The sequence below is a fragment of the Brachycentrus maculatus genome, unplaced genomic scaffold (assembly GCF_059751285.1).
Source record: "Brachycentrus maculatus isolate JH-2025_06_01 unplaced genomic scaffold, ASM5975128v1 h1tg000118l, whole genome shotgun sequence".
Classification (NCBI taxonomy): Eukaryota; Metazoa; Arthropoda; class Insecta; order Trichoptera; family Brachycentridae; genus Brachycentrus; species Brachycentrus maculatus.
In genome coordinates this window covers 950,827-1,022,915 of record NW_028280871.1, presented here as the reverse complement: position 1 = coordinate 1,022,915, position 72,089 = coordinate 950,827, and the positions used below count along the sequence as shown (strand labels likewise).

Here is a 72,089-nt window from a genome sequence, read left to right as displayed (position 1 = left end):
TAACCTCAAAACTCCCAAAGAAAAATTGTTTCCACAGAAATATACCTTTCTCGATTATATTATCCTCGCAATTCTGTTCCGTTGTTCCATGAACACTGTGTTTTCTCTTACGTTTCCTTTTGGAGTCATTTCCAGAGTGATTACAGTCATGTTCGAGATTTTTCTATTCGTCAAATCTCTGAACATTCCACCGATCTCCATCTTTTATAACCAACATGAGTTCTGCTGAGATAACCATAACGTGACACGTCCACGTCTACGTGTGCAAGTGTGTGTTCATTTTCAATTTCGTGGAATTTGCACGTACATGCACGTGTAACTGCACGTGTTAATTCACGTGTAATCGCACGTGTAATTGCACGTGTACTTGCACGTGTAATTTCACGTGTAATCGCACGTGTAATTGCACGTATTTTTGCACGTGTAATTGCACGTACGTTGCATTTTAACTATGACCTTTGACCTGTGAACTGAGACATTTGAACTTTAACCTTTGCCCTTAAAATTAATACATTTTTACTTTGTCCTTTGAAATTAGACATTTGAACTTAACCTTTGAAATTAGACATTTGAACATTGAACTTAGACATTTGAACTTTGACCTTTGAACTTTGACCTTTGAACTTTGCCCTTTGAACTTAGATATTTGAATTTTGATCTTTGAAATTAGACATTTGAACTTTGACCTTTGAACATTGACTTTTAACCTTTGACCTTTGATATTAGACATTTTGACTTTGACCTTTGATCTTTGAAGTATGATATTTTTAACCTTTGAATTTTCACCTTTGACCTTTGACCTTTGAAGTATGACCTTTGATATGAAGAATAAGAAGAAATGAAGATAGAGATCAAGACGGAGATCAAGACGGCGATGAAGACGGAGATGAAGACGGAGATGGAGAGGGAGATGGAGATGAAGATGGAGATGGAAGATGATATGATGAATTAGATGAAATGAAGAAAAGACGGAGATGGAGAAGAATCTCCGTTTCCGTGTTCATCTCCTTGTTCATCTTCGTGTTCATCTCGGTGTTCATCTCCGTGTTCATCTCCGTGTTCATCTCGGTGTTCATCTCCGTGTTCATCTCCGTGTTCATCTCGGTGTTCATCTCCGTGTTCATCTCCATGTTCATCTCCGTTTTCATCTGCGTTTCCGTGTTCATCTCCGTGCTCATCTCCGTGTTCATCTCCATGTTCATCTTGGTTTTCATCTCCGTGTTCATCTCCGTGTTCATCTCGGTGTTCATCTCCGTGTTCATCTCCGTTTTTATCTCCGATTCCGTGTTCATCTCCTTGTTCATCTCCGTGTTCATCTCCGTGTTCATCTCCGTGTTCATCTCCGTGTTCATCTCAGTGTTCATCTCCATGTTCATCTCCGTGTTCATCTCCGTGTTCATCTCCGTCTTCATCTCCGTGTTCATCTCAGTGTTCATCTCCGTGTTCATCTCCGTGTTCATCTCCGTGTTCATCTCCGTCTTCATCTCCGTCTTCATCTCAGTGTTCATCTCCGTGTTCATCTCCGTCTTCATCTCAGTGTTCATCTCCGTGTTCATCTCCGTGTTCATCTCCGTTATCATCTCAGAGTTCATCTCTGTGTTCATCTCCGTCTTCATCTCCGTGTTTATCTCCGTTATCATCTCAGAGTTCATCTCCGTGTTCATCTCCGTCTTCATCTCCGTCTTCATCTCCGTGTTCATCTCAGTGTTCATCTCCGTGTTCATCTCCGTGTTCATCTCCGTGTTCATCTCCGTGTTCATCTCTGTGTTCATCTCCGTCTTCATCTCCGTTTCCGTGCTCATCTCCGTGTTCATCTCCATGTTCATCTTCGTTTTCATCTTTGTTTCCGTGTTCATCTCCGTGCTCATCTTGGTGTTCATCTCCGTGTTCATCTCCGTGTTCATCTCGGTGTTCATCTCCGTGTTCATCTCCGTTTTCATCTCCGTTTCCGTGTTCATCTCCTTGTTCATCTTCGTGTTCATCTCGGTGTTCATCTCCGTGTTCATCTCCGTGTTCATCTCGGTGTTCATCTCCGTGTTCATCTCCATGTTCATCTCCGTTTTCATCTGCGTTTCCGTGTTCATCTCCGTGCTCATCTCCGTGTTCATCTCAATGTTCATCTTGGTTTTCATCTCCGTGTTCATCTCCGTTTTTATCTCCGATTCCGTGTTCATCTCCTTGTTCATCTCCGTGTTCATCTCCGTGTTCATCTCCGTGTTCATCTCCGTGTTCATTTCCGTGTTCATCTCCGTTTTCATCTCCGTTTCCGTGTTCATCTCCTTGTTCATCTCCGTGTTCATCTCCGTGTTCATCTCCGTGTTCATTTCCGTGTTCATCTCCGTTTTCATCTCCGTTTCCGTGTTCATCTCCGTGTTCATCTCCGTGTTCATCTCCGTTATCATCTCAGAGTTCATCTCCGTGTTCATCTCCGTGTTCATCTCCGTGTTCATCTCCGTGTTCATCTCCATGTTCATCTCCGTGTTCATCTCCGTGTTCATCTCCGTCTTCATCTCAGTGTTCATCTCCGTGTTCATCTCCGTGTTCATCTCCGTGTTCATCTCCGTCTTCATCTCAGTGTTCATCTCCGTGTTCATCTCCGTCTTCATCTCAGTGTTCATCTCCGTTATCATCTCAGAGTTCATCTCTGTGTTCATCTCCGTCTTCATCTCCGTGTTTATCTCCGTTATCATCTCAGAGTTCATCTCCGTGTTCATCTCCGTCTTCATCTCCGTGTTCATCTCCGTGTTCATCTCAGTGTTCATCTCCGTGTTCATCTCCGTGTTCATCTCCGTGTTCATCTCCGTCTTCATCTCCGTGTTCATCTCAGTGTTCATCTCCGTGTTCATCTCCATGTTCATCTCCGTTTTCATCTCCTGCTTCATCTCAGTGTTCATCTTCGAGATGAACACGGAGATGAACACGGAGATGAACACGGAGATGAACAAGGAGATGAACACGGAAACGGAGATGAAAACGGAGATGAACACGGAAATGAACACGGAGATGAACACGGAGATGAACACGGAGATGAACAAGGAGATGAACACGGAATCGGAGATAAAAACGGAGATGAACACGGAGATGAACACCGAGATGAACACGGAGATGAACACGGAGATGAAAACCAAGATGAACATGGAGATGAACATGGAGATGAGCACGGAGATGAACACGGAAACGCAGATGAAAACGGAGATGAACATGGAGATGAACACGGAGATGAACACCGAGATGAACACGGAGATGAACAAGGAGATGAACACGGAAACGGAGATGAAAACGGAGATGAACACGGAAATGAACACAGAGATGAACACGGAGATGAACACGGAGATGAACAAGGAGATGAACACGGAATCGGAGATGAACACGGAGATGAACACCGAGATGAACACGGAGATGAACATGGAGATGAACACTTAGATGAACACGGAGATGAACACGGAGATGAACACGGAGATGAACACGGAGATGAACAAGGAGATGAACACGGAGATGAAAACCAAGATGAACATGGAGATGAACATGGAGATGAGCACGGAGATGAACACGGAAACGCAGATGAAAACGGAGATGAACATGGAGATGAACACGGAGATGAACACCGAGATGAACACGGAGATGAACAAGGAGATGAACACGGAAACGGAGATGAAAACGGAGATGAACACGGAAATGAACACAGAGATGAACACGGAGATGAACACGGATATGAACACGGAGATGAACACGGAAACGGAGATGAAAACGGAGATGAACACGGAGATGAACACGGAGATGAACACGGAGATGAACACGGAGTTGAAAACGGAGATGAACACGAAGATGAACACGGAAACGGAGATGAAGAAGGAGATCAACACGGAGATGAACACGAAGATGAACACTGAGATGAAGACGGAGATGAACACTGAGATGAAGACGGAGATGAACACAGAGATGAACACGGAGATGAACACGGAAACGGAGATGAAGAAGGAGATCAACACGGAGATGAACACGAAGATGAACACTGAGATGAAGACGGAGATGAACACTGAGATGAAGACGGAGATGAACACGGAGATGATCTCTGAGATGATAACGGAGATGAACCCGGAGATGAACACTGTGATGAAGACGGAGATGAACACGGAGATGAACACGGAGATGAACACGGAGATGAAGACGGAGATGAACACGGAGATGAACACGGAGATGAACACGGAGATGAACACGGAGATGAACACGGAGTTGAAAACGGAGATGAACACGAAGATGAACACGGAAACGGAGATGAAGAAGGAGATCAACACGGAGATGAACACGAAGATGAACACCGAGATGAAGACGGAGATGAACACTGAGATGAAGACGGAGATGAACACAGAGATGAACACGGAGATGAACACGGAAACGGAGATGAAGAAGGAGATCAACACGGAGATGAACACGAAGATGAACACTGAGATGAAGACGGAGATGAACACTGAGATGAAGACGGAGATGAACACGGAGATGAACACGGAGATGATCTCTGAGATGATAACGGAGATGAACCCGGAGATGAACACTGAGATGAAGACGGAGATGAACACGGAGATGAACACGGAGATGAACACGGAGATGAACACGGAGATGAAGACGGAGATGAACACGGAGATGAACACGGAGATGAACACGGAGATGAACACTGAGATGAACACGGAGATGAACACGGAGATGAAGACGGAGATGAACACGGAGATGAACTCTGAGATGATAACGGAGATAAACACGGAGATGAAGACGGAGATGAACACAGAGATGAACTCTGAGATGATAACGGAGATGAACACGGAGATGAACACGGAGATGAACACTGAGATGAAGACGGAGATGAACACGGAGATGAACACTGAGATGAAGACGGAGATGAACACGGAGATGAACACGGAGATGAACACGGAGATGAACACTGAGATGAACACGGAGATGAAGACGGAGATGAACACGGAGATGAACACGGAGATGAACATGGAGATGAACACTTAGATGAACACGGAGATGAACACGGAGATGAACACGGAGATGAACACGGAGATGAACAAGGAGATGAACACGGAATCGGAGATAAAAACGGAGATGAACACGGAGATGAACACCGAGATGAACACGGAGATGAACACGGAGATGAAAACCAAGATGAACATGGAGATGAACACGGAGATGAGCACGGAGATGAACACGGAAACGCAGATGAAAACGGAGATGAACACGGAGATGAACACCGAGATGAACACGGAGATGAACACGGAGATGAACACCGAGATGAACACGAAGATGAACAAGGAGATGAACACGGAAACGGAGATGAAAACGGAGATGAACACGGAAATGAACACAGAGATGAACACGGAGATGAACACGGAGATGAACAAGGAGATGAACACGGAATCGGAGATAAAAACGGAGATGAACACGGAGATGAACACCGAGATGAACACGGAGATGAACACGGAGATGAACACCAAGATGAGCACGGAGATGAACACGGAAACAAAGATGAAAACGGAGATGAACATGGAGATGAACACGGAGATGAGCACGGAAACGGAGATGAAAACGGAGATGAACACGGAGATGAACACGGAGATGAACACGGAGATGAACACGGAGTTGAAAACGGAGATGAACACGAAGATGAACACGGAAACGGAGATGAAGAAGGAGATCAACACGGAGATGAACACGAAGATGAACACTGAGATGAAGACGGAGATGAACACTGAGATGAAGACGGAGATGAACACAGAGATGAACACGGAGATGAACACGGAAACGGAGATGAAGAAGGAGATCAACACGGAGATGAACACGAAGATGAACACTGAGATGAAGACGGAGATGAACACTGAGATGAAGACGGAGATGAACACAGAGATGAACACGGAGATGAACTCTGAGATGATAACGGAGATGAACACGGAGATGAACACGGAGATGAACACTGAGATGAAGACGGAGATGAACACGGAGATGAACACGGAGATGAACGGAGATGAACACGGAGATGAACACCGAGATGAACACGGAGATGAACACGGAGATGAACACTGAGATGAACACGGAGATGAACACGGAGATGAAGACGGAGATGAACACGGAGATGAACTCTGAGATGATAACGGAGATAAACACGGAGACGAAGACGGAGATGAACACAGAGATGAACTCTGAGATGATAACGGAGATGAACACGGAGATGAACACGGAGATGAACACGGAGATGAACACTGAGATGAAGACGGAGATGAACACGGAGATGAACACTGAGATGAAGACGGAGATGAACACGGAGATGAACACGGAGATGAACACGGAGATGAACACTGAGATGAACACGGAGATGAAGACGGAGATGAACACGGAGATGAACACGGAGATGAACATGGAGATGAACACTGAGATGAACATGGAGATGAACACGGAGATGAACACGGAGATGAACACGGAGATGAACACGGAGATGAAAACCAAGATGAACATGGAGATGAACACGGAGATGAGCACGGAGATGAACACGGAAACGCAGATGAAAACGGAGATGAACATGGAGATGAACACGGAGATGAACACCGAGATGAACACGGAGATGAACACCGAGATGAACACGAAGATGAACAAGGAGATGAACACGGAAACGGAGATGAAAACGGAGATGAACACGGAAATGAACACGGAGATGAACACGGAGATGAACACGGAGATGAACAAGGAGATGAACACGGAATCGGAGATTAAAACGGAAATGAACACGGAGATGAACACCGAGATGAATACGGAGATGAACACCAAGATGAACACCAAGATGAGCACGGAGATGAACACGGAAACAAAGATGAAAACGGAGATGAACATGGAGATGAACACGGAGATGAGCACGGAGATGAACACGGAAACGCAGATGAAAACGGAGATGAACACGGAGATGAACACGGAGATGAACACGGAAATGAACACGGAGATGAACAAGGAGATGAACACGGAAACGGAGATGAACACGGAGATGAAGACGGATATGAACACGGAGACGAACACGGAGATGAACACTGATATGAAGACGGAGATGAACACGGAGATGAACACGGAGAAGAACACGGAAACGGAGATGAAAACGGAGATGAACAAGGAGATGAACACGGAAACGGAGATGAACACGGAGATGAACACTGAGATGAACACGGAGATGAACACGGAGATGAACACGGAGATGAACACGGAGATGAACACGGAGATGAACACTGAGATGAACACGGAGATGAACACGGAGATGAACACGGTAACGGAGTTGAAAACGGAGATGAACACGGAGATAAACACGGAGATGAACACCGAGATGAACATGGAGATGAACACGGAGATGAACACGGAGATGAACACGGAGATGAACACGGAGATGAAAACCGAGATGAACACGGAAACGGAAATGAACACGGAGATGAACACGGAGATGAACACGGAGATGAACACGGAGATGAACACGGAAACGGAGATGAACACGGAGATGAACACGGAAACGGAGATGAAAACGGAGATGAACACGGAGATGAACACGGAGATGTACACCGAGATGAACACGGATATGAACACCAAGATGAGCATGGAGATGAAAACGGAGATGAACACGGAAACGGAGATGAAAACGGAGATAAACACGGAGATGAACACGGAGATGAACACCAAGATGAACACGGAGATGAAAACGGAGATGTACACGGAGATGAACATTGAGATGAACACGGAAACGGAGATGAAAACGGAGATGAACATGGAGATGAACACCGAGATGAACACGGAGATGAACACCAAGATGAGCATGGAGATGAAAACGGAGATGAACACGGATATGAACACGGAGATGAACACGGAAACGGAGATGAACACGGAGATGAACACGGAAACGGAGATGAAAACGGAGATGAACACGGAGATGAACACGGAAACGGAGTTGAAGACGGAGATGAACACGGAGTTGAACATCAAGATGAACACGGAGATGAAGACAGAGATGGAGATGAAGACGGAAACGGAGGTGAAAATGGTGATGAACACGGAGTTGAACACGGAGATGAAGACGGAGATGAAGACGTAGATGAGGACGGAGATAAAGACGGAGATGAAAATGGAGATGAACACGGAGATGAACACGGATATGAACACGAAGATGAAGACGGAGATGTTGATGGATATGATGATGAAATAAAGACGGAAATGAAGACGGATGTGAAGATGGAGATGAAGATGGAGATGGAAGATGAAATGAACAATAAGATGAAATGAATATGAAGACGGAGATGAAGACGATGATGTAGACGGAGATGGAGACGGAGAAGTAGTGAGTGAGATGAGATAGTCAAGTACTAGAACATTGTGATCACTTAAAGAGTCATCTTTATTTGATATTTCACAAATATTTTCACTATTTTCAATATTATTAATATTTTTAGTATTTATTTAATACTACCCTGGGCTGGTCCCTGAAGCGCAGGAGTGATCATCTTACCTTCATGTAAGTATTGATCAAGATGCAGTGCATAAAGGTAGGTTAGCTAGTTGCTCTTGTGGTAGGTACTTTATACTTCTAAATTCATAATATAAATACAGTCGAACTCGGTTATAACGAGGATGAAGGGACCGACTGATTTTGCTCGTTATAACCGTTCCTCGTTATGTCCGAAAATATGTATTATTTTTTTAAATACCTATCACATGAAGTTTTATTTTTATTTGAAACGGTCACATAACACAATATGTCATAATCGAAACATAATTCATACAATTCACCCATCACGCACATGTCATATTTTTCTGTCAATCCAGTTTTCCTATAAAAAACGGAAAATCTTGTGCTGCTCGAGTACAAAACCATTTTAGCAGTTTGATTAAAATTCGTACGATCACAGTTCCCATATGTTTTTTTTAATGCAGATAAAAATACAATATTGACCACTGAGAATAACGAAAACTTTTTAAACACTCCAATTTTAATTGCCTGTTCACGAGAGACGCTTTTTCTTATTAGTACATTTGTTGATAATTCGAGGATTTGTTTTTAACTGACCTGCTCTAGAATTGATCTGACATTCCCCACCTCGTAATGTTTATTATGCTATGTCCATAGTAAGCATAGATAGAACATACAAAATTACGAAACAATCGTAAAAATCCCCGAAAAAAACATGACGTTCAAAACTATATAATAAGTTATTGTAACTAAGTAGGTCCTTACAGACATGACAAAGCTTGCAATTTGCAACATGCAATTCAAAACCCATATTCGTGAAACCTTTTTTTTACTGTCGGTGACAACACCAAATTAGTACTTAAGAGTCACAAACGCAATCCCATCCCGGCGGCAACGGTCTAATTGCCCGGTCGGATTTTATTGCTTAAGGTCGAAAATGTTTTAAAGCATTCAAATATTTTCAACATTAAAAAAAAAAACGTCTTTTTCGTCAAAAACGTCAAAAAGAGATCGTCATTTTTTTTGCTCCCTTTCCTATAGCCGAGAAGTTCTTCGTTATAACCGTGAATAAATGTATGGAGAAAATCAGAAACCAAAATGTCAACGAATGTTTCCTCGCTACATCACGCTATAACCGTGCTCGTAATAACCGAGTTCGACTGTATCGATTTTAAAAAATTGCTCACTGTTCGGTATTTATTTGGAAAAGACCTGGCAACACTGCTTACAAGTCACTGTCGACGGTAAACCGATCCTTGCAAAGTCGCTGTTGAGCATATCTATACGGTTTAGTTCTCTGCTTCAAAAAATTTCGCAACATCTCCGAGTCCGACGTAATGTTGACATTTGAATGATTACGGCTCGGATAAACAAAAAACGAACGCAAATATTCAACTGTGATAGGAGACTCGTCGGTTGCCGGAGCCGGGAGGATGCCGGACGGCCAATGCGGCGACGCGATGCATGTCTGTTCTTGTTCCGATTCGGAACAAGCACGGACAAAAAACATCACCTCCAGAGTTAATTTCTGAATTGCAATCAAGATATTTATTTGTTTACATATTTTTACTACTTTTTTGTTAGTTTTGGGGTGTATCACCCTCTTCTTCTTCTAAATACCTAGTTCGATTTGCCCCATAATTTACTAGCGAATTGAAATCGTTTTTACTCGAATTTAGCCGGTGTTCGAGAAAATTTAAAATTTATGTCGGACATACGGAGAACTGTCAAAATCAGTTATTATAGGTGCATATTATGATTTGAACTGTGAAAAAAAACTCAATATTAGTTAATATTATTGACTGTAGGCATTGTACTTATGAATTAAAGGCTACACGATAAAGATAATCATCAAACATGAATGATCTAAATTTCACGAGCACACAACGGAATTATGTAGGAGCAATGAGGATTATTTTCTCGTTACTACTTCTGGAGTTGCTATACTTACTTATAAATTACGTGTACCGTACCTATATTTGCATTACCTGGGGAGATGTGATAATGAAGAAATACATCCAGCGCTTGCAGATATATCCGATGTTGAAGTAGAAGCTGTTGAAAAAAATGTAAATGTAAATAAAATGTTAAAAATTGGCAACCAAAATGCCATCGATTGATCATTATTTGAAATGAAACATGTTTCTACTAATATGATCACACGATGAACGTGCAAAAGGGTCAAAGCAATGCACGAATCAGTTATTTCACATAGTAAGTACAGTGGAACGTATACATGACGAGTAATTCGCATAACGAACAAAGAAATGTGAAAAGGTTGCTCTTTTAAGTCTCGTTATGACGAGCAGAGAAAGGGCAAGTCCCTTTTTTACGTCATTCACTTGTGAGCCGGGACTTTTGTGGCTTGGGAAGGAGTCACCAAGAAGGCTCCTTTATTATACTTGGAAAAACTTTGGCCAGAGAGTGTTGTCGAATGTTATTTTGAAACAGCACCTGTGAAGTCTACAGTGAACGAGATTGTGTCAAAAGTCATTATCATGGGGCTTTGGGTGGATAACAACTATATTGAAGGTCTTGTTTAAGAGCACAGCTAAGAGCTGACAACCGAAGAGCTTATGGAGTTGCATCATGTTTCACAGCAAGAAATTATGGAGGAGAGCTTGTTAATGGAGGAGGAGGAAGTAACAGATCAACAATCTTCTAGCACAATAAGAGAAATGCCGAAAGCATCGTATATTAAGAAGCATCATTCTAAGCTAGCTATTCGTGCTACAAATTTATTCAATGATAATGATGTGACAGGTTTTCTGCAAATTTTTAAGCGTCTGTAAAAACAAATGTCTTTAGACGGTTTTCTAGATGAAAGGAATTAATTATTTGTCTTAAACTCATGTTTTTATTTAGGTTTTTTTCAAATCTGAATTGTTTCCAAGTTGTTACACTCGTTAACAATTTATAAGTTATCTTCTTTTATAAACGTTAATATTTTTTTTAAGACCATACTTACGGCATGGAATGCATTATCGTATTTTACATTGATTTCTATGGGAAAACATGTTTCATGTAACGAGTAAGATGCTGGAACGAATTATGCTCGTTATAAGAGGTTCCACTGTATACTTAATTTCGTTCTCATTTTCTGATAAGGGCATGCAAAATTTACTATGTTTTCATAACAAAACTTGTATTGCTCGGGATGGATTTGCAAAGTGCCTTAATTTCCGTTTGTTATCATTGACAGTTTCTGAAGCAGACGCGTTATTATTTTCGTATCGACTTCCTAAAGCTTCATAACATTTTTAATTGACATTTTCAACAGAAGGAAAACCCGATTACGTTGTTGATCTGTGTCTCGATATTCGTTGCCATTATTTTCAATCAACAAAGACATTTAAGATTATAAGAACCCAAAAACTTCCGAGGGAAGATCATTTGCGACAAATATTTCTTAATAATACGAGTATACAACTATTAAACTGTATTCACAACAAAGCAAATACTATACATTCGCTGTGAATTTCCTGTCAGAGCTGATCAAATCATTCTGTGAACAATCGAGTCCCATCGTCTTAGCCTAGCACGAGTTCTGATAACCTCAGTTTAAGCTCAATTCGTGATAAAATATAAGTACTTATGTATTTTATTTTTATTTTTATGGCTTATTTTTCTATTACTAATCCATTTTCGTTCGTAGATGTGGAAATTGCTTTTAAATTTATGATGCAGAATCGTCTGCTCTAGTGAGTGGATTACCTCTTAAAGTAGGTAGTATACCTAGTGAAGATTACCTAGTAAATAATCAGTACTGTACTGCCTTACTCATAGACATAGAAAGGCATTTGATAAGGTACAATGGAAAAAGCTCTTTGAGGTGATGGACGGTATTGACATAAAATACAGGGACAGACGTATAATTCACTCACTGTATAGAGAGGAAGCTGCTTTAGTTCGACGTGGCAATGAACAAAAAAGCAAAAATTAGACACGATGTAAGGCAAGGGTGCTTCTTGTCGCCAGTGCTGTTTAACGCATATGGAATAATGGTTGGGATATCCTGGAGAGACCACATCTCGAACCACGAGGTATTGTACTACGAATAATCGAAGAAAGAAGGCACCTACTCGCGACTATCACGAAGAGACGCGCCAAAGGGATCGATCCCGTGTTGTAGTTATGTTGATATCAGTTGTGATTTTTTTATCAATACTTTTGATTTAGGAAAATTTATGAAAAATTAAGAGGAAAGTGTATTTTTGTTGACAAAGTATTACAAAATAAACCTAGTGAAAGACAAACATTGATGAATAAAATAATTAAGAGCAGAGTGTATTATTAATGAACAAAATATTACAAAATAAGTAGAATCGACAATTAAAAAAAAACGACATAAAAAAACACCCGTCCTTAGTGTGTTAAAACACAACAGATACGTAAAATTACACCGCGCTGCCTTCGACGATCCAGATTGATTTTGCTCTTTACAACGTTGCCAAATCTATGCAACAGCAAATATGTGTATATTTTCAAATACTGTTTCCATTATATAAAGCGTAATGTGTTTTTATGTTAGTTAAGGTAAAGTTTCGTTTAATTAGTTTTTTTTTTTATGAGAGTTGCATTATTATCTTTATTATGTACGAAGTTTATACATCAGTTAGTGGGTTTTTGTTACTTCTACTCGTAGGTTAAATCTGAGAACAGGAGGGATAATCTAGTGTGAGCCAATCATTGACTTCTCGGCATTCGGCCATTGCTGGAAGGGAAGTCTTGTTAAGTTTGGTAAACCATAAATTTTCATAACTAAAGTTTAAAAATTTGTTGGGTTAGGTAAGATTCCAGTAATTTTTGTAAAGCTAGATTAGGTTTTGTTAAGGTTATGTTAAATTCTGATGCCTTGAAGAAACCTATTTGACCAGGATGTTCTTGATGGCGGCCGTTGAGATTGGTTGAGTTGGTTGCTCCTCCTCGTTGTCAGCTTCTCTTTGAGGTTCATCATGTTGCTGGACTACTAGTTCTTGGCACTACAGTTGTCAACTCTTCTTAGTGTTCTTCAACGAGCTCGTGCGCTGAACCACTCGAGTGTCAGCTGCTTCTCCCTGACACTCGAGTGGTTCGACGAACATAAATATCGTTATGCGCAGCATTCGTTATGCGAGGCATCACTGTAAATTAATAATAAAATAATTATTGTTTGAAAAGATTTTATTATAAATTTAAATAGTAAATATGGATGGATTTATGTTAGGATGTATGTTGTAAAAACAACAATAAAGGATGTATGTTGTAAAAAATCCCGCATACTCCCGTTGATTTCCCGGTTAATCCGAAAACATGAAGAAAATATAGACAATTTGAATTTTAAAACTGCGCTTGAGTATACCTACTTGCTTAGTAAGGCGCACGTGTTGGCAGCGTGACACCACTAGACAACTAGCCTAAAAAATTGCACTTCAAAATGTTTTTTTAAGGTTGATACCACATACATACCACAAAGTATTGTTTGGATTGGATTGGGTAAGATCCGATCATTTAGATGATCTGCATCAGTGAATCCGTACTCTAATACCGAAACAATAAATCTTTCGTCGGATAAATAGGACCGATAAGGCTGGAGAATTTTTATCACAAATATTATGTAAAATGTATGACGTAAAAAAAACAGGTAATCAAAGTAATTCACAAATATTTAAAGCCATAAACATCGCATATAAGTGAGATACTGTTGTTCTATCGAGCTTGGCTCTCAATACATGTTTCGACATTATAAGTACTATTGCGAAATATTTTTTCTATAAAATATTTTTAAGATAGAGAGAGAAAGAGAGATCTATTAATAATGTGATGATACCTACCAAAGACAGACGCGGAGATGGACGAAGCGAAGCAGCGACCCAAGTCGCTGTTAAAAGCGGTGACTTGTCACCGTCGACGGTAAGTCGCTGTTGAGCTTATCTGTACGATTTAGTTAGTTTAGTTTGCTGCTTCAAAAATCGTCGCAACATCTCCGAGTCCGGCGTAATGTTGACGTTTGAATGATTTCGACTCGGCTAAACAATCAACAGACGCAAACATCCAACTATGATCGGAGACTCGTCGGTTGCCGGGAGGATTTTGGTCGGCCAATGCGGCGAAGCGATACATGTCTCTTCTAGGAACAAGAGCAGACAAGTATAGCGTCCAAACTTATTTTTTTTAAATTGCAAAAGAGATTTGTTTTTCGATTCTTTTTTATTACTCTTTGTTTTATGTTAGTTTGGTGTGTACCGCCATCCTTTTCTTCTTCTTCTAGATACCTAGTTCAAATTGCCGCACAATGAAATCAAATAAATTCCTTTTTAATGATCGCGAAAATTGTAAATGTTGTGTCAACGGGGAACTATCAAAATCAGTTGTACATAGTACGTCCATATGATTTGAACTGTGAGAAAAAACTCGATATTCGTTAATATGACTTATTGTACTTATGAATTAACGCCTGCACAATAAAGATAGTCATCGAACATGGATGATTTAAATTATCACGAGCACGCAACGGGCTTATGTAGGAACAATAAGGATTATTTTCTCGCGAGTGCTGGAGTTGCTACTAACTACAAGAATGACTCACATGCCACCCTTGATGTATGCATATGCCACGAAACACATGCTAATGAAACTCAAAAACTGCGGAAAAATAGTTTTATAGGAAGCATCTTGCGTTGTATTTTATTCAGTTTTAGATGAACGACTCAATACCACATATAAATTGGATCGAACGCCGAATAACGACATCAGTACTATTGTCGGAAACGGTATCAGTACTATCGAGTGGAAATTCACCTAAAAAATCTTTGTTTTACACCCACAGTTTTACGAAATTGCAGATATTGAAATAATTAAAATTAACACAATATACAATAATAATAATAATAATAATAACAATAGGAACATGCAATGTATTTTTTACAATAAATGAAATTATCACAATCGCACAATATGGTAGTATTCATTTAAGTATCTCAAAAATAATTATTTCCAATCAATTCCTTAAAATGTTAATAATAAAGTCCCATTTTAGCATAATAAATAACAAAAAAACAGTAGGTAATTAATTATTTTTACATCTACATTAAAATGTTTAAAAACAAGTAATATTACAATTATAAAAATACAATCCGCAAATGTTTTAAATACAAGTATTATAAACATAAGATATGAGATGAAATAATTATTGGACGTGAAAGGAAGCTGATGTCAAAACAATACTGGACATAATATTATGTATTATGTACAAAACACGACATCCGTGCATGACCCGCGTAACTTCTGGAGGGTAATAATGACCAAAGTGTAGAATAACAAACACCTAAGCGCGAATTAAAATGCGTGCGAATATAGATTACATATGCGAATATTTTTGAGGTGATTAGGTTGAATTTCGTATGACACATATTTAGGAATTTGCAAAAACAGTAAATAGCACTACACATTTGAGAATAAGAATATTTGAGAACAAAAATAAATTAAGCTGGGTGAGACCACAGAAAAAAGTTAAATCATTGCCTCGATCAAAATTGAAATACAAGGCCATAGCGTTGATTTTTTCTATTTATTGACATATTTTACCGTCCGATTTTATTTAGGGTTACATTTTTGTATTAAATGTTAATATTATTTTGACAAGTATGCTGTATGGACATTTTGCTTGCAGGTAAGGGAACTGGTATTAGTATGTATTGTACTTAATAATAAACCATCTCTAAATAATTTATTATTAGATTAAAACCAATATTTTTAACTTTTCCACTTTTTTATTTGACCAGCGACCGGGTTTCGTCGTTACCGACATCATCAGACTGGTGTCGTCGTGATGTCGGTAACGACGAAACCCGGTCGCTGGTCAAATAAAAAAGTGGAAAAGTTAAAAATATTGGTTTTAATCTAATAATAAATTAAAAATGCAATTCCATCACGAAGTGTCAGTGGATAATATAAATCCATCTCTAAATAGGTCGGCGCTATTTATTTTCGCCATGTTATTTTTATTTACTGTTAATATTTTAAAAGCAAATCAGTCGCAAAGAATTCGTTGTTTTGACAATAGGATTTTTTTTAAATTACCTAACGTCCAAGTGACTCTGAAATCTAGCTACGGCTTATGCAACACCGCTTATCACAACCCTACTCAGGCTTCAACTTTTTTAAGTTTCATAGCCTATGCCTACTCGTGAGTGGATTTACTCTTTACGTTTAAAGTTACTATAATTTCATGTAATACATGAGTGAAAATTCTAGGCAAAAACACTCGCTTGACAATAGGAATAAAATGGCCTGCGTTTTTGTTGTTGCGAAATTCGATCTTAATTTATATATCACTGCACTGACGGGACTTAACTACCTGTATGTAGTAGGTGATCAGTCTTTTCTCAGTATGTATGTATTGAATATTTAACACCCCTATGGGTGTGTATTATGTGAGAAAATGACTGATTATTTGAGTGACATTAATTAAATACATTATTTCATCTAAAAAAATTATTACAAATACGATATCTGAAATGTAATATGCACCTACATAAATATATTCATAATGCATACAAAAAATACAGATTCTTAAATAAGTGTGGTATTACTCAATATATAATACATTATATCTGACAGCATTTTTTGCGTCGTTGTAGTAGGAATATCATACGTATATATTTTAAAGGAGAATTGGCTATTTACTTTACGCAAATATACGAGAAAATGATGGATGGTTGGGCCTTAACAGTTCGTTATTAAAAATTAAATTAAGTTGTGGCAGAGGGAGAAAACTTTATTCCTACACACATATTGTTTGTATATGGTCGAGAATATTATTGATTTAATAATTATTATTTAATTAATACAAATATAGTATTTATAATTATATAAAGAGAATATGTTTTATTATGAAAATGTGTATTTTTATTTTAAAACAATATACACTTACTTTGAAATAGCGAAGATTTACGTAATAGTAACCACTGCCACTGCGAAGTTGCTCACTTCCACGTGTAGCGCGTTGTAAAAATGCAAAGAAAATGTTGTTTTTCTCAAATATCTGGTGTGTGCTTTCTGGTGAGTGAGTTCGAACCCAGAAACTAACCACCGGACCACAGCCCGATACCGAAATTATTAACGGAATTACACGCGTATTTTGCTTAAAACACTGTTTTTGTATTTAAAAATAGATTTGTCTTACAAATAAATACAGTTGAACTCGGTTATTACGAGTACGGTTATAGCGAGAGCTCGGATATAACGAGGAAACATTCGTTTCGAAGTTTTGGTTTCTGGTTTTCTCCGTACATTTATTCACGGTTATAACGCGCAACTTCTCGGCTATAGCGAGCAAAAAGAGATCGCCCTTTTTTAAATGTTGTAAAAATTTTTAGGTTTTAAAACATTTTCGACCTTGAGCAATAAATACAACCGGATAACTAGACCGTTACCGCCGGGATCGGATTACGTTTATTACTCTAAGTACTAAATTGGTGTTGTCACCGACAATAAAAGAAAGGTTTCACGCATATATGGATTTAAATTGCATGTTGCAAATTGCAAGCTTTGTCATGTCTGTAAGGACCTACTTTATTACAATAAATAACTTTTATAGTTTTGCACGTCATGCTTGTTTCGGGGATTTTTAGGATAGTTTCCATATTTTGTATTTTCTATGCTTACTATGGATATTGTATAATAAACATTACGAGGCGGGGAATGTCAAATCAATTCTAGAGCAGGTCAGTAAAAACAAACCCTCGAATTATCAACATATCTACTAATAATAAAGTGTCTCTCAATTCGTGAAAAGGCGGAAATTATTCGTGAATTAGAACATGCACAGTGGGCCCGTAATAGGTCATAGGCTTCAAATATCGATGTCTGAATTATGACCTCATACTACCCCCTAGAAATAATCATTAGCCATACTACCTGAGGGTATAAAATTAATCTATGATTTTAAAATTATTTATTCACTTTTTGGCATCCAAAGTGACCACATCGCATTAGCTCTCATTAGCGTTATCCGAGCGGCAATTACTCACTCTGCGTTCAATTGATCGTTTCCTAGAAAAAGTTTAATCGTGACGGTTGTTCAACAATGGAATTTCAAGAAGAAGGTTAGTACAATATTTTACAATTTTTTTATTATTTTTATTTCATGGATTGAATCAATTACATGGGTGCTACGCAGTACGTAAAATGTTGTTATTATTTCGTCCTACTTTTTATTCATAAAAACTTTTAACTTATCTTGCCTTATTCTACCTCAACGATTTCCATCTCAAAATGTAGGCATATGTCTGTAGTTTAAGAATCATGAAAATTTGTCTACGCCAACTTGCGCCGGGAACCCATTTTCCCGCTCATAGCAACAAATGGTATCCGCGTAGAAACTGTACGAAAATACTATGTGTAACCTTTTAGTATTTTAATTTATTGTTTTTTTTAGGTACCATCTATAAATTTGTCCGCCTCCGTAGTGTAATGGTCAGCATGCTCAGCTACCGTTCTGGAGGTCCCGGGTTCGATTCCCAGGGGGGTTTAATAAATATAAGTGATTTTTTCACTCTAATATTTATTCAATATTACACTGAACTGGTACCTGAAGTGGTGTGCTGATCCCCTTTCCTTCATATGTAATCGATCGAGATAACACTGCGTTTATATGAAGCAGTGCCCTATGCACCATTGGGGTGCGGTAAGGGATTTATTATTTATTATGCTATAAATTCTCTTATACACGTATGCATCTATTGGACATTTGACTCTCCGTAAAAGAACATAAGTCCCAGGCAGAGAGGAGTCGGCACGTCTTGCACGCGTTGACGCAACCATTACAGGATATCACAAATAATGATACCAACAACTTGCAAAACCGTGTTGCAAATATATGTAATAGATTATCACCATATTGGAAGAAGGTCAGGTTTAGGCTTATCCGTGGTATAATTTACCACCTTCCTTGCAAAAAGTTTTGAAATAAATGTTAGTAAAAGTAAAAGTAAATGTTAGTGCGTGACGGAGTAAATGTTAGAAGTATTTTGCGACGGCGAAAGGATGTATTATTACAAGTTTGTTAATCAAAAAGGGGTGTTCGTACAAACATCTACCATTCTAGAAAGCCACAACATCCATGGAAGTACTAGACAACATACATATTGCCAAACCTCTGTGTGCTATAGAATACAGTAAGTAAATACATATTATATGAAAGAGGTTGCTCGTGCGGATCAGTATCTCTCTGCTGATCGTATTGTGGAAACCGACGCAATTTCGGATACATAGGAGCCGTCTACACCACAATTCCCCCTAAGAGTGGTTGAAAGAGATCATCCTAGGAGATTATCACTCGATATGAAGAAGCATCAATCCATAAAATTGTTACCGGAGAAATCAATTCGTAAAATTGTTACCGGCAAAATGTAACATGCACTGCAACACCGCGAATGTGTCATGGCGGCCATAGTGGACAGTCCGATATTGGACAACTAGAAATATAGATGACAATCGCCAAAATGTAGAACCAACAACATCTTCAGATGAAAAAAAACGTCCAAAAAAAAGTCCACCAAAAAATGTGCAAATCCGCGAATGTGAACGTAACAATAACAATACCCGAATAAAATTATTTCTGAATTAAAAAACAAACTGAATTAAATAAACATACAAGTATTAAAAAAAATATGTTTAAATATATATATATATATATATATATATATATATATATATATATATATATATATATATATATATATATATATATATATATATACATATATATATATATATATATATATATATATATATATATATATCGCTTCGCTCTTCCCAAGAGAGAACACTCTCCATTCCTTGCCACAACACAGCATTCCTCAGTAATTCCTTTACTGTCCAAGCGGCTAGACTCTGGAATGAACTACCTCTACACGTAAAAAATGCACCTTCTATTTTAACCTTCAAAAAACGCCTGAAACATCATTATCTTACCTTAGAACCCTAACTGACAATCTCCTCCTCCCCTGACCCCTCCTCTCTTTCTTAAACTTGCTACCTGATTCTACCTATTTATCATTAGAATCCTAGAATACTTTTTTGTCTAATTGTTAATAATTGTTTTTTAGTTTTTTGATAAAATCTATTACATCAGACAATAATATGTATTAACTTTTAAAAACGTCTGAGACATTACTATCTGTCATTAGAATCCTAACTGTCGATCAAACCTCCTCCCTCTACCTCCTTCCCTAAACTCCCTTCTTCCTTTGCCCTCCTTATTATCGTCTTTTGTTAATTTATGTTTCTTTTTAAATGTCAATTTGTAATTTATGTTTTTTTAAATGTTCAAGTACTATCATCCCACTGATTGCAAACGGCTATATATGGTATCAAACGTTTTGATCAATATCACTAGTCCGTCTTTGGTCGGTTGGAAGATATTGCTTTTTAGAAATAAGCCCGCCAATGTACTTTTTATTTTCTGTACATGAAGTTTAAATAAATAAATAATATATATATATATATATATATATATATATATATATATATATATATATATATATATATATATATATATATATATACATATATATACATATATATATATATATATATATATATATATATATATATATATATATATATATGTATATATATATATATATATATATATATATATATATGTATATATATAAATATATATATATATATATATATATATATATATATATATATATATATATATATATATATATATATATATTGTATATTGTTTTATTTCATTCATTACTTGTGTAAATAACAACTCCTGAATATTTTGTTTTTTTTTGTCACATACGCAGTGTTGCATGCCGAACGACGATATGGTAAGTATAAATATCAGTAAAATTCGGGTTTGGTTTATTCTCCTCTGGGTTTTGCCCGCCGCGGGCACCACCGTGCACCGCGCACCGCGCACCGTGCACCACTCCGCCGCGAAGCCCGCAAAACTGTGTTAATATCCAAATCATTCAAAGCTAGTAAAAGTTTCACATTTAGAGGAACGTATTGCTTTTTTCAATGTTATGAAGAAAATCGCTTTGTAGAAATTTGAAATGTCTATTCGTCACCTTCACACGAGGACACTGATTATAAATGTGTGAAGCAACAAGACACTACCCAATTCTATTCTAGATATTCAAAAGAAAGTACCTACTTAATAAAATTGGGAATAAAAGAAAATACCCAAAATATTTTGCGTATGAATTGTTTTAATACATCAGCAGGGGAGAGAATTTTCGTGAAAAATCCGTTGGCAATTAGTTTATTTTTTCCGTCGCCGGGATGCGTTAGCGAGTATATTCCGATATTTACAGTGAGAGCAATTTTCTTCGAATTTAAGTGGTTCATTTGAATACTTTATTAAGACTCGGTCCCACCAACCCAGGATCGACCCTTTATCGTAACCACCAATTTCGATAGTAAAAAACAATAAAACTAGATTTACTCCTGCGTTTCGTAGATAACTCTTAGGGCGTTTGTGCACTACACGGAATTTTACCGTCCGGCACGTCAGTTAGCGTTTTAAACGATGATCGGCTCGGATTGGCTTGTGCTTTTGTCCATCTTTCTTCGGATCGGTGCATGAACACGTTGCGCATAAATTCGATTACGCTAATCTGTCGTAGTCGCTTTCATCTTTCAAAACCGGACTGCCGGACGGTAAAATTACGGGTAGTACACAAACGCCCTTACCGAACCCTTCCTAAACGCGAAAATTTTACGTTATATTGTATTTTGAATGGATTTTGTTTGAATTACACTTAATAAAAGTTATTTATTATTACTTCAATAAAACTAAGTACGAATAAATTTTGATTCACAATTTTAAAATCGAATTATAACTTTTTTAATTCGCTCTTAAGAGCGAATTTAAAAAAATAAATTATTTTACTCAATCACCGGGTTCCAGATGGCATCTGCATCTACCAGTTTACATTAAAGAAACGAACGCAATCCTTACAATACCGCATTTTACAACTTTCGAAAATTGAATCAATGTCGATATTCGACGAACGGTGAACGTTACACGGTGTATAAAGTGATTACTTATGCTAGGTCGTAACCCGTACAATGCCGAGAATTAATTCATTATTAATTATTTCTCAGTATTACCTATATACAAAGAGACAAAATGACCAATACGCGGATATTTTCTTTATATGTTCCATGTACGGGTAGGTGGTCGTCTCGCAGGTGGTCATTTTTCAGTTGACAGAAGCGAACTGACGCGAGTACAGCGGGAGAATGATCTCGCGGAGTTTTCCAGTTTCCCGGCGGCGCGCGCACCCCGTGCGCTGACGTCACGCGCCCCGCGCCTCCCCCGCGCGGCGGCCGGCGGCTCGGCTCGGCAGTTCGGCGCGGACCGTCTCCGGGCTGTAGTGCCGCCAGGGCTAGAGACGCGCAGCAGCGGCCGACACCGCGCACAGCTCCCCGCGGGAGCGCCACTCCGCTCTGCACTGGCGCCCCTTCGCACCGATCAGACTAGCTCGAGTTAGTACGATGCGCCGCTAATTTCGTTTCGAATTTCTCTTTTCATTTTGTCTCACAAAACTTACGAGAAATATCTTACAAGTAATTAACTCGGATGTTTCATTTTTAACGGATATTTTTTTAAATTTACGTATACTTTAATAAACCGACCGAGTTTACGGTCATCGCGAGTAATTTTGAAAATATTTTAAAGACTACCTACGTAAAAATAAAGAATAAACGAATAGGCACTCGCGACACACAAGACATCTCAATATTCGAGTACAGTTGCCCGTAGTAAATAATAGGCGACCATAGTGGAAACTTTCACATCTGCCGTATATATATATATATATATATATCTATCTATCTATATCTATCTGCCGTATATATATATAACTTTCCTTATAAATAAATACCAAATTCAAATTATTTACGTTATAATTCGTCATCGTGTTTATGTTCGGTAGGTAGCCTTTAGAGATGTAATGTTTTCCCGGTTGCAGGTCAGATCGCAGACCGCAGATCGCAGATCGCAGATCGCCCGGACCGAGCGAGTGGAGAGGTCGCGTCGCTCCTCGGGATGGTAGCTTGGGGAATGTCCCTCGACGCGGACCGCTGCCGCTCCTGGTAGCGGCCGGAGAGCGGAACTAAGCGACGCGCCATGAGCGGCGGCTAGGCGGGGGGATGGACGGCGGGGAGTGGTGGAACTGCTCGTGGGGCCTCGAGGGCGCCGGCTGGGGGGGCCCCAACTCTACCAACTCGTCGGCGCCCCCCGCGGAGCCCGAGGGGGCCGCCCGCCTGCTGCGCGCCGTTCTCAAGGCGGTACTGCTGGGACTGCTCATCCTCTCTACTGTTGTCGGTGAGCTCGACTCGTATTCTTTATGCGATCCATTTTCCCTTAATTAACTTTTAGTACAGTATTGCTCCAATTGATGTGAACGCGAGAGATAAATTGAAAAAAGCAAAATTTATTAGTTTTAAAAAAAGTAATTACAAAAATGAAAACAATTTTAGTGGTTTTAATAGAAAATATATCCTCCCTTGGCTTTCAACACGTTTTGGCATAGAATCGACAAGTTTTTAACCAGTTTTTTTGTTTGTTTAATATTTGCTGGTCTCGAAACCATGTATGGGTTACAGACTCGATCACTTTTGTTTTTGTTGTGCAATCTGTAGTACGAAGTTTAGCTTTCACAATAGCCCACAGGTTTTCTATAGAATTAAGATCCAGTGAGTTTTCTGGCCATTCAAGGCATGATATCTTTTTTTCATGAAATATTTCATCTTGATCTTGGAAACGTGATTTTTGTTGAAAAACTCCTCGAGCGTTGGTATCAACTTTTCTTAGTTTAGCAAGTCAATCTCTCTTCTTAGGAAGTCTCTGTTTTTTGCGAGTTCATCACCCCTTAGATCGGCAGAAAGCATCCGGTACCTTTATAGGAACAGCAGCCCCAAAACATCCTTTAATGGTGGGGACTGACCGGAGCCATTTCGTCCTAACGTAACACGTTTCGATGCGAGCATTCGTATAGTCAGTACAGCGAGCCGAGCGCTCCATAGTCGGAGCGCTCACCGCGAGCGACGTTGCGATATTACGTTACGACGAAATGCTCCGGTCAGTCCCCATCTTAACGGATTTTTAACTGTTTGAATCTTTTCGTTGTCACATTTTCGAAATAGATACCCTCGTACCAAACATGGCTCTCGTATGAGAACAACACTTTTCTCCAATCACCAACAGTCTGGCTGCATATTTTTTTGCTCAATCATACCGTATTTTCAACATGGCAGTAGTCAATAACTGTTTCTTAGGTCTGATAGTTTTTCTTCCCCCTTTAATAAGTCGTTTTTGTACAAATTTCTTCAATTATCCCTATGTTCTTTTTCTGCTTCAAAATCTTGTTGACAGCTCCTAAACTTACACCCCTTGGCAATATTTTTCTGAGTCAGTTTTACTCAAAGTCACAATTTTAGTGCGTTTTTTGGGAGTGATATCCATTTACACATATATAGGGTTTTTTCCAATAAGAGGTTTCATTTTGAATAGCCCGCTATCTGGGCAGCTGCCACTTTTGAAAGTAAAAACTACGCGATTAATAAAAATGCAACGATACACGCTTCAACAACGCATTGAAATTGTTAAAATTCACTACAGAAATGGTGAAAATTTTGCAATCACAGTTCGCGAATCTAAAGCACTTTTTGGTCGTCGTGAAGCGCCTTCTCGGCCAGCAATAGTGAAATTTGTTAAAAAATTTGAGCTGTTGGGACAACTTGGTGATGTGAAGAATCGAAACCCTCAACGTGTCACTGTTTGGTGCGGTTTTTGGGCTGGCGGTGTGATTGGACCTTACTTATTCGAAAATGAGGCTGGTGCAACTGTTACGGTGAATGGATTGCGCTATCGAGCTATGATAAAAGATTTTTTATGGCTGGAATTGGAAGATATTGATGTGAACGACGTTTATTTTCAACAAGACGGCGCCACGTGCCACACAAGCAACGAAACAATCGCAATTTCACAACAAAAATTTCCTGGCCGTGTTTTTTCTCGAAGAGGTGATCACAGTTGGCCCCCGAGATCTTGTGATTAAGACCTTGAGACTATTTTCCTTGGGGCCACGTGAAAGATAAGGTCTATGCCAATGCTCTACAATTGATTGAAGACCTTAAAGATGGAATTCGTGAAGTTATCGAGGACATACAGCCGCAAATGTGCAAATTTGTCATGGAAAATTTCATGAAAAGGATATGGTGCTGCAGCCGTAGCCGTGGCGGCCATTTGGCTGATATCGTCTTCCATCGTTAATCGCATACTTTTCTCTTAACAATGCAATAAATATTCATTAATTTATCTTAAAATATACCAGTTTTTTACAAATATATATGAAGAAGAATATGGAAGTCTGGGCATTTACGGGGCTGACGACCGTCATAGGCTGGTTTAAGTGATCCACTTTACACACGTGTAACATTCACTAATTCTACCCATTATTGACAACCACACTACTCAAATTCTTGGAAGTTCTATATATCGCTCACTCCTTTCAAGAACGTCATAAATCATAAAACTTGATTTTTCAGGGGAACGTTTCTAAAGTTTAAAAATATAACACAATTTATTAAAAATAAATATTAAGCCAGTTATTGAACTTTTCACTGTGCAACAGATCTTTTTAGGTATAACCTGAAGGTTTTTCTTCCATTTGAAAAATATAAAGTTTATTTTAAAAAATAATTAAACAACACTTTTTCTTCAAAATGCAAAAACAATATTTTCTGCCATGTAGCGGATAAATATTTAATTAAAAATATGCCTCTTTTGCTGGGATTTAGTAATTTTTTTGGGTATTCCGAAAACGTGCACAACTGAAAAATGACGATTTTTGATTTATGACGTTCTTGAAAGGAGTGAGCGATATATGAACCAATTTAGAAACCTTGTTCTTGAATCACTAGAACTTCACTACAGACATCTATTGGTGAGATGTAAAGAAAAAAAACTAACTAACTAACCATCACGCCGCTTCCCCGCAGGGGTAGGCAGAGAGAATAGAGCGCCACACCACTCTGTCCTTGCAAACATTATTCGCCTCTTCCACGTTCATGCATCTCCTCATACATACCCGCCGATTGTTTCGACTCCTAACCTGACCACTTTCAAGTATTTGGCATACCTGATCGTGCCATGTTTTTCTCGGTCTTCCTCTGCTTCTTTTCCCGCTAACATTCGCCTCATAAATTTGTCTTACCGTTCTTTCCTCACTCATTCGTTCTACATGTCCAAACCATCTCAACACACCTTTCTTAATTTTATCGATAATGCTTATCTCAGCTTTGCATTCCTTCCTTATTTCACTATTCGCACATCTATCATACATCGTTTTGTTACACATTCTTCTGAGAGATCGCATTTCGACTGCATTCAGTCTACTTTCATCCTTCGTTTGCCAACTCCATGTTTCACTTCCATACATTAGAGTTGGAACCAGGACTCCGTTGTGCACTGCCAGTTTAGCTTCCGCTGATAGGTTTTTATTTGCTATAACTGATTTCAGTGCACCGTTCACTTTGTTCCCAGCATTAACTCTCCTTTCTATGTCTTTATCAATCTTTCCATCCCTAGAAAACATACTACCCAAATATACGAAATCATCTACCTGTTCCAAAATCTCTCCGTTTACCAATATTTCACATTCAGATCTGCATTCTTCTCTTTCAAAAACCATAATCTTGGATTTGCTAACATTCATCAATAGATCACTTTCCTTGCACACATTATACACTTTTGTCACCAACGCCTGCAGGTCTTCTCTGCTGCAAGAAGAACAGCATCGTCAGCATACAAAAGGCAACAGACAGTCAAATTATTCATTCTAGCTCCAACATTTAAATCTTTCAGTTCTTTCATGCAATTATCCATGTATAGGTTAAACAGCCACGGTGACATTACACATCCCTGTTTAACACCTTTAGAGATGCTAAGCCAGGATGAAAATGAACCACTTACCCTTATGCATGCAGTAAATGTAAAGAATGCAGTAGATGTAAAGAAGCTTTTTACCAAGCAGAAACTCTTATATCAGTATGTGAGGTCCGAATCCTGGATTATAATCACACACATACGCCAGAAAATACCATTTTCATTTTTATTATTTAAGCTTATAATTTGACCAGATAATTTATTTACAACATTTTGAGTGTGTCCAAATACTTGTTCACAAAATCTGGATTATCTCCAATTACAGGAGTTATTTTCATATTATCCGTGGTATTATTATTTTATTGTATTGAAACAAAAAAAGAGTGTATTTAAAGTACGTAATTTTCCATAGACCGAAATTTGTATCTCAAGAACATATCGCGCACTCCTTTCAAGAACGTCATAAATCAAAATACTCGATATTTCAGGAGAACGTTTTTAAAGTTTAAAAATATAATACAATGTATTCAAAATAAATATCAAGCCACTTTTTGAACTTTTTACTGTGCAACAGATCTTTTTAGGTAAAACCTGAAGGTTTTTTCTCCATTTCAAAAATATTTAGTTTATTTAAAAAAATAATTAAACGATACCTTTTCTTCAAAATGCAAAAACAACACTTTCTGCCCTGTAGCGTGTAAATATTAAGTTAAAAATATGCCTCTTTTGCTGGAATATAGTACATTTTCTGGGCATTCTGAAAACATGCACAACTGGAAATTGACGATTTTTGATTTATGACGTTCTTGAAAGGAGTGAGCGATATGTAAGTACTTAATATGCACACATGTATTGATAATACAACAGAATCCAGTTATTTTATTCGAAAGATTATAAAATCGGAGATGTTAAGAGCGACGTGCGACGTGCTGTCGTTCCGTAAACTTTGGAGAAATTCTTTTCATCGTTGCACAAAACATTCCACTCGACGGCGCATTCCGCGCCCCGCGGAGACTGATGGGGCGAGGGGGATAACAACACCCCTCCCTCCCCGTTGCGCACTTGTTACTCGAAGGCACGCGGTGTCGTCACATTCCCGTCACAATATGACTTCCCTACTATGACACCCAGTAGCTCTCGTCTTGGGATTCGTTACGCTTTTACGCGTTACATTCGTACACCTTTACCATTTGTGCCTGCAAGTCTTCTTTACTGTTAGCAAGAAGTACTCTATCGTCGGCATGCCTGTCTATACGGGTCATATATTCAAACCGTTCAGTTCTTTTGCAATCAGCCATGCACGATTTAAACAGCCGTGGTTATTTCTGCTTAGAGATGTTACACCGAGATGGAAACCGAGATGAAACCACTTAATAAAATGCTCTCTGTGTTATGCTGTTCTCCTTCCGTAGCGTCATTCTATCAGCAAGATCAGACGCTTTTTTGCAAATTCACAAATGCGCAGAAGAATCTTTCAGTTTACTAAAAACATTTCCCTCAGATTGCATAAACCAAAAATTCAATCCGTTCATCCTCTCTCATTCTCGATCTGAATATTTTACACTATATCTATCATCGAGGCTCTTACCTTTTCAATTTCATAGAGTACTTTTCGTTCAAGAGAGCGTTATAACTTAGGTCTAGATCTATGTGATATAAATAGTTGTAAGTTGAGTTATCTTAGACTTGCCACTAGATTCGTACAAAAACCTCCAAGGATAGTAGGATGCGGTAGTTGACTCGTTATTCTATCTTTTGAATCGTAATCGGTTTTAAACCGTAAATCTTTTTTATTGAACGGTTACAATCTGTCTCCTTCGCCGCTTTTTAAGCTGTTACTATTTAATTGTTTCGTAAAGCGTTGTTTTCTCAAATTTGTAATATAACCGACTCAAGAAATAATCTGATGAAAAAGGACTGTTCTTGTTTTTTACTGTAGTAAAAAATAAGAACAGTTTTAATAGATTATGGTCTTATACATCACTGGCGCTAAACTGCAACATATCGTATATAGTGGCTAAAATAAATAATACTAATAATAATTGTCGGACCCGTATACCGAATGGTCCCGAAGTCGGAGGTCTGTAAGCAGTTTATGCTCCCCGGGTAAACACTTAGTAAGGGGTGGATTGTTCAGCGCGCGTACCAGACGCTGCTCCCGGACTCCCAGCCTCCCGGACTCCCCGCTCCCACCTCGCTCCAGGACGGGGAAGGGGGCGGGGGCGGGGGTCATGGCGCTCGATAGCGCCGCGCCCCTCCCTCTTGCCTCTTGCCCCCACTATACCATTCCCAGCTGTTTATATTTTCACGTACTTATAACACCTACAATATTTTAAATAACTTGTACGTTTCAATGCCTATTATGTTACACTCTTTTCCCCGCTCACCGCACATTGCTCGATATCATCTGTTTGAGTTAAAATGACTTTTTCTTATTCTTCTTCTCTCCATGTTCGCTCGCTAAGTGAAGAATACGACTAACACATGTCGTTTTCAGGCCACCCAGTTCCTTGTTATCTCCTCAGAGTTCGATCGGTAAATGGCTTTCAGCAGTCTTCCGGTGATGAAATAAATCCTCGAAAAATAAGAGATATTTAGATTCTCTCAGACGGCATCCGCAGGACATGTTCTAGCTACATATATCCAACATCTCCTTTTTAGAACATCCGCTTCTTCTGCTAACTTCATCATTTCCGAACAAGTCCATACCGTCCATTATACCCTCTTTTCGCTTCGGGTACCTAGATTTAGAACTTCGAAGGCTTTTACTAAGATTTGGTAAGGTACCACGTCTTTAGAGAGATATCACTCGGGTTTTGTCGTAATATACCTACATATATAAAAATAAATATTTTTCAAATTTTTGTTTTGATTCTTATTTCTGTGCACAGTCGCAAGTTTCATCTTCTCAGAAAATAATTTTAATAGAATCTTTCACTAAGAGCACCCATTGGTGCGCAATGGTAGTGTGATATTTTTTTCTTGTATATGTCCCATATTCGTGTTTGAGCATAGGCGACCACCTATTCTACTCCTATGCATATCCCTATATCCAGCTACCATCTCCTTGTAGGGGTCTTGACTCGTCCCCAGCTGCAATAGATCTGAAACTCCGAGGCCAGTCCAATTTTTAAAATACTTTTTTACCAGACTCCGTTTTCTTACCTTTTGCCCCCCACATTTCCTCGCGTGATAGTCCGAAGGAGCTCGTCATACGTCCGTATTCTTATAAACATAAACAGAGAGGTACATGTCTACCGAGCAACAATATTATACTGATTTGAGCATCCCGAAGTATTTAAATAAACAAAAGGTCATTCGGATGTTTCTACAAATATTTCTAAAAGCTTTAAATAATGTTTATCCATACATATTGAGTGTAGAGCAATTATTTATTTTTAGTGTATCGTTCTTATTTTCCAGATTTTCCTCCAATTGGAAATCGGCGGGTTTTTATTGCGCCATTATCTCCCTCAGCAGAGATGAGTCCTCCATTTCCCTCCCCCGCCCCTTTCCTTCCCCGACCGCCACCACGACCACCCAACCCTTCTCTTAAATGATAAATGGGGTTTTCTCTCTCAAACTTTAATTGCAAAATTCAACCCGTGGCCCTGCTCAGCTGTTTTATATTCCATGAAAGTTTGTTTGTTTTTTTTTTTATAATTTTGAATAATTTATGGCAATGAAACAATAATATATCATCTCTTTATATTTTATCCATAAAACATCGAGCCTTATTATATTATTTTGCAGATTTTAATTTTATTAATATTTATCCGAGAGACTCTTCAAATCGCAGCACTCGCCACTCCACTCGCCACTCGCCACTCGCCACTCGCCACTCGCCACTCGCCACTCGCCACTCGCCACTCGCCACTCGCCACTCGCCACTCGCCACTCGCCACTCGCCACTCGCCACTCGCCACTCGCCACTCGCCACTCGCCTCACGACACCCGTCACTCGCCACTCGCCACACGCCACTCGCCACTCGCCACTCGCCACTCGCCACTCGCCTCACGACACCCGTCACTCGCCACTCGCCACTCGCCACTCGCCACTCGCCCCTCAGCAGAATGCGAGAGTGCCTTTTAACTCTGAGGCATGGCGGGGTTAAAAGTGTCCCACCTTTTTGATATTTAAAACTCCATCGTGGTATCTTTTTTATACAACCTTGAAAATTTTAAATTGCCACTTGAACAGAGATTAAAATTTAATCCCATCCATTGCAACTAGTTAAGAATTTCATTTTTTTTTTGTTGATTTATTTTTTTGTATATAAAAATAAACAAATAATACTAAAATTATATTTCTGTATAACATGGATTTTTTATTTGCTAAAATTCCATGCCTCAAAGAGTTTTAAAAAAAACTCAATTTCAACCTTTTTCCTACCACGAAAATTTTAGGTACTTTTACTTATACTCATTTTTAATTTTCTTAAAGTTTCTAGTGTTTAAATAAAGTTTAACTGAAAATGTTTAATGTCTGTATCACTAGGTGTTATTGCACCGTACCAATTATTGGAACGGAAACCAACCAATCGGATGATTGAAGGTAATCGGATGATGATTCGCGGTTTCGTTATCGCGGCACGGTGGGGGTGTCGAACGTAACGTGAGCCCCGCGGATAGCGGATAGCGGATAGCGAGGGATGCCTGCATCTTGAGTACAGCGTACCCTACGTAGGTAGGGTACGCTGTACTCAAGATACGTAGGTATACCATAGGTAGAATACTACTATGTAGGTACTAGGTAAACTGTGGCGGTAGCTGTAGACGCGCACTGTCGATCGGGGATCCCCCAAATTAATAGAGCGGAGTGCCACAATGGGAGATTTAAAGGGTTGTGAGCCGGATCTAAGGAGACGGCTATTATTTATTATTACCATACTATTAATCTGAATAGAATTTAGTTTACTATATTAACGCATTTGTACTATGGGAATATACATAAACAGCGACAGCAACAATGATAACATTAATTAGGTTATTTTATTATATTGTGTATATAATTTCATTACTAAAATAAAACTACAGCTCTAAACACGATCTTGAACAACCCTGATTATTAAATATTAATTTGAGATAAAACTCACAAAGAAAAATGCATACTACTTGCATGGAGCCAAGAGAGAAAAGTCACTGCGCAATGTGCAGTGTACACGTAGTGCAGTGAAGTGCAGTGCTTAGTTCGAAGTATTGTCCGTGCACACATACTGTTAACTATCCACTTTTTAGGACAGAAAGAAAAGTTCTGCTGAATCAATCTGAATGGAAAGCGATTATTATTATACTCGGGGCTTTTTTCATATAACGCGATGTAAAACACCTACTCTAGGCAACTAGAAACTGCTGAAATGCGAATGCTTACATGGTCAGCTGGAGTGTCCCTTAAGTATAAAGCAAAGAGTTCGCGCACTCGTAGAAGCCAGGGTGTAACTGATATCAATAGTAAGGTAGAGGAAAGGCAGTTGAGATGGTATGGGCAAGACGTAGAGAACCTGAACATATTGTAAACCTGTATCTTCTTCGAAAGAAGGAACACCATCTGGAAGAAGACCTCTAGAGGACATCTAGAGGAAGACCAAAAAATGAATAGATGCTATATAGAAAGATAACATGATTCGAAGGCATGACCTAGGTGACGTTGTATGTGATAGAAGGACCTACAACCTGAAGACAAGGAAAGCTGACCCTAATAGTCTACAAAGACGATAAGTTAGGATGGCGCAAGGAAGAAGACATATTCACCTTAAATTAATGAACAATTCACAAATGTAGATGTGAATATACTCTTATGTAATACCATTCTTTTTTTAAAATAATTATTTACTGCTCCAACCCTACAGACATTATTTTATTAAGAGGATAATCTCAAACACATAAATCATTTCACTGGAGAGGTCACATGTCTATTTACGTACGATTTTTTAAATAATGTATAATGTGTATTGGATATTTTTTGTTTGTTTTTAGAACGTTTTTAGAAAAAATATTTTTTTAAACTCCTTTCAATAACGCCACATATTACATGCGTTCAACTTTTTTCATGGTTCTGTAGCTAATGCTAATGGCACTGATGCGCCACGGACCTGGACGCTGCACATAGGGGCAAGATGACTCGAAAATCGGAAAAAATACAAAAATGAAATAAAAGAGACGATTTTTTCTTGAACACAGACACCAGTGCATTATTTCTCCCATTACTTAAATTGGTCACTTGATTTGTCGCGTGTTAAAAGGTCAGTGAAGAAGCGGTTTGCTTCCGATCAAGAAGTACGTGTAAACCGGCGACTTTTGCTACCGATACTTCAACCACTATTTTCTCATAACAAAGCGGATTTATGTATATTTTTCGACATAATTCCGATGTCTTCAGGTATATACTATATATTTGTAGTTATTTTATTTTAATACCATTTACCATTTTATGAATTTTAATTTTTAATTTTTTAAAGCCTAAATAGAAATATGCAAAAAAACAATATATTTTTTTAATCGTTGAGTTATAGTTTACTTCCAACTTCGATCAAACGTTAATTTTAATATCCTTTTTTTGTTCAACTACTTTAGTTTATGAATAAATGTCAAATCATTGCTCTTTCGTGCTCTTTAAAATTTTATTTAGTTTCTTTGAGTAAGCGTGTATGAAGGTATTTTTTTGTTAATAAAGAATAATTTTTTATTCGTATATTTTTCGCACAGGTTTGAATTTAAATGACTTGTTTATCAGAAGAATCGAGTTATTGGATATAATGAGATCATCGGGTGTCATAAATTTGGAAGATCAACTTTTTTTTTAAACACCTTATACGCACCAATTTCCCTTAATATATATATATATATATATATATATATATATATATATATATATATATATATATATATATATATATATAATCATAGTGCTGAACGATGGAAACTCTGCAAAATAGAAAATCCAAAGAACTCCACTCCACTTTCACAACTAAGTCGTGCAACGACAATGAATCTGAAAGCTTCTGGACAGCCAGTTGCATCCAAATTATTAGCAGGAACAATACGATTACCTAGGCGCGCATCCAAATATAATCAAGATCATCCTTTTTCGATTTTCTTCCATTGCCTTCAATGGAAGAAAATCGAACAAGGCAGATATCTATCTGGGAAAGAAGCCCTTTCAGTAATGGTGGAAGCCAAACTCACAAGGTAACAATATAATGTTATAAGACTCTTAAGGAATGTCTTTTACATATAGGCTATAAACTTCCAATAAAAAAATGGCAAGCACGGAACAGAGATAAGAAAATTGTAGCCGAAAATAAAGTTAAGATACAAAATGATTTCAAAAAGCGATGGAAATTAATAGTTGATCAGCCGAAGTCGGGTTTAGGATATTCTAATGACGGTAATACCGCCAGGCGTTTCTCCAGTGACGCAGATTAAGCATTTGAGATCACGGGAGTATATACAAATTAAATAAAACGAAAGCACACTATGTTACTGGTTATATCTAGTGGTTATGATATTCAAATACAGAATTTAAGGAAGTAGTATCTTGCTACTGCTAAGAATTCCGTGAAAATTTATCCTTGATTTAACATGCCCTTTACTGTGCATAAGATTCTAATTTATAGGCCAGAGGTGATTTCAGCTGCTTTGTTACCAATCGGTCAATTATCGGAATAGGCCCAAGAGGCTAGAAACAAAGATTTCAGAAATATACCGTGAAAATTATACGAGAAAATGCTATCCAAAACACTATAATGAGGATATTTTTAATTTAATGATGATTTCGTATGATCCCCTCATTACAAACCTTAGACAATTACCAAAGAAACATGTAAAACATTTCCCTAATGAAGTTTTACATTTACTAAATTCGCCAATTATTTTGCTAAATAATGTGATTGAAAGTGATGACGACAGTTCGTCATCATCATAAATGTGTTTAAATTATGTATTCTAAATAAAAAAATGTTTAATTATTACGAATTATTTAATCCACTGTATAATATTTTTTAAATACCAAAATTTAAAAAAAAATTATAAAACTCAAAAAAACACCAAAGAAATTATCTTGTTTATTACTCTTACCCGTAACTTATCAAGTTAAACCTAAAATATTGTATCAAAAGCACCCAGTGAATTGTGTCCGATTTTCGAGTCATCTTGCCCCTATGTGCGATAGGGGCGCGAGCGTTACAGAGACGTGCGTACATCATTTTCCGACCATAGCGTTTAGGTCGGAGAAGGCTCTATACGCCGTATTTCGGAGGAGATCTCTCGGAAACCGCGAAAATTCACAAATGAAAGAAAAAATTACATATTTTCCCATAAAAATGTAAAAAAGAAATCCAGTTTTTTTGAAAAATGATAAACTGAAAAACCTAGTTATGAGCAACAAAAAAATTATCGGATCCTGAACCACGAAAAAATACTTTTGACTAAAGAACCGACTCCATAAGTTTTTAGTTGATTTTTTATTTTGATTAAAAAAACAAATTTTAAGATCCCATAAGTTTGATATTGACTTCGAACGCTAACAAAGATGTCATACCCTAATATGTATTTATGTATCGGATAAATAAATATACTACGACTACACTAACAGTATTAAAATAATAAAATCTTCCAAGCGGGATTGAGTATTGATACTGAATCTAAGAAGAATGTAAACAGTTGGTTGTCGGGTTGTCGGGGACGGGGAAGGGAGATGGAATGTGGGTCGGACAGAGCTCCTTTGATCTCGGGCGTCGCCTGACATCACGAGAGGGGGCCTCTCCGATCCACGAAGAAGGTGCCGGAATTGGAAAACTTTTCGCTGTTATTCAATTCAACAAAAAACGTCACTCCGTAAATCTTTCGATCACTTTGACCGACACCTCGCAAGTAGTATCTCTTAGTACTTATTACTTAGGTTATTCTAAAATCGATACTCCTGAAGTAGAGTTTTTGAGTTGTATTACAAAAAGTGAAAGATGAACGATGTGGAGAGCGTTACATAGTAAACTCACTATTGTACATAAACCTGTCTCACTCACAATACACTATTAGCACTTTTAACTGTCACATGACAAATCAAAAGTTTTTTTTTCATTTTAATATCTAATGTTGATCACAACCATGACATGAAATTGACATTCATGAAAATACAATACGGAGCCCATACACCATCGTCTGCAGACGAAGCAAAACGGAGGAAGGTTACCTGGCGAATACAGTGTAGGTATAGTTCAATACACTATCCCAGGGGCTCCCTAAGTGTGCTCCGCGGCGCCCTGGTGCGCCGTAGAAAGTAAACAGGGGCGCCGTGAGTCGATCCTCTATCATTATCCGAAACCACAAATATTATCGGGCACCTATGTATAAAGCAACAATTTCTATTTTGAGCGTTTGCATCTTTCTACCCGACTACTATTATTGTAGGTACCTATTTCTTTCGACTATAATATTTATATATATATATATAGTCACTATATCCATTCCAAATAGCTTACTAAAGTAGGGCGCCGTGACAAAATACTAAACTTGTAAGTGGGCCGCGGGCTGAAAAAGATTGGGAACCCCTGCACTATCCGGTATGATCAGCACGCAGAACTTATCAGTAGGCAGACGATTAAACAAAATGATCCCCTTATTTCATTATTCATCACATCACAGAGCGAACTAACTAGAACTTGGGTTAGAAGTGAGAAGGGTTCGCGCGTGTTGGGAAGCATCTCCGCGAGTGATTACCATCACGATCCCTGTACCTGACCTTGTAAGAATACATACTCGTAAAGTAAAGGTCGGTTACAAATAGAACAACCATAACTGTAATCATCGTATTCACGCCAGTCAAGTTGAGCGCTGAAGAAACTAGTATAGTAATAGTAGTAAAGTGGTAGCAACCAAACGGCTTATGACATTTGGCTAATTGTTATCCGTCACAGTTTAAAAAGTTATCGAAATCGAATTCAGACGCAACCGTATGATTGCTCTGTATTTGGCTGGATAATCGCAATCAGTCATTGTGAATGAGCTGCATTTACATTTACATGTGAACAAAATGCTTATGTATCAGACCTTTCACGTTACAATTACGATAGTGGGCAATTATGCTGGTTGAGATTTCCACCTCAAGGTGGACATCTAAAAACAGCAACATCGACAGGTTCGAAAGGTAAAGACCAGAATTCAACGTAATTCATTGCAAAGCGCAGCTCAATTAGCGATAAATATCAATGTCTGCTCGTAGCATGGCCCGCATATTAAAAAATTAATAGCGGTTGAAGCTCTACAAAATACAAAAAGCAAGAGCGTAGGTGTTACAACACTGGTTTGTTTGTGGCGAGCTTGAAAGTTTGGTCTTTTCTGATAAAAAATTACGGTTCAGCAATATGTAAACAAACATTACGATCGTGTATGACAGTGCAAATCAAAACACAATTTAGACCAGCGACTTGCTCTGGGAAAGCATGCGCCTGCATCAGTGATGGTTTGGGCCGCGGCAACTGCCACAGGACACTTACCACACGTTTTCATTGAACAAGGCAAATCAGCAAATCTATCGTAAAAAGATTTGGAACGATGTTTTGTTACCTTGGGCACGTAAATAATTCAGTAGAAACCGTTGGAGGATTCATCAAGAATCAGCACCATCCCATAAAGCTTGTGAAACTTAACGTATTTTATAAAAAGTTCCCAGCTTCATTTATTCACAACAATGGCCACCATATTCCCCAGACTTAAACCCAATGGACTTTTCCATATGATCCATTCTGAAGGCCTAAGTATCGACATAAAAATATGAGACTGTGAGACTGAAACTATGAAATTTTAGAAAAAGCAAAATTGACAAAATTACAGCATTTTTAGTTGGTAACACTACGATAGCCGACCCCTGTATATTAATTGTATTCATATTGCTGGTCACTCTTGTAACGTGCAACGCTTGGAACTACACTGTGAACTATTGTTTAATCGTAAATGAGCAATATTGTTCACATGGTTCGGGATTACTGACTACTAAGTCTCGTACGTGGGCAATACACAGATCTGCGTTATTGCGAAAAAGCAAGCGTAATGAAGGGGTGAGTCAGCGACAAGGTTACCATCCAATAATAACGCTCATCTGTGTTCGGCAGGAAACGTGTTCGTGATAGCGGCCATCCTGCTGGAAAGACATCTGCAACAAGTGGCCAACCACCTGATTCTGTCACTGGCCGTGGCCGACCTGTTGGTGGCGTGCCTCGTGATGCCACTGGGCGCCGTGTACGAGGTGGCGCAGCGCTGGACGCTCGGGCCCGAGCTGTGCGACATGTGGACGTCCAGCGACGTCCTCTGCTGCACGGCCTCCATCCTGCACCTGGTGGCCATCGCGCTGGACAGGTATGAACTCTGCTCCTGTAGCTCGGTAATCTACATGTTCCGGTTCAGAGCTACGTTCCGGGCAGTGGTACTCCAACCATCGTCCACTCTCCGGCGCCGATCACTCCGTATAGCTTAGGCTCAACTTATTTCCTACCCGAATCTCCGGCCGGGAAGTTCCTGGTCTTTTCTTTCGGAAACAATTTAAAAGCCGCCTTATTACAGTATTAATGGAGGCCATAAAAAAAGCAATTTAGCCCTGTTTGAATTTCGCCAAAATTACCGTACACCTTACCCGAACGGTATTAACGTTAACGGCTTTCAAATAATAAAAAGTTTGATCATTAATCATCTAATCACTCCATCGCATGCGCATATTATATATACATATATATATATATATATATATATATATATATATATATATATATATATATATATATATATATATATATATATATATATATATATATATATATATATATATATATATATATATATATATATATATATATATATATATATATATATATATATATATATATATATATATATATATATATATATATATATATATATATATATATATATATATATATATATATATATATATATACATATATATATATATATATATATATACATATATATATACATATATATATATATATATATATATATATATATATATATATATATATATATATATATATACATATATATACATATATATACAATTGTGAGTGGTTTTGGAGATTTTCTAATATTTTTACTTGCGTAATTTTTTGCCTTTGTCTGTGAGGAACATAGTATGAAAATTCGTGACATTAGTGATGAAAAGTTGGCGTTGTTGAATAATAATGGTAATTTTCTCCATTTATTCGACACGAGGATGCCGCGCGGTGAGTAGAGCGGGTAGGTACCCCCCTAATGGTACTGCCGGGGAATAGCATCCTTCTCCGGCACAGGTAATCAACGATACCAATAAATATACCATATTCCATTAACGCGCATACTGATACACGATTACACGCACAGTGTCCCCTCGTAAAGCGCCTATTTCTGGTGCTCGCGCTGGCGGTGGCGGGTTCTCTGCCAACAGTATTGGATTACACAGAACGGAGGTGTTAATATCCGCTCCCGTCTGCACCGTTGGCAATGAAACTAATTATTTTCCGATACTACAATTCCGAGTAGGTAGGTACCTACCAATATACATCAGGGGGTACCTGACTGCCGACGACATCTATAGTAGTAGCGCGATACACACTGAGTGTGTATGTGTATGCGTGGACCTGTCGGTAGTGGTCGCTTCTCGGATATTTTGACCGGAACTATCCTCGAATTGGAAATGTTTCGTAACTATTTGAAACCCGATGCAGAAAGCTGAAATATAAATTTTCTTATCCGAAATAGCAGCTACTCATTATGTATAGAAGAGGCTGTTACAATAATACATGGCACACATTAAATACACATTTTACTAAAATATCATCTTAAGATAACGTTTCTACCATCAAAAGTCGAAAGAATCGGATAGTAACGTACGATACATTATATGAAATATATTATAGAGCCATGTTTACATTAGGACTCTTATGAGATTGTTTGTAGGATCACCAACAATCGTTTCATCAAATAAACAATATATATATATATATATATATATATATATATATATATATATATATATATATATATATATATATATATATATATATATATATATATATATATATATATATATATATATATATATATATATATATATATATATATATATATATATATATATATATATATATATATATATATATATATATATATATATATATATATATATATATATATATATAACGTGGTAATATTTTCCTTTTGAAAATTAAGTGTAAATAATATGTAAAGTGGGTGTATAATAATAAAATAAACAATGTGTTGCTTTATAATTAAAGTTTATTCTTAATTTATCTTTATAATAATTTTATATCTATCTATCTATCTATCTATCTATCTATCTGATTCTGACAGTTAATAATATTATCGGAAGTCTTTTGTTTTATTCTGAGCGACGCATGCGGCATCTGGTGGTAGAACTGTTTTATGTAGGTACTTTTTGTAAGTACTTAATAAAATGTATAGGTAGGTACCTAGTTATTTTATTACATCTCCCCCCTTGGGGATGAAAATTCATTGTAAAATTTTCACTCGTCCTCCGGATCATCTTCTTGTAGTGAAGGGACTGGTATAAGTTTAGTGAAATAATAAAGTTTTTTTTTTTTTTTTTTCTTTCTTTTTTTTCCTTCTTTTTTTTCTTTTTTTTTTTCTTTCTTGTTTTTTTTTCTTTCTTTCTTTTTTTTTCGTTCTTTTTTCTTTCTTTCTTTTTTTTGTATTATTTTTTCTTGACCCTTTTAAAGTAGACACAGTTTTTTTCAATCCATTTGTTTTTTTCTTTTGAATTCCTTCATTTTTATTCAGATCTCTTAAAGTATCTTCTAATATAACCAAATGTACAACTTTTAATTGTTCATCTGCATTTTCATTCGATTCTAAAACTGGATTCCTGCTTAGACAATCTACTTCTAAATTCTTCTTTCCTGGAGTATATTTTGTTTTATATTTTGTAGTATTTTTTTCTACTTTATTTTTATTTTCATTCTTCAAGCACTGTTTCTGTGTTATTTGCATGTCTTCATTTTTATTCTGATCTTTTAAAATATCTTCTAATTTAACCAAATTTACAACTTTTAATTGTTCATTTGCATTTTCCTTCGATTCTAATACTGGATTCCTGCTCACACAATCTGCTTCGAAATTCTTCTTTTCTGGAGTATATTTTATTTTATATTTTGTAGAAATTTTTTTCACATGATTTTTATTTTTAATTTTATCACTAGTTCTTAAATTTCCACGTCTTCTTTGACTATCTTCTAATCGTTTTCTTTGATCATCTTCTAATTTTTCTCTCTCACTCCGAACATATTGTAGTAATTGTTTTAATACATCTAATGTTTCATAATCCATTTCCAATTAACAAAATTGTCGTTTTATAACGTGGTAATATTTTCCTTTTGAAAATTAAGTGTAAATAATATGTAAAGTGGGTGTATAATAATAAAATAAACAATGTGTTGCTTTGTAATTAAAGTTTATTCTTAATTTATCTTTATAATAATTTTATATCTATCTATCTATCTATCTATCTATCTGATTCTGACAGTTAATAATATTATCGGAAGTCTTTTGTTTTATTCTGAGCGACGCATGCGGCATCTGGTGGTAGAACTGTTTTATGTAGGTACTTTTTGTAAGTACTTAATAAAATGTATAGGTAGGTACCTAGTTATTTTATTACATATATATATATATATATATATATATATATATATATATATATATATATATATATATATATATATATATATATATATATATATATATATATATATATATATATATATATATATATATATATATATATATATATATATATATATATATTATATATATATATATATATATATATATATATATATATATATATATATATATATATATATATATATATAATTCTGAATTCATCTTTTTTTTTACATATACTATTCACGTACCAATAATATTGGAATTATAATTATGTTTTGACATCAGTCTATTCATGGTGAAATGGCAAAACGTACTGACTGCAAATCAACTGTCAACTGCCAAATTGACAGTCTGTAAAAACAATGTTACCGAAACAAAGGAAAGCGTTTTTTGCATCGAATTGTTACTGGCAACAAAAAGTGGACACTTTTCAAGAATCCCAATCGCATGAAATCTTGAATCGACCCGGCGAACCAGCGATCACTTCGGAATAAACAATGCTGTGTGAATCGGAAGGTTATCGTCTACTACGAGCTGCTAAAACTGTGATAAACTGTCAACGCTCAATGCTACCATCAACAGTTGATCAAACTCAACCGAGCTCTGCCCGACAAACCCGACAGACCCGATTACCAGCAACGACATTACTCACCCGCCTTATTCACCAGACTTGGTCCCTTCTGACTACCACTTGTTTTCGTCGATGATCTACTATGCGCTTGCTGAGCAGCACTTCAATTTGTATGAAGACGACCGAAATAGGCTAAACGATTGGTTTGCCTTAAAAACCCAGGACTTTTACTGGGAGAGTATCCATAATTCGCTAGAAAGATGGTAAAAATGTGTAGCTAGCTAGCGAGGGACAATACTTTAAATAAACCATTATTTCCATTTTCATGAAGTATTTTTGTGTTCTTTTTAGTCAATGAACGGGAATTCTGAGGTTACTGACCTGATTCAAAAAATATAAGGAACTCTAGAGGGGTAGTGAGGGGAGAGAATGTGTATAGGGAGTACGCTTTCCAGTTGCTTTTAAAATAATTCCTGCTTTAGTATATTACCAACCGTAGTTACCTACCTACCGTGATCACGCTCCGATCAAGCGCACCGATCCGAAGAAAGACGGCCAAAAGCACAAGCTAATCAAGCCAATCATCCATTTTATAATTCTAACCGGACTGCCAGACAGTAAAATACTGTTCGTATTTTACTGTCGTAATTTTACCGTCCGTCAGTCCGGTTTTGAAAAATGAAAGCGACTATACAGTTTAGCGTGATCGAATTTACGCGCAACGTGTTCACGCACCGATCAAGAGCACCGATCCGAAGAAAGATGAAGCACAAGCACAGTAGTGCACAGGCTAAGGCTCTAAGGCTCCTCAAAAGTGGACCGATCGGAGTCATTTCGCGTAACGGAACACGTTACGATGCGAGCACTCGTATAGCAAGCGGAGCTGCTCGCCGCTCGTTCTGTGTACTCCATCCGAAGTCGAATGCTCGTCACAAATGTTAAGTGGAGACTGACCGGAGCATTTCATCGTAACGTAACGTCGTAACATCGCTCGCGGCGAGCATCAGCGAGCATCTGAAACTATGGATGGAGCGCTCGGCTCGGTGTACTGACTGCTTGAATGCATCGTAACGTGTTAAGGTAGAGACTGACCGAAGCATTTCGTCCCACCTTAACGGGAGCAAATTTACCTCGATATTTCGACATTTTTTGTTCTACCATATTTTCTGTCCGTACTTAAATGCAAAGTATCAGCGAAGAAGCAGCGGAACAGTTTCTGTTAGTGTCATTGTATTATTAGATAATTAAAAAAAAACCGTTATAATTTTTAGGGTCAAATTAGGCTATAGTACTAAAATGTATTCAGGTTTCATTATAACTTCACGAATATCTTTTTGCAGCGCGAATTATTGACTAATATGTGGAATTTATTACGTCGCGAATTATTGATAAAATTTAGAAAGAAAAGAATGAATTCTATAAACTACGTATCGAAATTCATCTTGTCTTAAAAAATACTCATAAATAAACGCTAATGACTTTTATAATACAGGGTATAAGAACACTGCACACTACGGGACCAGTTGTAGGGATATGTAGGTAGGTACACGGTACACTAACACCACTCTGCAATTATGTATGTACGAGTATATATACGTAATAGTAATCTGTTCCTAATATTTTCCAGTTATAACAGTCAAAACAAATATTTATATCGATCATCGATTTTACATTACGCAGTTATTATTGTCGAAAGAGCTTCGTTCAGTTCACACTCGCGCTCGCACTTTACGTTTAGAACGCACCGGAAAATGAAATCGATTTAATACACCATATAAAAAAAAGATTGAGCAGAAATACGTTTAAGGAAATCCCCGTATAAATTCGACGCGTGAGAATAATTACTACAAGAGTTACATTTCAAGAAATAACATAGAACCGAAACATATTGTACTTTATAATGGATTTGTATTGGGTAGGGGAGAGGACCGTACCCTGGACAGCTGGACAGGTCCGTTCCTTGGTCTATCGGTTCCCGTCGGCCATCTACGTAAATATTCGAAAATCTTTTTTAATGTCAGATTGAATAATGTCTTTTAGCCATTGCATTATAGTTGTGGCGCGGAGAGGCTACTAATATTTTTCTTTAAATTAAAAAACTATTTTTGTTCATCAAAAGTAAAATTGTCAAGCAACACTCCGGTAATTTTTTAATTTAAGGTAAAGATTTTGTTGTTACTTATTTTGCATACATCTGTTTACTGATTATATTGGCTATTTAAAAACATTTTATTATTCATGAATAATATACCCTCAAAAACGTGACTGTCAATTTAATTGTTTTACTGTATGTCCCGTACCTTGTGCCATCTCAGGGTATTGTACCTTGAGACATGACCAAAGTATGCAATTTTAATTATGTTTTCATTAATTTGTTTTTTTTTTTGTGATTTAAGGATGCCGAGGAGAAAAATAATATGTTTTATATGGAATACAGTTAATACGCAGAGATTGGAGCCGTCAGTTTACGAGTTTACTAATCTCAAAATCGTAATTACATCAAAGAAAACTGATTTTCTCTCTAAATAGTTTAAAAGCATTCAAAGAAGTTGTAGGCCTTTAATTATTTAAAAATATATATATAGGTATAAAAAAACATTTAAACTTTATAAATAGTTTTACTGAACGTTTACTTTATGTGCCAAGGTACGGGCCGTACCGTACCTTGGACCAAGAGAAGAGGTTTTGTAAAATGTCATTCCTATGTATACTATGCATGATAAGCATATGATATAGTCTAACAATTTGATTATAAATAACCGATATATTCGGTACAGTAAAAAAAATTGACGTATTTTGTGAACTAACCATTTTATGCGACTTTGAAAAAAAAACAGCCCAAGGTACAAACCTCTGCCCTATCTACAAAAATACGTACGGCTTATACAGATTCGAGTTTGTGGAATGATACTTCAGCGTGTAACTCGTTCATTAATTATAATACGAGTATTGCGTGGAATAGATATTAGGATCAATTTACATCAAAGCTTGAATTTTATTATATTTACTCAGCCAACCCTCCTCACTAATTAATTTATCAATTTATACCCATTGGCCCTCTTTTTTGCTGTCAAATATTGCTGCTGAACTATAATTTTAGATTGATAACTTAGACTTCTAGACTGTATCATTCTGCAAAGTATAATATACATATATTGTAAGTATACTTCGGACCTTCAATTAAATCAATGTAGAAAATATACACGTGTATTTTGTATTTATGGTATTAATTTTTAATATTTTAATCGAAAATATTAAAATATTAGGAGTTTTAGAGGTATCGACTCTTAAAGTCTCTCTAAGAACTTAGAATAAGCTCGTAAATGTTATTAAAGCTAAAAAACTGCATAAAATTGCAAGTAGATAAATTAATTGGGTAGTAAAATTTCTCGTTAAATTTTTTAAAATTTTTTAATTGTCATTCTGTTCAATACTGCAATGTAATTTTGTTCGCAGATACTGGGCCGTAACCAACATCGATTACATACACCATCGCACCGGAAGGCGCATCGGCCTCATGATCCTCGCCGTGTGGAGCGTCTCCTTCACGGTGTGCGTGGCGCCCGTGCTGGGCTGGAAGGACCCGGACTGGCACGCGCGCGTGGAGCGCGACCTGCAGTGCATCGTAAGTCAGGACCTCGGCTACCAGATCTTCGCCACGGTGTCCTCCTTCTATCTGCCTCTGTTCGTCATCCTCGTGCTGTACTGGCGCATCTTCCAGACAGCGCGCGAGAGGATCCGGCGCCGCCAAACTGCCGCCGGGCCGCGCGCCGGTCGCGGGCCCGCGGCGGGCCAGGGGGCGCTGGCGGCCGCGGGCAGCAGCGGGGGCATAGCGGCCGCGGTCGTGGCCGTCATCGGTCGACCGCTGCCCACCATCTCGGAGACGACGACCACCACGGCCTTCACCACGGCGTCCTCGGCCAACACGAGTCCGGAGAAGGGCTCCTTCGCCAACGGCGTCGAGCCGGACCCGCCCACGGCGGACTGGCCGAGCGGCCGAGCGCCGGCCGCGGCCTGTCGCTACCCCGCGCGCCGCAAGCCCAAGGAAGCGGCGGACTCCAAGCGGGAGAAGAAGGCCGCCAAGACTCTGGCCATCATCACGGGCGCCTTCGTGGTCTGCTGGCTGCCCTTCTTCATTCTGGCGATCCTGCTGCCCACGTGCGACTGCGACATCAGCCCCTACCTGGTGTCCTTCTCGCTGTGGCTGGGCTACTTCAACTCCACGCTCAACCCCATCATCTACACGGTGTTCAGCCCGGAGTTCCGGCACGCCTTCCAGCGGCTGCTGTGCGGCCGCCGCGGGGCGCTGCGCAGGCGCAGGAGGCTCGCGGCGCGCCACTTCCAGTGACCGGCTCCAGTGCCAGTGCCAGTGCCAGTGCCAGTGCTCGTCGAGACAATTGACCGCTTCTATGTAGTTACGTTTAATCTGTTGAAAGTATATTTTGGCGGTGACAAACCATCCCGCGCAACATATCGGCGTACCGCGTGCGTATGAATATCGCGATATTACATTATATTTACTATTGTTACTTTGTAAATATTGACGAGAGTTTATTCTAGCGATAGTATATATATATCTCCTGGGTTCCGATAGTCAGGATGGAAAGCGATCGCGTTACGAGACTTACAGAGTTATATTTATGATCGATAATTTACTTGTACCTCATAAATCTTAGTACGTAAACCAATTATTATCTTAATTTTGAAATAATATTTATGTACGGTATGTCTGCGGTCCCTACTTTACTTGTCGTCGAGTTCCGGTTGCGATTATTCTAAACGGCGAACTCGGAAGTTGTCCATTCCACGTTGGAAGGCGGTGCCGCCGCCCTCCGCTCACTCGCCGTCCTCTGAAGAGAATGCGAGTAAATCAAGTTCCTTTGTGCCCGCGACGGCCGGTGTCGGCACCCCCGTCGCCCCTCCCGAAGAGAGTAATTGCGGCGCAGGCCGTGGACAGCGGACATTCATTACGTCATGTACACCCATTACCCCCCCCCCCCTCGCGTCCGAGAGGTGTGACCACTGCAGACAGTACTTCCTGACTTAAAAGGAACTGGTCAGAAGAGGCTGATTCACTACGCTCAACGAATAAAGTCAATTATGTTATTTGCGGAAGAGCGATTTAAAGTTTTCCGTTCTTTCATACTTACATTTCTGAAAGTAGTCGTAGAGTATTTTTAAACATTTTGTTTACCTATGTACATACAAATCTGACTACTTTTTCTTTTTATTTTGGAGAACTTTTTTTAGACTTTCCTTCTTTTTATTTTAGAGATCCTTCACCGCCTATCACCTACTAATGCCGTAAATACTAAGCATAACGCTACCCCATGACCTCGAGTAGTCTACACCCCGGTGATCTTGTTAATAGACGGGATTTGATATTATTAATTCTACCTTATAAACACATCCGAATTTAAAAAAAAAACATTAAAAAAATATATCCGGATTATGCTCGACTGAATTCTAAAATATGTACCTCTCATCCAAATCCGGAAACAACAGATATAAAAAGGCTGTATCGGTCCTTCCCCGCCCCTTGAATAGAGAATGGAAAATATGACCAAGAGGAAAACCATTGAATTCAGAATATCTTCGTCTCTAAAACGCATACCTGATCATCAACCACGGTTTATGTCCACCGGCTCCTTGATCCCTCCCGCTACCGAGAAGGGCTATAGCTCCCTCGCCCCCTCGCCCCCTCCCCAACTCCGCAATGGTTATCCGATTTGAATAATACCCTCTAAACAGTGGTAAATGTACGCGACCCTTTCAGGTGATCCGTTAATCTCAGATGACATGTGGCGCTGTCAACGGTGCATATTCAAATATAAACTATAATCGCCTTCCCGTTATCGTCTCCGTGACACACTGAAAGTGAAGACTGGGTACACTAGTATTCATCTGCGTCATAGCTCTACCTCCACTCGATATGACTCCACACTCCACACCTCTGCGAGTGAAGCTAAATAAGCACCGTGTCAATAATTAGGGTCCGGATTTGAGTGGCAATAATTGTAGTGTCGTAATGTGACGTATATTTATCCGATATACCATAACGTTTTTTAAAAATACATATTAATTTATTTTTAAAATAATACTAAAAAAATTTGACCAAAAGAATTTTTAAGTACTAATTTTGCTAAAATAAATGGGTAAAATAAATATGAGTGATTTTTTCACTGTAATATTTATTCAATATTACCCTGGACTGGTATCTGAAGCGGAGGGCTGATCACCTTTCCTTCATGTGTAAACGATCATGATAACACTGCGTTTATATGACACAGTGCCCTATGCACCATTGGGGTGCGGATAAGGGTTTTATTATTTTTTTTATTTAATTTTGCCACACTTACATACTTAAATTTACGAACGTATTAAATGTAGGTACGTATTAAATTAATTCAAAATACAAACGCACTTAAATTTTAATTGATGACCTAATCACATTATGTGACTTTGAGTATCTTTGAATTTACCGTACGTTTATACGTTTTTGAAAATAAAAATTTAAAACATATATATTATTTCCTACATATGTCAACACTTAATCAGCGAAATCTAGATCCGAGTAATGTGGACAAATTATACAACACGGCAGTATTAACTTATGATCTTCTTATTCTGATTCTCAAAAATGGAGTTCGCATAATGAAATCGGAAACGAGAAATATACTTGCACTCGATGACAAGTAAACGAATATTGAATCTTCCCCTTAGGATAATCGTTATAAGTATTATTATGTGATGTACAATCAAATGTGAACCAACCACCCCCTAGGTCTAGGTTCTAGGTAGTCCTCGTCCCGATGAAACCCACTCCCCGTTAGCTTCTAGGAATATCTCTCGGTGATAACAATCGCAATATTTAGGTATATATTCGAATAATAATGTTTTGTATTATTTTTGTACCCATTTGGTGTTCTGTGACGCTCGCCGCTTGCACGCTGTCCGAGGGGGCTCCGCGGCGGCGGCGCGTCCCGTAGAGGCCCGCAGCGCCCGCCGCCCCCGAGCAATAATAGTCCTGTCCCTTTAAGCGATAGAGCCCCGGCGAGGGTGTGCAAGTGGATACACAATTTAGTAGTGATTCCTATCCGATATGGTTTGTCAGATATGAACGCGGCCTTTGTGATACGGGTTACGTCAGGAATTAATTGTTAATAAAAATACATAATACCCTTCGTACAATATTCCATTACAATAATACTATTGTATTTATTACTATATTGTTTTGTAAACGAACTGAAGTTACCTGGATCATCTATTTAACATTATTTATTCATTATATCGACTGTGTGTTATCTGTTAATTAAATTAAAAGCTATTCTGTAATCGTTCTTTTATTAATTCTGATTTGTGTTCCCCTTACTCTTCTTTAGAATTAAAAATAAATAGAAAATTTAACGAGTTTTCTCCGAAATAAACTCTCGGGAAGGTGAAAAAAGGGATAAAAATACAAAATTCGTATATATTTTGTCAGGTTTATGACTGTCATCGAAAACTTATTAATTGTTACAGGTATATATAGTTTGTGTTTATCATAGTTATTGCTCTATTTGTTTTACTAGCTACGATCGACCTCGCCAGACTCTTTAAAATATACATTTTAGATATGTTTTAAACATTAGTTTCTTACACATAGTGACGCATGATGCAATTTCGTTCCTATTTGGAGTTAGGAATCTTAGCATTTCAAATTCTAGCATTTATGGTACAATAGGTCGGTGCCTACTTCGGGAGCTAGCTAGGGACGAACTGTGCCTTTACGCAGGTAGGGTAGGCGCGCTCGTCCCCGGGGTCGCGCACTCGACCGGCCAGCCAAGGTCCCTATAGCGGGAAACTATGTACATTATTACAAATATATCGAAACAATGTTTCCGGAGCTGAAACTGCTGAGAAACTTTCATTTTTCCCGAATATCGGAAGCAGAAGCCAGACACGCACGCTCCGATAGACAATGTGTTCGTCACAATAGAAATATAATGTATCGCTAATAGAGAAACATTACCGAAAATGAAATTATTATCGAGCCGGGGCGAACGGGTGCGGGCGGATGTGGCGCGTATTGTGGCGTGTTCCGGCCTGAGGAAGTCGGGACAAACGAGGCGCCGAGCAGCGAACTGTGCCGCGTGCCGACCTAGGAGCCGGCCACGATTGCTCCCAATCCCTCGGGCGCATTACCATTAATCACACGCCTCGCCAATTAATAAAGCGGGACCTTTACCCTAATGAGATCGAACGTTAATTGAATAGTTCCCCGTGACGTCACGAGTCGCGAACCTCCCGCTTGCCACCCTCATCCAGTAGAACCTGCCGCGAGGAGCACTGAGAAATTCGATCGATCGATTCCTTTCCCGGCCCAAGTCATTAGTCCCGGTATTCCACACTTTACATTCGGTACACCCCGTAAACAGTTGGCTACATACCATACGCGTAACACCTACGTATACAGCTACCGATGTATCTAGGTTGTACCTGCCCCGCATTTTTCTTTTAGAAAGCTTTTCCCTCGGTTATTCAATATTTTACCGCAGCATAAATAAATTCCACCCATTTAACCTTTAGACATTAGGTAATAATAATATTTGGTATTGAATAGATAACTGTACTAAACAAAAAGTGTTTATTTTTTACAGAAATTAAATTAAATTCAGAATGATTTATCAAAAATGTTATTTTAGATTTAACGTTATATGTATTTAATAATTCCCGCTTGTGTGACATGTAAATATTACAAATACGGTTTGCATATACATACATAATACAAAATCGGGTTGTGGTCCTGTGGTTAGTGTCGCGGAGTCGGATTCGAGTCCATTAACCAAAACCCGATTTCTATTTTTAATAACGGGCCGGTTAGGCCTACAGAAATAGTATAACATATTATATTTTTGCAAAATATAAAACAAAAACACAAATATTTCTCTTAAACATAAATAAATACATAACTCAGACCGCATGTTCCTCCTTTTTACAGAAGAGTGGCTCGAGAGGATGTTAAAAAACCGTTGTGATTTTTTAATCATGTTTTCCAAAACTCGATACTCGGCTCACACTTGAGTTCGAATAAGAATATGGTCGAGTGAGTTCACAAGTCGGAGTGGGATGAAAAAAAAATACAATTCTGAGACTCTCAAAGTTAACCAATCGATAACTAGTTAAGGAGAAATAAAATATCTGACAATCAAAATAGACCATTTTATGTTATATATTATTATCTACATATCCATGAAGTTCGTTTAAGTATTTGTCTGTGCTTTAGCTTTTAAGCTAGCACGCATTGTAGTTTTTCGTATAAAACGCACTTATAATATTTTGTTAAATATTTCAATATTTTGACATATTCATATGAATATGTCAAAATATTAGAATACTTGTATTACATACATACACGTGCGTCTTAGTTCTCTATTGAAATTCCCACTATCGCGTTGATGGTAGGTACGCTGGACGATACTTTGGACGATAATGGTGTTCTGGACGATATTAATTATAAAAATAGCAAATACTACAATTTTAAATATGAAATACTTAAATGAATAATGTGTTTTTGTTGAATAATGAATGAATGAATAATGTGATAAAATCAGCCTTTACATTAAATTTTAAAAAATCGATTTAAACAAATATCGCAAAAAATACAGCTATTATCTAATATGGTTTGTATTTCAAGTGTTCCAAATATTTAAAAATGATATGTTTTTACTTTGCTGGTTAGTCACTTCATGGAAAAATTAAATTGATCGATTGAAACAAAATCGAAGTTTTCATTCCGCAAACGAATGTTGTTTTAAATGAAAAGTTGATTTTTATAAAAATTAACAGAATTTTATGTTTTCCTTTTGAGGCTCTCTGCAAGTATTTCTACTTGACTCATATTCCCGTTTGAAATTGAAATATTCTCGAGATTTGACCTATATCACCTACATATAGAACCTACGAATATGTTCCGTAAAATATGACCATTTCCGAAGAATTCTTCGTGAACTCGTATTTAACTTTTTGTAATTTATATTATTTCACATCTCTTTGTCACGAGTTTGCAATAGTACGGGCGGGACTTATCTAACTCACTCTCAAATATTCTTTTTAGCACAGTTGATGTAGTACAGTATTTGTTGTTTGTATTATATTTTACATTGTATTTCGTAATCCAGTTTGTTCCTTCGTAGAGATTGTAATTACACTCAGGTTTTTAGTTAAATATTAAACTATACGTTCATCTTTCCATAAATTAAATTTTTATCACATCAATAGGAAAATTAATACTTAAATTTAATACTGTTTACCATAAGGTAGGCATAAGCAGCTTGTGTTTGTAAATGGGAATTAAGTTGTAGGGTCAAACGTAGAGCCTCTGACTCGAAAGCCACGATACTAAATACGGGACTACAACTATTATAAAATTTCATAAAACTACCTTTGTAACGCGACAAAAATATTTTAAAATATTTAATAATAATAAAATATTTAGTCGTCCCAAAATCATCACGAAATAAAAATACTACTTTCCAAAGAAATTCGAACCTGGGAATTCGAACATGGTAGTCAAACGTATACATTTTATTACAGTCGGCTCAGAGGCGGCTAAGTTTAAAACATTTTGAAACAATCCGCCTTTTGTTAAATCGAGACGTCTATTTTGTTCAGTTCATCTTTCCATTAAAATACAGAGTCAATCATAAAACACTAAATGATGTTCACCCTGTAGGTCCTAAAGTATATTTAAGGTTAAAGGGCACGCGCCCTCCCAATCCCGGCAACTCGCCTCCTAGCGGGCGCTCCTGGCAGGCGCGTCAGCCTCCCGCTCCCGCTCTCTGCGAATATCACATTATATCTCCCGATTGTCATTTCAAAGAACCTCACTTTCTCCTCAGGTACTAAACAAATCTTTTTATGGGAACTAGAGAGTCAGAAGAGAACACGTAATTACGTTAAGTTCGCAGGAAGCTATACCGTACTTCGCGTACTTGTGATATATATACCTGCAAATAAGCTTTATTACTACCACCTACCGCTCATGATGAATCTCTATACTTTGACTAGGCACCTAGGTAGGGCCGCGGTTGAAAAAAAAGGTGGGGAATAATCGAATGACAATAATAATCGAATTATACGAATAATAACAAATTTTCTATTTCGTTAAATTAAATGTATTAATTAAAATCATTATAGTATTTAAATTATTTATTATTTCATTATTGTTATTATTATAAGTCATTGGTTCACTTACTGGCTCAATGATTTTTTTACTTAGTCAGCTTTTTTTGTTAGTCGTCATAATTTGTAACGAAAATGGAAGAATTTTCAAAAGGATATCGTCGTTGACAGTATTTGTAATAAAAAAATTTCCCCGCCTACGCGTTTTTGAACGACGATTTTTTGGTCGGTGAAATGAACGTATGGTTCAATTGATGCATCCTTAGTGACCAGATTAATTAGGCCTCTATACAGATCTACCGATGCGGGTCATGTGACCGGATCTTGCCCGCCTCTAGTTTGCTGCCGCCACGGTGCTTATTTTCGCGTATTATATTAATATAATAACAGTATAGTAGAAAGAATATCATGTTTCCTTTAGAGTGTTCGCGCTATCACCGAATAACAGTAACAAGAAGACACAAACAGTTTCCTTCCTCCGCGAGCGCGCTGGGCGGTAGATACAGCGCGGCTACATCGTGTACAGCACCGCTCCCTACAGGCTTCGGGGAACCGGCTCGCGTTCGGTCGTAAACTTGGTCCGGAAAAATTATCATGATCGTGCGCCAAAATTATTTTTGAAAGAGCAACTTTACTACAATTTTATATCTCGCGAACCGAGACTCCGAACTCAACTCTCTCCCTCCGCGAGTAAAAAGGTCCGAGATATGAATTCTATGACAGTCACATTATACACGTACCAAGTATCGTACCTTCTCGGGATCGCGTAAAGCATATAGGCGATTCAGTATACGAAAAGTAGAGTGAAGATTGTAGAGGGCTCGAGACTTCCGATTGGCGAGTGTTCAGTAGCAGTAGTAGGCAGCGCGGCCTCGAAACGAGCGCAGTTTTGTACCTACCACACGCGCACTAGCTAAACAACCGCGAACTTATGTCCAACTTACGCAATTTAATAAATTGCTGAAAACGGTGATATTTTCCCGATGATTATTTAATCATATACATTTAATATCATATAACTTTGAAAGGTAAGCTCGTTTTGTAATTTTTAAATCCAATGAAATCACCTTTCCAAGCATACTAAATTCTGAATACAAAATGTGTAGTTTAAATAATGTGGGAAGTTCAAGTTTACAGTTTATTCAATAAATATAACACATTCATATTCTATATATATATATATATATATATATATATATATATATATATATATATATATATATATATATATATATATATATATATATATATATATATATATATACATGTGTGTGTGTGTGTGTATATGACTTATTCTATTTATGGAGTTAACACCGCGTCGATGTGTTGACTTAATGAAGGCGTGGAGATAAATCCAGCGCCAACATGGTTGGATTGATAGACATAGATTACATGTACCGTAAGATTACAGTAATTCTTCATAAACATTGTATTGTATATTGACTGAGATATATTTATTTGTAAGCACGCATGTATCTACTTATGCATGTTTCATAAGAATTTACTAGTAGGTACTTAGTGATATGTACATATGATGTGTGTATGTAAGTGCTTAGCGAATCCGCGAGTAACACTCGGATATTATACTTAGCCATATTAACGTAATAATATTTGATATTAGCACTCGACAAGGGAATTTGCGGTTGTAACGGTATCGGTGCGCGGTGTCGCGTATCTCCCCGAGGGCTGCGGTGTCTACCTGAATGCCTACAGTAGTACAGTACGCGCGCACGTAGGCGCGTACCCGCTCTACACGCTACACGCTACACGCTACACCCAGGGCTCCCCAGCCCAGCTCCAGCCCGGGGAGAGCGCGAGCGCCAGCGCCAAATTTATTCTTTATTTCTACTTTAGTATCCACTGTTGGTAAAAAGGTTCCTACTGTTAAATTACAAAAAATAAGTTCGAGAAACTTTAATTATTCTAATGCCTACATATCTATCAAATACAGCGTTGCCCACATTGTTAACCCATCCACCAATTTAAAACGAAAGAGAATCGTTATAAGTACATATATCGTTTGAATAAATAAAAACAATACATACATAAGTAAACGTTTTGTTCATCAAATGAAAGATGATTTTTTCATAAAATTATACTTTTAGAAGTATAATTTTATGAAAAAATCATCTTTCATTTGATGAACAAAACGTATTATTATTAACTTTATTAGTAAAGACTGCTTTTTTCACTTGTTGTTTTAAGCAAGGATAAATAACAGAAAACTGCGGTTTCTGAAATGCCAGTGGCGAAACGAAGTTGAGTTGATTGACATAAATAAATATGACTGTAGAGCTCCAAGAATCGGCTTCAAAGAAAATACTACACTTAAACTCGTGTAAAATCAAAAACCGTAGAGTAAAGGTTGGTAAGGGAGCAACATCGTCAAATGAAGCTGCCTATTACACTATAGTATTCCATTACCATATACCATATATTCCATTACCTCTACAACATAAATATCAAAGGAATCCTATCAGAATAAAAGCTAAGACATGGCAATGGTTGTTCTAAGTTTATAAAATAAAAGCGTTTAAAAATACATTATTGCATATACGTATTTGAGATCCGTATGTGTGAACTACGTACGTACGTATGTATCGACCCCTCCTAGATATAGGTAATATCACAAATTTTATAATTTTGATTAATTCGTGTATTTAATTTTTACTTCTAACTTACAAAAAATGCAAGTAATTCATTCTCTTCTTGGATAGAACTCGGCCGAAGAGTTTTTACGAATGCCTTCTTAGTAGCTATTAAATTAAAATTAAAATCACAAAATAATCGGTACTAATCTTATTGTTATCTGTAAAGAAGTAAAGGAGGTATAAAGGATTAAACTCTAGTTATTTTAATAAAACGAAGAACAAAGAATTCTCGGCTTCAAATATTGCAGTGTGACGGCATCCCCTATTTTTTTACCTTAAATGTCTCTGGTTTTTAGTGTAGTATATAGTTTAAGGCATATTAACTTACTATTTCTATGGCTTGTTTGTTTACAAACTGCCAGTTTCAAGTCTCAAGTTGTGCTGCGCCCCATTGAGGTTATGTATTCAGCCGACAAAACATAATTTATAAGAATATTTCAAAGGTAATAACTTTAAATTTGAATGAGAAACTATATTATAAAACAATATATATAAAGATTGATAGTTGTATGATAACACCCCAAATTTTTGCACTTAAAAATTTGCCTTTCATGCAAAGTAATTTCAATATGCGCTAAAATATCATATTGTCCTTATTCAAAGTCGTGCTAATGGCAGTCTGCCATCATGATAAATCTAAATAAATTAAGAAGAAGTTGGAAAATACTTAAAATAATGAAGAAGAAAAACGCGATTTCGTTACACGTTTTCGCGTTTACGTTTTTACCTGTCAATGCAAGGAATGCGGAGTTAGGAGAGGTAGGGTTGAAAGAAGTATAGACAACAATAATATATTTTGGACACGCGTCATTATTTCGATATATGGCATTACCAACAATAAGATAAATAAATCACTGACGAAATATGTTGCCAATTTGCTAAACTACCATTTTTGAGAAAGCTAATTTTGCAAATGAAAAATACGTAGAAATATCCTTTAAGGCGGAGACTGACCGGAGCATTTCTTAATAACACAACGTCGTAACATCGCTCGCGGCGAGCATCAGCGAGCATCCGAAACTATGGATGGAGCGCTCGGCTCGGTGTACTGACTGCCTGAATGCTCGCATCGTAACGTGTTACGTTACGACGAAATGTGGAGGTCAGTCTCCACCTTTATATGTAGATTCCAATTCGATATTCCTACCGAGTGAAAGTAGTTCATTGAATACTTTAAAACGTGTTTAAATCCTTCCCCTACAAAATTATATTTTGTGACTTCCAATAATATATGGTATGTGAGCACTTTAGTCCCGTATTTGAATAGAAATATCGCTAAATGTTTTGTTATCTTGATGGTAATAGCTTGCTTTTTTGTCTCTATAACCATTATAACTTAATTGGCTAGTATAATTGTTAATAACTTGTCAGAATAACGATAAGTCAACTCAATTATAAAATTACAGTTATATTCACTTACTCTGAAGATAAAAGTCGACTCTTAAAATATGTGGGATTGTACGGCTTTTACATCTGAGACTGAAATGTTCGTGCTTTTCAGGGATCAATTTAGCATCCAGTTTTACTATCTGTAGCTTCTGTCCTTTTTTACAGGATGAATTACTTTACCAAATGCGTTTTAAATCAGTATAGATCGCATCAACTTGTACTTTAATCGAAGCTATTCTTAAGTGTTATACTCTCACGTATTGTTCTATAATATGTACCCTATTATGAACAATATTTAGTTGAATGGAATTTTTCCCAATATAGAGAAATCACACCGCGATGTTATTTCTCTACAATGTTTTATAACCCGATATACCGAATTTACATGCGATAGTATGGTTATATTAATGTAATTTGTTTTTAATATATTATATGTAGGTTCGGTTATACGACGTGTAAGGTATAATTACATTATTTTCGGTATATTATGTTCGAAATTAGTAATAATGTACGTCATCGTATTCGATGGTTTGATCCGCAACTTGGAAATTGTTTCGGTGTCTTCGGAAAACCTTTACCCTTATCTATTTAGCGAGTACGTAATATTACATATTTCTATTCCGACTAGAATATACAATATTATACGCCTAGTTGAAAGTTCTCTCTCTAAACTTCTCGAACATACATACTGTATGGTACTTTCTGTATGTTAAATAACATATAGTTATACTCTGTCACGAACATATAGGCACCTATGTATAATTGTCTTAACTTAGTAAGTTTTCTTATCTTAGGTAATGTATTTAGTGACATTTTACAATCTTAAAAGCTTAGCCCAACTTAATAACTCTGAGCACTTTTCGGGAGTAGCGTAGCATCAATATTTAATTTACTTTCACGGAGGAAATTTGAAATACCTCTTAGTAAAGTACCTCTTAGTAAAGTAGATACCCCGAGTGAGCAGCACGTACCACTTATTTAACCTTCGATAAAATATTTTACGATTTAGAGAATTTACAAAAAAAATTAAGAGAAACGAACTTGAAATGGAGTTGATTACGTCACCAATGGAAAAACAAACAGAAGAATGTTACATTTCGATCTGTAGGTACTGACCCCCCCCCTACCATCCGCCACCGTTGCCGCCAGGGGTCACCCCCTAGAATCCAGAACTCGTCGAGGCGAGAAAGGATTTAATATTTCAGGTAGTAATTTCAGTTTACTGAAAATAGTTGAGGATAAGGGGTCCGCTATAGGTGCATTTTTACGAGAAGGCCGGCGTATCTACCGACACTTACCAATTATTAATATGTAGTACACCGTACGGCCAATACACCGTTTACTCGGTGTAAACCCGCTTGAATAGGAATTGTATCCCGTTTTGTAGGTATATTTATTTAATTAAACTTCACGACTTCCCAAAAGCACAAAACAATTAACTATAACATTGATTACTACGAACAATGAGCTAGAAATATAATTAGTTAAAAAGCAATAAATTCCGAAGCTGCGAACAAATTGAATTCTCTAATAATACATACATAAGTCAGTATTTGAGCGTGAACTTTACATTTAGTATTGTTTGATGAATGAGAAACATATCGCTCACTCCTTTCAACAACGTCATATATCAAAAATCGTAAATTTTCAGTTGTGCATGTTTTCAGAATGCCCAGAAAATGTACTATATCCAAGAAAAAGCGACATATTTTTAACTTAATATTACCCGCTACAGGGCAGAAAGTGTTATTTTTGCATTTTGAAGAAAAGGTATTGTTTAATTGTTTTTTTTAAATATACTAAATATTTTTCAAATGGAGAAAAAACATTCAGGTTTTACCTAAAAAGATCTGTTGTACAGTTAAAAAGTTCAATAAGTGGCTTGATATTTATTTGTAATACATTGTATTATGTTTTTTAACTTTAAAAACGTTTTCCAGAAAAATCAGGTTTTTTGATTTATGAGGTTCTTGAAAGGAGTGAGCGATATATGTCTCGTATTTGATATTCATAAAATAGTATCCAAGACAGATCCTTGGAGTAAAAGAAAAAAAAAAGATTCAGATATAAATAAATGTACCAATATATTATTGCGTGGGAAAAATTATAATCATTGCTCTCGTGGTTTACGTTGTGGTGTAATATTAATCTTCTGGATTACATATTATAATATGTGTATACTAAATCACGTCTATAGATATACAATATATTACGATTTAATATACAATATATTACGATATAAATAAATGTACCAATATATTATTGCGTGGGAAAAATTATAATCATTGCTCTCGTGGTTTACGTTGTGGTGTAATATTAATCTTCTGGATTACATATTATAATATGTGTATACTAAATCACGTCTATAGATATACAATATATTACGATTTAATATACAATATATTACGATATAAATAAATGTACCAATATATTATTGCGTGGGAAAAATTATAATCATTGCTCTCGTGGTTTACGTTGTGGTGTAATATTAATCTTCTGGATTACATATTATAATATGTGTATACTAAATCACGTCTATAGATATACAATATATTACGATTTAATATACAATATATTACGATATAAATAAATGTACCAATATATTATTGCGTGGGAAAAATTATAATCATTGCTCTCGTGGTTTACGTTGTGGTGTAATATTAATCTTCTGGATTACATATTATAATATGTGTATACTAAATCACGTCTATAGATATACAATATATTACGATTTAATATACAATATATTACGATATAAATAAATGTACCAATATATTATTGCGTGGGAAAAATTATAATCATTGCTCTCGTGGTTTACGTTGTGGTGTAATATTAATCTTCTGGATTACATATTATAATATGTGTATACTAAATCACGTCTATAGATATACAATATATTACGATTTAATATACAATATATTACGATATAAATAAATGTACCAATATATTATTGCGTGGGAAAAATTATAATCATTGCTCTCGTGGTTTACGTTGTGGTGTAATATTAATCTTCTGGATTACATATTATAATATGTGTATACTAAATCACGTCTATAGATATACAATATATTACGATTTAATATACAATATATTACGATATAAATAAATGTACCAATATATTATTGCGTGGGAAAAATTATAATCATTGCTCTCGTGGTTTACGTTGTGGTGTAATATTAATCTTCTGGATTACATATTATAATATGTGTATACTAAATCACGTCTATAGATATACAATATATTACGATTTAATATACAATATATTACGATATAAATAAATGTACCAATATATTATTGCGTGGGAAAAATTATAATCATTGCTCTCGTGGTTTACGTTGTGGTGTAATATTAATCTTCTGGATTACATATTATAATATGTGTATACTAAATCACGTCTATAGATATACAATATATTACGATTTAATATACAATATATTACGATATAAATAAATGTACCAATATATTATTGCGTGGGAAAAATTATAATCATTGCTCTCGTGGTTTACGTTGTGGTGTAATATTAATCTTCTGGATTACATATTATAATATGTGTATACTAAATCACGTCTATAGATATACAATATATTACGATTTAATATACAATATATTACGATATAAATAAATGTACCAATATATTATTGCGTGGGAAAAATTATAATCATTGCTCTCGTGGTTTACGTTGTGGTGTAATATTAATCTTCTGGATTACATATTATAATATGTGTATACTAAATCACGTCTATAGATATACAATATATTACGATTTAATATACAATATATTACGATATAAATAAATGTACCAATATATTATTGCGTGGGAAAAATTATAATCATTGCTCTCGTGGTTTACGTTGTGGTGTAATATTAATCTTCTGGATTACATATTATAATATGTGTATACTAAATCACGTCTATAGATATACAATATATTACGATTTAATATACAATATATTACGATATAAATAAATGTACCAATATATTATTGCGTGGGAAAAATTATAATCATTGCTCTCGTGGTTTACGTTGTGGTGTAATATTAATCTTCTGGATTACATATTATAATATGTGTATACTAAATCACGTCTATAGATATACAATATATTACGATTTAATATACAATATATTACGATATAAATAAATGTACCAATATATTATTGCGTGGGAAAAATTATAATCATTGCTCTCGTGGTTTACGTTGTGGTGTAATATTAATCTTCTGGATTACATATTATAATATGTGTATACTAAATCACGTCTATAGATATACAATATATTACGATTTAATATACAATATATTACGATATAAATAAATGTACCAATATATTATTGCGTGGGAAAAATTATAATCATTGCTCTCGTGGTTTACGTTGTGGTGTAATATTAATCTTCTGGATTACATATTATAATATGTGTATACTAAATCACGTCTATAGATATACAATATATTACGATTTAATATACAATATATTACGATATAAATAAATGTACCAATATATTATTGCGTGGGAAAAATTATAATCATTGCTCTCGTGGTTTACGTTGTGGTGTAATATTAATCTTCTGGATTACATATTATAATATGTGTATACTAAATCACGTCTATAGATATACAATATATTACGATTTAATATACAATATATTACGATATAAATAAATGTACCAATATATTATTGCGTGGGAAAAATTATAATCATTGCTCTCGTGGTTTACGTTGTGGTGTAATATTAATCTTCTGGATTACATATTATAATATGTGTATACTAAATCACGTCTATAGATATACAATATATTACGATTTAATATACAATATATTACGATATAAATAAATGTACCAATATATTATTGCGTGGGAAAAATTATAATCATTGCTCTCGTGGTTTACGTTGTGGTGTAATATTAATCTTCTGGATTACATATTATAATATGTGTATACTAAATCACGTCTATAGATATACAATATATTACGATTTAATATACAATATATTACGATATAAATAAATGTACCAATATATTATTGCGTGGGAAAAATTATAATCATTGCTCTCGTGGTTTACGTTGTGGTGTAATATTAATCTTCTGGATTACATATTATAATATGTGTATACTAAATCACGTCTATAGATATACAATATATTACGATTTAATATACAATATATTACGATATAAATAAATGTACCAATATATTATTGCGTGGGAAAAATTATAATCATTGCTCTCGTGGTTTACGTTGTGGTGTAATATTAATCTTCTGGATTACATATTATAATATGTGTATACTAAATCACGTCTATAGATATACAATATATTACGATTTAATATACAATATATTACGATATAAATAAATGTACCAATATATTATTGCGTGGGAAAAATTATAATCATTGCTCTCGTGGTTTACGTTGTGGTGTAATATTAATCTTCTGGATTACATATTATAATATGTGTATACTAAATCACGTCTATAGATATACAATATATTACGATTTAATATACAATATATTACGATATAAATAAATGTACCAATATATTATTGCGTGGGAAAAATTATAATCATTGCTCTCGTGGTTTACGTTGTGGTGTAATATTAATCTTCTGGATTACATATTATAATATGTGTATACTAAATCACGTCTATAGATATACAATATATTACGATTTAATATACAATATATTACGATATAAATAAATGTACCAATATATTATTGCGTGGGAAAAATTATAATCATTGCTCTCGTGGTTTACGTTGTGGTGTAATATTAATCTTCTGGATTACATATTATAATATGTGTATACTAAATCACGTCTATAGATATACAATATATTACGATTTAATATACAATATATTACGATATAAATAAATGTACCAATATATTATTGCGTGGGAAAAATTATAATCATTGCTCTCGTGGTTTACGTTGTGGTGTAATATTAATCTTCTGGATTACATATTATAATATGTGTATACTAAATCACGTCTATAGATATACAATATATTACGATTTAATATACAATATATTACGATATAAATAAATGTACCAATATATTATTGCGTGGGAAAAATTATAATCATTGCTCTCGTGGTTTACGTTGTGGTGTAATATTAATCTTCTGGATTACATATTATAATATGTGTATACTAAATCACGTCTATAGATATACAATATATTACGATTTAATATACAATATATTACGATATAAATAAATGTACCAATATATTATTGCGTGGGAAAAATTATAATCATTGCTCTCGTGGTTTACGTTGTGGTGTAATATTAATCTTCTGGATTACATATTATAATATGTGTATACTAAATCACGTCTATAGATATACAATATATTACGATTTAATATACAATATATTACGATATAAATAAATGTACCAATATATTATTGCGTGGGAAAAATTATAATCATTGCTCTCGTGGTTTACGTTGTGGTGTAATATTAATCTTCTGGATTACATATTATAATATGTGTATACTAAATCACGTCTATAGATATACAATATATTACGATTTAATATTACATCCATCCATATTAACCTAATATAACAACCACGAGACCACAACACGACTTTTTTTACCACTTTTTGATGTTAGCTGACACATAATTCAAACCGTTTGCACATCCACATCATAATTCTTTATGTTTACAATATATGTGTGTTTTTTATACTATTGTGAAATATAATAATCATTTTCCTATAATAAAATATTACGTTTCAATAAATAACACGAAATTGCGCGAATTATAATGTACATCAGTACAATTGAAGAAGTTTGTCATTGTCAGATTGATGTGATTGGGAATCCAGAATCATAAACCAAACTGGTCAAGGTTTGCCTTGTCAACTTTCTGGATCTGATGCCGAGCTACAGTACTGACTGACCTGTTGAGAGGTGGCGGCTGGCGGCTGGCGGGCTGCGGGTCCCGAGCTCTCTTCAACGATGAACTGGCTTGTCGGTAACCATCACATTAACTTCTACTTTGATCAAACACACTCCCGGAATTGCTTTCGGTTGCGAAATGCGTTAAAGTTCTGAACAAATAAATGTCAAACGATTACGAAATTCATTTTACAAAAACATATTTAATAAAATGGTTAGGCTTACGAGTGTGTCACGTGATCAAATTGTTCGCAAAACGCGTCGTTTTGAAACGTTCCGGCATTATACAGGGGGCGCGATAGAACGTACATATTTTGAACACAGGTAAAAAAATACTATTAGGATAATTAAAATAAAAGATAGGAATTATAAGGTAATTAAATGAAGTTTATTTTTTTTAATAACTAAATGACGGCCCTCTCTGAAACGGCGCTCCTCTAATCGCGAGCGGAGATTAGTGAAAACTCTCTTCAGTAATGCTGGTGTGATTGCTGCCATTTCACTACGGATACTCTCCTTCAGCTGATGTTTCTCGGCTTGTTGCTGTAGACTTTGTTTTTGATGTGTCCCCACAAGAAAGTCAGAATGGATATCGCCTCTTTTAAAAAAAAATTGGCTGGGAACATCTGTCTCACAACCGCCATGGTCATTTGATGTGTGACTGGTAGCTCCATCTTGTTGAAACCGAGTCCTCGAATTGATCTCTTTTTGATCTCTCTAGTTCTGAAGTCAAAAGTCCTTTTAACATCGTAACAAAGCGGTCGGTTTTAACGATGACGTTTCGTCCTCCCGAATCTTCAGAAAAGAAAGGACTAACAATTCATTTGCTCGAGATTGCTGCCCATGCAGTCACTTTAGGACTGAATAGATATTTTTGCGCTTGAGTTTCAATTGAGCTCCAATAACGACCACTGACGGTTTATGAACCCATTTCAATGAAAATGAGTCTCGTCAGAAAAAAGGATATTGTCAAAATTGGAAAATCGGCGAAGCATTTTTTCAGCAAACGCCAACCTTGCCCCAAAGTCTCGCTCTTTCAATGTTTGTGTTAATTGGAGTTAAGATGTGTGCAGTTTGAGATCTAGGTTTAAACAAATTTATTTGTAACAAATTTAACTAGTAAAATTTTACAAATCGAATTTACCCTAGAGTCATTTTATTATTGTGTTTTTAGAAATACGTTTAAAAAACGACAAAATTATTTGTGTCGTTCAATTTTGGCCGAGTGGTCCCGACTCGAATTTCATCTGAAAGTGCTTTTCTTTTACGAGTACTTTGGGCCAAACAGTTCGAGAATACTGCCGAATTCCGACTTCCGACTTCCGACTGCCCCACACCAGAGCACCGCCGACGTAGCGGACATTTTCACAGACACAATTTTTATCTATGATTTAAATGCGATATACGAGAAATTTTCGAAATAAATCACTTTAAATTTCAAAGTTCACTATTCACTGTATAGATTAGACTAGTAATTAATTTATTTATATGTGAAATATGAGCATGCATAATATAAACAATATGTTATTTCCAAAGCTATAAACATACCCTCATCTTTCCTTCTCTAAATAAAAGTTATGATATTAGTTATTCAGTACAAAAAAGTTTTTTTACTGAAAAACTGATATCGAGACATTTCTGGTAAGGAAGCATAAAAAAATATTTTCTCGATTCGTGCCTACGAGCAGTTCATATAAAAACAAATAGAAAAAACATCAATCGTGTTCTTAAAAAGTACTTGATTTTGTAAATAAAGGTTTTTATCAAAAGAAGATTATAACTCCTCTGATAATGTAATCTAATTGGCTGACAAGCGAACAGCGCCAGCGCCAGGGCCAGCGACCCACGACTCTTCGGTTCCACGTAGGTACTATCGAACGTGTTTATCTGTGATTTATTATGATCGATGTGATGGGCGTCGTAGTAACTGTAGCGGAGGGTACGGAAGGAATGTAATCTGGAGACATAAGGAATCCGTTTTGGGGAGAATAGGGTGTCTAATCGCAACTGTGCGCTAGTTACTAGTTACTGTGGTCACAGAATACTAGCCACGTTCCCTCGCGTCCGTATCGAGCGAGGGCTGTTGCCGAACTCCACTCAGTGGAGGAACACCGCTCTCTTCACTTCAACTCGACATTATTATACACAATACATCCATCGCTCCCCTTCCAAAATGCTAAATTCGGATTTCCATAAAATACTGTTTTTAAACTAAATTATTTCGCTCCTTAGAGAAACGAAACAATAAACATATTTATGATCATATAATAAGATTACAACTACAGGCGGACCTAATCTTTCGCACATTCAACTTTCGCACAATTCGATATTTCGCACATTCGAAAAAAATCTTTTTTGGCAATAATACAAAAATGTTTTGTTTCCGTGCAGTTGTTACCCTTTTACACTATGAAATGCGTATGAACCGAATACGTACTGTGTAAAGTGTGCATTATAATATGTATATGGAACGCGATAAACAACATTGGAGAGTCATGGGTTGAAATAAAAGAGTCAATAATAAAAGTTTCATGAAAAGAACTATGGCCAAAAATGATGGGTGATTTCATAAATTCTGATGAATCTCCAGAAACCGTCACACTTGAAATAGTTCACCTAATGAACGAAGTGAACCTGGATGTTAGCAGTGAAGATATTAATGAGATGATTGAATCTCATTCTGAACCCTTGACTAATGACTTTCTAATGGACCGACAAGATATGAAGAAAAGAAAACATATAGTATAATACACATCATCATGTGCGAAACTTGAGGTCCGCCTGTATCATCAGACCAGTCTGATGATGTCGGTTACAACGAAACCCGGTTGCTCGTCAAATTAAATTCATGTGAAAAAAATTACATAGTTGTTATTTAATTATATGAAATGCAGTTGCACCAAGAAATGTCAGTACAAAACTTAAATACATGAACATAATATAACGACCATCTTAATTTAAAAAATCTTATTTTATGTTCCGATTTTTTTTACACTTTTTATTTGTAAATATATGAACCGCGTAAAGATGCATTTTAATAATTTTAGAATCATTTACGAAGGCTTTTATTTGTTTTTTTTTTTTAAATAAATAATTACAAAAATTAAAAAAATAATCATTTTCGTATAAAGGCGTATTAAGAAAGTTTTAATTTGGAACATCAAAATAATGTATGAAAGTAATTCTGATTCCAGAATACGAACCTTTATCGATTCATTGATATGTTCAGTCGGGTAAAGGCGATTCCATAGTTCCGTTGATCCGAAGATAATACCTTCCTACTTATGCACTTGTGTGCATCGCTCGTATACGGATTGTGAAATCCAGGATGTAATGCTGCCACCCCTTAATCCTATATGGATACAAAATACAAGCACTCGAGTATGTTTGTGTCTTGATAGAACTAATAGTCAACTCTGTTGGAAATGCCTGCACCCATTCCACGATATAATCCCACACTGTGACCGTTATGGTTTACAACGTAATAATAATTATACATTTGGGTGATTTATAAATCTTCATTTTCGTAAAATACTATAATTAGAAATAAATATAAATACTCCTAACCGTACTACCCACTACCCACTACCTATTACAAGGAAAACAAAATATCGATCGGACGCTTTTCACGGTTAATAAATAAAAATAATAAAAAGTAGATACCCTTCTGCTTGTGTCTTCTCGTAAAACTATAAATAAATCAAAATAATAAATTCCGGTCCCGCCTCCCGTCCTCCTGACCCTCCCCTCCTGGAGGGGTCCCGCACCCACCCCGGCTGATACAATATCGTATAAGGATAATAATTTAGTAACTGACAAGCAACAACAAAACTCCCTTCATAAAACTGAGCATCTCCGTTAGATATACTGGTAGGTACTGCTAATGTGTGCCCTGAGACCAATTTATATACGATAAATTATCCTCCCAAGTTTCTAGCATGTTTCTAATATTTACGTAATATGTACGTATTTATCTACATAAAACTGTACGAGCTGTGTCTTACTAGCGAGTGTCTAAAAGGAAGAGAATTTACCAACACTTTTGTCATTTGATAATACGCACATCCCTTTCTCTACAGTCTCGCGCGAATTCCATCCGGACATTGTACATCCACACTACGCAGTAACATACGGTCGCTGTGGAAGGAGAATGGAGGTACACACATTATATATGCGCTATTACACGTACATCTACAGGTAGCAGAAAAGTAGAGGCGGTAAAACTATTTTATTATTCCAGCGAGATTCCCGATAGCTTATACTTTGTAGGTCTCTCGTAGAGGAAGACAAAATATGTGTTGTATTGTTATGACTAAACGAATCGAAGGATTTTCTTACGGCGGCAGCGCCAACGGGGAGACCTTCCTGCCTACAATAAACTTACAATTAAATACGAGACGTTATTCGGACAGTTGGTACTTGTACGGAAGATCGTTTGCTTGTTCCGTCCGGAGGTAGGTACTATAGGGAGGACCGGGGACTGGGTCACCTAAGTATAACCTAAGTATAGCATGGAAAAAATACACATATTGTATCACTATCACACAACTATCAGTTATCTAAAGACTCCGAATCGATAAAAGTAATTCTTATTTTCTGCCAAAAAACGAAGAGTCCAGGAAAAGCTGGCGGTAATTAGGTAATTGAGTATAAGCGGTAACTCTTTTTTCCCAGTTTTCATATTTTACAATCGCATGTGAATGTTGAATTCGCGGTAATCCACCGTACGGTCCACCCAAGACACGGGCAGCTATGCAATTCGACATTGCTCGACTCAATGAAACTATGTAGAAATGTCTGTATGAAAAGCGCCTTAGAGCGATAAGTAATAGGATGTACTGTACCTACATATAGTATAAGAGACTTTACGAATGTCACTGTTAATAATTTATGACTTATCTCTCTCGGAATTCATACAACGTGATATAGTATAACTTCTTCTAACCGGTGGTGGGATTCAGCCGGTTCGCACTGGTTCGCTAGAACCGGTGCCTAAAATTTTTAGAGTTCCCCGAACCGGTCCTTAAGCCTTTGTTGTCACATAATATTCCGATTGAGATCAAATTGTGAAAAATTGTGCGAATTCAATCAACTTTTCCATTACGAAATTGACATTAATCACTTCCGCGACTACATGTAAAATGTTATTAGAAAACAACATAATCACGAGACTTCAAGATCTATCTAAAAAGCCAAAAATATAATCAGTACTGTTGCAGTTAGTCTGCAGAGGCAGAAAGAGGATTTTCTGCAATGAATATCATATATTCAGATGAAAGATGTCGCCTTAATATTAATAATGTAGCTAATTTGATGACGATGGATTTGATAGGTCTCCCATTAATAGGTTTACCATACGTCCCGGTTTGACCGGGATTGTCCCGGTTTCAGACACGGGCGGGACACCGGGAGTGTCCCGGCCGGTTTAGAATTTGTCCCGGTTTGCGCGAGCCCTGTGTATTTATCCATTCAGACGGTGCATTACTTACATATAATTATGGGAAAACAGTTTCGGTAGCGCCGAAATTTTTACATGGATTCGACTACGTCATGTAAAATAGGAAGAAATAGAGAGATCCCATCACTGCTTCTAACCCTTATCGTGCACAGAGCACTGCGTCGTATTGACAATGTGATAACTCCTGCGCGTCATGGACCAGTCCAGGGTAATATTAAATAAATATTAGAGTATAACATAATATGGTCTAACTACTTATAGTTTTCAAAGGAGTTTTTCCGAAATGTGAAAAATTCAAGAAATAAATTGGTATTATAAAGACATTTTAATTAGCAGACGTAATGTTTTTATTATTGTCATTTTTTTATGGTATAAATCTAAAAATACGTTGTTAGTTAGGGGGTCTATCGTGGCACAATTTAATTTGTCAACATAAAATCTCACTCATTTCTTCAATGTATTAAACTAAACGGACTAATTGAACCTAATAACCCTCCGATACAATATTCCCAAAATACGCAACATGTTACCGAATACAATCAAGAATGGATGTCGGTTATTGAGGTAAGATATTTATTACATTCATGGCTAATAGAAATATTTTTTTGTATTAAATTTTGATTTTTATATATTTATCTAAAATGTCTTTCAATATTTTTCATATATTCAATAATTTTCAATATTTATTCGTTGTTTTCATTAGGTTATTATAAGAATATACAGGGTCCGCCATCTAAAGTTTTTTTTTTTTCAACTAGTGCTTATTTCGTGAATGGTAACACTTAGCTCATGTCTGATTTGACAGATAATTAGTTTTATCCTTCCGCTGAGCGAATATGGTTGTGTATACGCTTGAACAACGCTGGGAAATATTGCGACATTACTTTGAAAATCATGGTAATGTTGCAGAATGTGTGCGAAAATTGCGTACGGTTTTTGGAAGAAGAGAAGCACCGTCAGCTCCGTATGTTCGTTATCTTGTGAAAAAAGTGAAAGAAACTGGCATCCTCATCGATAAACCAAAGCGTGAAAAGCCAAAAACAGTGCGTACACCCGAGAATATCGATGTTGTGACAGAAAGTGTGCGTGAAGCGCCATCAACATCAATTCACCGTCGTTCTCAACAATTGAACATTTCGGAGACATCATTGAGACGAATTTTGCATAAAGACCTTGGTATGACGCCATACAAAGTCCAATTGGTTCAGGAGTTGAAGCCAACTGACCATCCAATGCGTTTTCGCTTCGCTGAGTGGGCCTGCGATCGACTTACAGAAGATGCCGATTTTGCCAAAAAAATCATCTTTTCGGATGAAGCTCATTTTGATCTTGGCGGGTATGTAAACAAGCAAAATTGTCGTATTTGGGGCACAGAAAACCCGCACGCATACATTGAAAAGCCGGTACACCCAAAACGAGTCACTGTTTGGTGCGGATTTTGGTCCAGAGGCATAATTGGGCCATTTTTCTTTGAAAATGAGCAAGGAGTGGCCGTTACAGTCAATGGCGATCGTTATCGGGCCATGTTGAACGGATTTTTGTTCACAAAAATTGAAGAGGAGGATATTGGCAACATTTGGTTTCAACAAGACGGCGCTACGTGCCACACAGCCGAAGCTACACTCGATGTTTTTTATAGCATTTTTAAAAAAAAAAAGTTATTTGGCGGACCCTTTAGAACCTGTCACCTTTTAGCGAATTGCAGGTTAATATAATTTCTGCCTTTCTTCTAACTATAATATTATCCCGCATGGTGCACGGGACACTGCGTTGTATCGGCGCAGCGTTATCTGGATCGGTAATTACATTAGGACAAAGTGATCGCTTTTGCGTTTCGAGTACCTGTCCAGGGTAATGTTAAATAAACATTGCAGTGATAAACCTCTGGCA

At 36.6% G+C, this 72,089-nt stretch overlaps 1 protein-coding gene across 1 annotated transcript; it reads left to right on the top strand.

Annotated features, from left to right (window-relative positions):
- The first annotated feature begins 18,421 nt into the window (after nt 1–18,421).
- LOC148309751 (5-hydroxytryptamine receptor-like) lies at nt 18,422–49,960 on the top strand. The gene is made up of 6 exons (XM_088259546.1): nt 18,422–18,573; nt 21,295–21,318; nt 22,761–22,984; nt 23,470–23,825; nt 38,498–38,741; nt 46,108–49,960. The coding sequence occupies exons 4-6, from the start codon at nt 23,651–23,653 to the stop codon at nt 46,997–46,999; spliced, it is 1,311 nt and encodes a 436-aa protein (XP_088115672.1). The 5' UTR covers nt 18,422–18,573; nt 21,295–21,318; nt 22,761–22,984; nt 23,470–23,650; the 3' UTR covers nt 47,000–49,960.
- The last annotated feature ends 22,129 nt before the right edge of the window (nt 49,961–72,089 follow it).

Bases quoted from the DNA above. Each gene is read 5' to 3' on its own strand.
- LOC148309751 (XM_088259546.1), top strand. From the start codon at position 23,651: ATGGACGGCGGGGAGTGGTGGAACTGCTCGTGGGGCCTCGAGGGCGCC. The intron at 23,826-38,497 runs GTGAGCTCGACT...TGTGTTCGGCAG, and splicing joins CATCCTCTCTACTGTTGTCG to GAAACGTGTTCGTGATAGCG. The intron at 38,742-46,107 runs GTATGAACTCTG...TTTTGTTCGCAG, and splicing joins GTGGCCATCGCGCTGGACAG to ATACTGGGCCGTAACCAACA.